This window comes from Lygodium microphyllum, chromosome 4 (assembly GCF_053477565.2).
Source record: "Lygodium microphyllum isolate KBCC chromosome 4, Lygodium_microphyllum_v1.1.10, whole genome shotgun sequence".
Taxonomy (NCBI): domain Eukaryota; kingdom Viridiplantae; phylum Streptophyta; class Polypodiopsida; order Schizaeales; family Lygodiaceae; genus Lygodium; species Lygodium microphyllum.
Window position 1 is genome coordinate 25,058,347 of NC_141138.1, and position 72,089 is coordinate 25,130,435.

Here is a 72,089-nt window from a genome sequence, read left to right on the forward strand (position 1 = left end):
CTAAGGTAATTACATGTAGTTATAAAGGTGGGATCTGGATAGGAGGAGAAGTCTGCAAGAAAGCGTGTCATGGAGTCAATTAGGCTTCCTAAATAAAAAAGGAGGGCATTCTTGAAGAAGGTGGCATTGGAATTGTAGATGATGGGGAAGTCATGCCGCCCATGGAGGGTGGAAACAAAATCCATGCCTACCCTACGAGGATACGCCATGAATGTGGGGTCGTTCCTCTCGTAGGGTAGGGTGTTGCAAAAGTCCATCCAGGCGAGCATGTTAATATCGCATATTCGCCTTCTCCAGAGAGGTTGGGAATTGTAACCCCTTATAGTGTGTGGCACCTCGAACACTTTGTCTTGCCAAAACTCTGCTTCCTCCATTCCCCACAGAGTAGGGGTCTTTGCCCTGTCTTCCAGCCATTTTTGGCCCAGTCGACTGCCAGCACGATCACCTCCTCCCTTACTTTGATTCGGTAGGAGCCTTCTCAAGCTATTAGGCATACATAAATTGAAAGAAAAAGGGTCCTTTTTGATTTCCTGTCGTTCCCAAATCACCAGCTCCGCATGGAATTGCATTGGGAGGTCATCGGGGCATGGTGGGAGGGATGAGGATGGCCTTCCTCAACACACTACTTGACACCAAGGCGAGGCGCCGCGCCAATGCCTTCACCCATTTCTAATTTTGTGTGGCCCATTCCTCAGCCCTTTTGCTCATTCCTTCCATGCTCTCCCCCTGGTTTTGTGCTAGGGTTACGAGCTTTTGCTTTTGGGCTCTGAGTTCTTTGCTCATGTTCTCTTGCTCTTTCCGCCCGAGGTGTAGTTGATCGGTCATGGACTTGATCTCTTTTGGTTGTTCCTCCCTCTCTTGTTTTCTCTCCTCTTCTTTGGCGTTTAGTTCCTCCATCATCTGCTCACAATGGTGGCGGTTTTTGTCTCCAATTCCCTATATTGCATTAGGAGGAGCTTGTATTCCCGTTGCATTTGCAAAAGTTTTTAATTCTCGTCCTCAAGCCGTTGTTTGTAGCTTTCTTCTATGTCCTCTTTTGCTTTCAATTCTTGCTTGAGTTCAAATATTTGACGTTGTTGCATGGTGATGATGTGGGTTTTCTCCAGTTGGAAGGCCGCCACTGACTCTTTCTCAGCCACCAACTCATCCACCGCCATTCTTTTTTCCTCCTTCGCCCTCTCCACTTGGGAGAGTAGCTAGACAATGTATTCGTCGTAACTGGCTGGTGGCATCATTGTTGCATGGGTGGGGGTGGTTGAGGCCTCCACACACGGACACTTCTAGTCCTGGCTTGATTGTGCATCTGCGACTGGTCTTTTTGGCCCCGTGGTCATGGTTTTCGTGCTCTTCCCTTGGGCCATTTCTTTACTAATGAAGTATTGCATCCAAGCCACCAGGTTGGAAACTTCCAAGTTGGTGGGGATGCTAGGGGTGAGTATAGTGGGTTCAGCAGAGGGTGCCATGAGGGTGGGGATAGGATGGAGGGGTGCTTTGTCTTTTCCCTTTAGAACTGCGGGCGGCACGGGTTCTGGTGCCTGCGTGCTGGAGCTAGGCCCTTCTTCCCTCGGCTGGTTCTAGGCGTCTGGATCATCCACCCTGCATTGCTGCTCGATGGACCGGTGTGTGGCCTCGGCCAAGTCCTCCTCTTCCTTTCTTCTTAACTCCTCTTCCTCCTCCGCAACTCTTCTTTTTCTTTCCCTTTCGACCTTTTTGTATTCTTCCTCTACTTTCTCTTTTTCTTCCTGCTCTTCTCTTCTTATCCTTTCAGCCTCTTGCTTAGACGTCTTTTTAGCCCACTTGACTTGCTCTGTTGTTTCTTCTTCTTCCTGCTTCCTCTTCCTCTCTCTCTCCTCAGCCTCCCTGAGGGATTGCCTTTTTGCTTTCTCTAAGTCTTCCTTCTCCTTCCTGCGGCCTTCATCCTATTTCTTTTTCTTTTGCACTGTCTTCTTCTTAGTTTCCCTGACCTACTTTTTGCTTTTCTATTCTTCCCCTTCTTCCTTGGTCTCAGTCCTATCACTGGACCTCTCCTGGTGTTGATGAGGGGGTGTCCTGTCAGGCATTTCCCCTTCCCCCTCTTCTGCTTCCTGTGTCTCTTTCATGGCCTTCTAGATGAGTGCTGTTAAGATGCTCCCATAGGTGATGAACGAGGCTTTGGAGGAGGCCTTCTTTCTTTCTGCGGCCTTAGATGTTGGGGATTCTCCTCCTGCGAGCATGCTTCCTAAGGCTACCACTCTAGCTGCTTGGTCGATGGTTTTGCGCACATAGCCATTCTAGTCGACTTCATGCAAGGTATGGGCTACCACGTTCTCCAGTATCAGTACACTGATGCGGTGTATCAAGGCATTGTAGCACTGGCTGGAAAAGAGTGCATGTATGAGTTTCGTCTGCAACTTGGTCTCTACATCGGGGATGTCATGGATGCTGATGCCGTCGTTTGTCAGCACGTCCTTCTTTCTCATCCCCAGCATGGCGTACACATCTCTCTTTTGCTTCTTTTCCACTTTTGGTTCTAGTTCCAATGCCTTTTCCACCAAGGATAGGGTTAAGCGAACCAATACTTACTTAGCATTCTGTCCCCTTCCCACTGTGATGGTGCTGCATTCATTGTTGGGGTCGTAAGACCTGAGAAATTCCACATAGCTTGTGTGGTCGGGTTCTTGTGCAAATCTCCAAGGTGATGTTGTACTGTGTTCTCTCCTTTTCCATGAATGGCAGCCGGTGGGCTCGGTCTTGCTGCGACATTTTTCGTTCCTGTCGTAAATCCAAATTTTCATTAGTACTTTTCACATGGTAATTTGCTGATTGCTAAAAAAGAGAAACTCTATGCTTTTTGAATGAATTCATTAAGAACCATTGTAGATTTTCCTTTTCAGCCTTTAACTTTTTGCTTGTTTTTCATAATATATGTCTATGTGTTTCACTAATTTTGATTTGGTTGGCTTGATTTGATTCACCCCACTCATTCCCCCTCCCCTTCCAGCTTGAGAAGAATCCTTCCTAGGATTTAGGGTCAGAAAGGCAAGGGTGTTTGGCATGGTGGCGTAGGAGTTACGTGTGAAGGAGCCAATCATAGAATTGGGGGTTGTACTCTAAGTGAGTGTCGGAGTCCAGATCAGAGGGTTTAATCCTTACGTGAGTGATGTATGTGAGAACATCTGTTAGGACGTCGCCAAAGTTGACAGGGCTAGCAATGTGTAATTCTTTCTCAGTCAACAAGCGGTCAAGGTAGGGGTGTCCTTTGATGTGTTCTTCCATGGGGCAGTCCCAAAGAGTGGTTAACACTCGATACGAGGTTGGCGCGACATATGTGGGGTCGTATTTTGCTATTTTGATAGCGTGGTGCTGCTCAGCATTGGTCATTATGCAACACACTTTGACTTCCCATTGCAGCCTAAGAGTATACGAATGCTTCAAGAGTGGGGAGGCAGTATCAGCGAGCTTTGATAACACTGTGATTTCTTGATCAGTGATAGCAGAAGTGGTTCGTTGATCATATGACATGATGAGGTGCTGCTTGATGGCTTGCTCCCTGGCGATCTTACTGTTGAGCAATTCAACAGTGGAGCGAGAAGCATTTGGGAATGTGAATTCAAATGTTTCCTAGGAGCAGAGCATGGTTTGCACTTTAGTTTTGCAAAGGGTTCCTCCAATAATCCTAAGTCCAAGCGGTCATAGCTTAGTGCTAATGACATGAAGGTGGTATCTAGTCATTTAATGCATTCCACCACGTCATCCGCGGTGTCCTCAGCGAGGTTGGTGGCCAGCGCTAAAAAGTATTTGCATTCATAGGAGGGCGCAAGGCCGATGGGTGGTCACGGTTTGCTAGAACTAGCGCTGGTAGCAACGATGAGTTGCAGTTGGGTGTGTGTTTGAGTCTGTGGGTTGAGCTGTTTAGATTATGGGTGGATTAGGAGTAGCTATGACGGATGCGCTACTACATTCAGGGTGGATTTGGGGAGTCGGATTGACTTGGTCGGGTGGTGACTGATGTGACAGAGTTTGTTGTTTGGGCCAATAGGCTTGTGTGACTTTCTTGGGTTTAGGCGTGGATGAGTCAGATGGCTGTGGTTTTGGAGGGTGCTGCAGCGAATGGTTTGGAGGGTTTATGGGACTTGGGTTGATCAAGCTTGAGGGCGGTGTATGAGTAGCACCTTTGGCCGTGTAGGCCTTAGGGATCCACAGCTAGGTGTTGCCCATGTAGTAGCCTTGCGCATGCAAGAGGGTTTTAGGGACCCATATTTGCTTGATCATGCGACGCTTGTTGTGACTGCGTCCTGACCTCTTAGATTTAGCGTTTTTGGTTTTATGAGGATAGGAGCGGCGATTCCTAGGCGGCGGTTGCAGTTCCTTAGGGTGCCATTGAGATCTAGGCTGTTGGGCTTTGGGTTTGGCTGTTGCGGACTGTGATTCATGAAATCTGGAGGGTGGCGGTCGCACACTACCCCCTCCTTGGAGTTGGTTATACGGATATTTCTACCGGTGGCATTGCGGATAGTGGTGAGGTTGCGCAGCCCTTGCTGAAGCAGTGACAATGCGAACATTGCCTATTGCGAGGTGGATGCGCAGTGACTCATAATCAACATTGTAGTGAGTCTGCTTTTTGAACATTTGCCCTAGCAGTGACTCCGTGCCTGTGTGTGTAGCATTTGGCAATACGTAAAAAACCATTCGAACAATCTCAGACTCGATAGAAACGACGCTTTGCACTTGTCGAGAAGTGCATAGGAATGGGCCCCATATGGGCTTAATTTCGCATTAGTGGATTGAAGTTGTGGTCTGCCAAGTTGAGTCCAATGATCGTGAGTTAAGACATTGAAGTCTGCTCCCTCGTCGATCAAGGCATTGAAAGCGCATGTTTGTTTTGCAGTGATCGTAATATGGAGGTATGTAGGCTCTACGCCTTCCTCATCCTCATCATCAACCTCCATGATTGTGGCCACTCATACCATGACAGGCAGGTCTAACATCGGGGGCTTGTGCAAAGGATGGGTGAGAGGGTAGTACTTCTTTATACGACTGCATTTAAGAAGCCTATGCCCTCACCATCTAAGGTCTCTAGCTCGACATTGCCTGCGCAGCTGATCGCACAAACCTTGAAAGGTCCAAGACCTCTAAATTTCATTTTCTACTTGTGCCCCTTAACTGAGTAGAGGAGCACTAAGTCGCCCTATTCAAAGTTGCGCTGCTTGACATGCTTGTCAAACTAAGTCTTGCGTCGGGCCTTCTCACATATAAGCGCATGGGTGGCTAGAAGGTGAGTCTTTGAGAGGCGCTCGAGTTCGACCAGGTGCTGCGTCCATGCCTCCTTCCCTTCTCATCATTCTTGAAGTGCTATTCTTAGGCTAGGAACGAAGAATTCTAATGGTAGAACCGCTTTAGTTCCATAGGTCAGCCTGAAGGGGGTTTAACCAATAGCCATTTTATAAGATGTGCAGTAGGCCCACAGAGTTGCCATGAGCTTGAAGTCCCAGTTGAGGATATGAAAAATAAAGGTCGCTTGATAGAAAAAGGAAAGAAGAAGGGCAGAATGTTAACATTGGATGCAGACATGTCTGAATTGAGTGCAACAATGTTTGCACATGGGACCGGCGTAGTTGCAGATATTGATATCTGGCATAAACGCATTGGTCATGTTAATGTACAGCGACTTAAATCAATGCAGGCCCAAAATATTGTTGCAAGTTTGCCTGAATTCAAGGTTGCAGAAATGCATAAGGTATGTGAAGCCTGTCAGTTTGGAAAACAGGCAAGGAAACCATTTCCTAGACATATTCAAGAAAGTAAGAAGTCATTGGAATTAATCCACTCTAATGTGTGGACTACTAAAGCTGCATCTCTTGGAGGCTGTCATTATTTTGTCACTTTTATTGATGACTATAGCAGAAAAGTTTGGGTGTATTTTATGAAAAAGAAAAGTGAAGTTTTTGGGCATTTCAAAAATCTTAAAGCTATGGTTGAAAAAGAAACAGGCCTGCAAGAAGCAGTTGCTACAGTAGTCTATATAATGAACAGGACTCCCACTGCAACAATACATGGGATGACTCCAGAGGAGAGGTATACTGGTAGGAAACCAGATATTTCTCATTTGAAAATTTTTGGTTGCATTGCCTATGTACATGTGCCAGATGAGTTGAGATCCAAGTTGGATCCAAAAGCTGAGAAGTGCATCTTTATTGGTTACTCTCTGCAGCAAAAAGGGTATAGATGCTATAACCCTTCTACTCGTAAGTTCACAGTGAGCAGAGATGTTGTTTTTTATGAGATGAGTAGCTGGTATAAACCAGTAAATGTGATTGATGATGTAGATGCACAAAACGGTAATGCTGCACAGAATTCACAGCAGCAGTCATAAAATATTAGTGGATCTAGAGTGTCCTCTAGCAGTGGTTCACATTCTTCGCCATGGACATGCAGATTGAGATCAGGAGAATCTTCTCAAAGCAATGCAGATAGTGGTATGCAGGTATCACGAAAAGGAAAAGAGAAGGTTGATCAGCCCATGTTTGATGTGAATGCAGGTCACTCTTATGTGGATGGTGAATCGAGTGGCTCAGAACAGAGCATTGATGATGAGTTGGGTATTCCTTCTATTGTTACACCTGGAGTAAGGAAGACCATGGATGTTTTGAGAGCACCTGGGAGTGAATCTATTTTGCGCAGGTCTACGAGAGCTAGGTATCCAGTGGATAGGTTGAAATATGATGGATTTACAGCCATTCACTATGCATATATGGTCAAAGTGATACAGGAACCAGAACCCACTTCTTTCGAGCAAGCCATGGGAAAAGAAAAATGGGAGAAAGCCATGGATGAAGAAATGGATGCCTTGGAAGCAAATGCTACATGGGAATTGGTACCTTTGCCTAAAGGTAAGAATGCAATTGGCTATAAGTGGGTTTATAAGGTGAAGCACAATGCAGATGGTTCTGTGAACAGATACAAGGCAAGATTAGTAGTCAAGGGGTATGCACAAACATATGGCATTGACTATGAAGAAACATTCAGTCCAGTTGCAAGGATGGCAACCATAAGAGCAGTCATTGGTATGGCTGCATCAAAGGGATGGTATTTACATCAGATGGATGTAAAGAATGCCTTGTTGCATGGTGATTTGCAAGAAGAGGTCTATATGGAGCAGCCACCAGGTTATGTGCATGCTCTTCATCCTGAGTTTGTTTTGCAGGTTGAAGAAAGCCTTGTATGGCTTGAAGCAAGCACCTAGAGCATGGTCTGACAAGATAGGACAATATCTTGTCACTATTGGCTTTCAAATTTCCAAGGCAAATTTCTCACTTTATGTGAGAAAAATAGAGAAATGTATTATGCTACTTGTCATTTATGTTGATGATTTGATTATGACAGGTGACAGTGATGAAGATATCCTTCATGTGAAAATGCTATTGAAGCAGAAGTTTGAGATGAAGGATTTGGAATAGCTGCGTTATTTCTTGGGCATTGAGGTGATTAGATCACCAAGTGGGATACAGCTCTTGCAGAGGCAGTATGGATTGGACCTGCTGTCCAAATATGGGATGAGAGGCTGTAAGCCTATTTCAGTTCCTTTGGAGCAGAATGTGAAGTTGAGCACAGATGCAGGTGAGCTTCTGGAAGACCCTACTATGTACAGACGCATAGTAGGAAGTTTGATTTATATGACTATTACCAGGCCAGATTTGAGCTATGCTGTTGGATTGGTAAGTCAGTTTATGCAGGCTCCAAGGAAACCGCATTTGGATGCGGTTAGACGCATACTCAGGTATGTGAAGTCCACATTGCAGTATGGACTATTTTATGAGACTAGGGTTCAGATACAACTGCATGGATACACTGATGCTGATTGGGCTGGTAGTATTTCTGATAGACGATCTACCAGTGGATATGTGTTCTCTTTTGGGAGTGCTGCAGTCACTTGGAGCAGCAAGAAACAGCCTATAGCTGCCTTGTCGAGCACAGAGGCCGACTAGAGGGGTGTAGCAATGGCTGCATGTGAGGTAGCTTGGTTGCATAAGCTACTTTATGATATGAATCAGCCTACAGATGGGCCAGTTGTCATTTATTGTGACAACATGAGCAGTATACACTTGGCAAATAACCCAGTCTATCATGCTAGAACAAAGCACATTGAGGTACATTATCACTATGTGTGGGAGAGGGTTTTACTAGGTCTTATTGATCTAGTTTATGTCAGCACAGAGGATCAGGTAGTTGACATATTTATGAAGGCATTGGGCGCAAAGAAGCTGCACAAGTTTAGAGACCTGCTTGGTGTGCAGGAATTGGGATTGAGCTGGAGGGGGAGTGTTTAGTGTTGAGATAACAAGCTCAACACATGCGGACATTGATGATGGACCGCCTGGTTAGATGGGTTCACACGTCTACACTTAGCACGTCGGTGGTCATTATGACTCTCACATGGCCACTGACTCATTACTTATTATATTCAGGTTGTTACACCTATTTACAACTGGCATAGTTATAGCGCCAGTCGACTAGTGTAGTCGGTTAGTCATTGTTTGACTTAGTAGGCCACTTTCCTTTTATATTGTATCTTATCTATACTTTGTGTACATTGTAAAGTGTGTGGAAGAAGAAGAAGAAATCAGCAAGAAAACGTTTTGGCCTCCATCTGTCTTCTTGTCTCTTGAGTGAGCTTCTTCTTGTGCATTCTGTGTGTGTTCGGCGCAGTATCTTGAGCAACCCCCTCCACCACGCGATTCTTGACATGGTATCAGAGCCGCGCCATTGAGAGAGGCTGATTTCGAAGGTTGAAGCAAAGGAGAAGAAGCAAGGTTCGAGCAAGCAAGCCACGGGTAAGAAGCTCTCCCATCCTTCAACTCTTTCTCTTCGATAGTGCCTGTGGAGGCACTGGAAGTAGGGCAGAGCAAAAATCTCAGATTGTAGTGAGATTTGGTGTGCGCGAAGAGCACTGTGTAATCTGCAGGCAAGCCATTTGGGCATCTGAGGCCGTTTCAGGGCCCGTTTTAAAGCCGCAAGGTTGCGGACAGCAGCTTCAGGGTACGCTGTGACTTCGACTGTATTGACCGAACGTGGGTGCGCAGGTTACAGATTTCGGATCTGTAAGTTCAAAGGTGTTTACCAGTGAGTAAGCACAAGGTTTATCTGCAAACAGGTTGCAGATTGCATGTATTGTTGAGCAGACAGTTAAAAAGGCTGTCTGGTGTATTGCTGTGCACTACAGGTCCAGGGTTGTAGAAGATTTACTTGCTGTTGGTATTAATTTTGTGATAATGGCAGAGAACAGTGGAAGCCCTATCATTGAGAAGCTCGACAAGAACAACTACCCTTCATGGAAGTTCCGTGTCACGAACTTCCTTATTGGAAAAGGCCTCTACGAGTTTGTTTCAGGTGAAGAAAAGGAACCGGAGATGAGTGATCCTCCAACTGCAGAAGAGACAAAGGGACGGAAGGAATGGAATGCAAAGGATAAAAAGGTCATGTATTGGTTGTCTGCGGTAATTGACAATAATATGCTGGGACACATTAGAAATGCAAAGAATTCATATGCAGCTTGGACCATACTTGAAAGTATGTTTTCTGTAAATACAAAGGCACGAAAGATTCAACTCAAGCAAGAGTTGAATACATTAAAGAAAGGGAAGATGTCTATCAATGAGTATGCACTGAAGGTAAGAAGCATTGTAGATGCATTGGCAGCGATTGATGCAATGCCCGATGATGATGATTTGGTGTCATCTACCTTGGGTGGACTTAACAATGAAAAGGCTTGGAAGTCTTTTGTAACTTCTGTATATGTCAGAAAGCCATTTCCAGATTTCGATGAGTTGGTCTCCCTTATGATCACTGAAGAGATCAACATGCAGAGTGAGACATCTAAAAGAAGTGGTGAACAGGTCCAAGCTTTCTACTCCACTTCAGGAAGTAGACGTGGCAGGTTCTCTTCAAGAGGCCGTGGTACAGGACGTGGTAGTGACAACCAGCAAAACAAATTGAATCAACAATTTGGCGATATGCAGGTTTTAGAAGGTCGTAGTAACTTTAGAGGTAGGGGGAGCTTTAGAGGAAGAGGTGGATGGCAGAACAAAGGTTCTAACAACTCTGGTATTGTGTGCCACTACTGTGGCAAAACAGGTCATATTGCAGCCCAATGTTATGCTAAGAGAGATGATATCCGCAGTGGTAAGTTGCAGCAAGGAAACTATGCATCGTCTTCACGACAGAATGAAGACAAAAATGAACATTTGTCATATGACCAGCCATGTAGAATGGTTTGGAGAGATGCAAGATTTGCAGAATGCAGGTTATGTGCAGACGGGTGATGACTCATGCCACCCAATTTCACACATTGGAAAAGTTCCCTTGTCCTTGCATGATGGTAAGACAAAGAGTCTTTCAGATGTATTACATGTGCCATCTATTACAAAGAACTTGGTGTCAGTCAGTCAAATGGTAGAGCAAGGACTGCAAGTCAGATTTAATGCAAAGGGCTGCTTTGTAGAAGACTTCAATGACAAGTGCAGGTTGGTAGCAAAGGGAAGTAGAGTTGGACGTATGTTCACTCTAGATGCTGGAATTCCTACTATGAATGCTGCTATGTATGCCAAAGGAAAAGGTGTTGTTGTAGACATTGAAATTTGGCACAAACGCATTGGACATGCAAATGTACAAAGGCTGAAATTAATGCAGTCCAAAGGGTTGGTTACAGGTTTGCCTACATTTAAAGTTGCAGAATTTCAAAAGGTATGTGAAGCATGTCAGTTTGGTAAGCAGGCAAGACAACCCTTTTCACATGACAGAGATGTAAGCAGAAATATCCTTGATGTTGTGCATACAGACATTTGGGGGCCTACACAAAATGTATATCTTGGAGGTAGTTCATACTTCGTCACATTCATTGATGATTGTTCTAGAAAGCTGTGGGTATATTTTATGAAGGAAAAGAGTGAAGCGTTTGAGCACTTTAGAACTTTCAAGGCTGCAGTTGCAAGAGAAACAGGCTTGAAAGTAAAGTGCCTGAGGTCTGATGGAGGGGGAGAGTACCTCTCAAATGAGTTCAGTGATTTTCTGAGGTCTCATGGGATAAAGAGACAGTTCACATGTAGGTATACCCCACAGCAAAATGGGGTTGCAGAAAGGAAAAACAGGCATATTGCAGAAGTTGCACGCGCCTTGATGGCTGAAAAGAATATGCCTAAGCATTTTTTGTCTGAGGCTGTTCATACTGCTGTTTATATTATGAACAGAACTCCCACAGCTGCAGTTCATGGTATGACCCCCGAAGAATGTTTTACAGGTAAGAAACCTGATGTTTCACACTTGAAAGTATTTGGCTGCATTGCGTATGTTCATGTGCCAGATGAGTTGCGGAAGAAACTGGATCCAAAGGCTGAAAAGTGTGTCTTTATTGGATACTCTTTAGAGCAGAAAGGGTATCGCTGTTACAACCCTGTCACATGTAAGTTCAGAGTGAGCAGGGATGTCATCTTTGATGAAATGAGCAGTTGGTATGCATCTAGTGGTGATGCATTGGATGTTGATGATGATCATGACACTCATGTGCAAGCTGAAAGGCAAGAATCACGGACTCTTAGTGGACCAGAGACATCATCTGGTAGTCCTTGGTCTGGGAGACCAAGGAGTACCTCTACATCTTCGAGTGCATCTAGTAGCACTACAGGTAAAGACAAAGGAAAGAATAAAGTGTCAGAAGGCATTGATGCAGTTCTTGATGGAGACTCCAATGGCTCAGAGAGCTTGGATGATGAGCTTGGCATTCCTTCAGTGAGGACTCCAGGTGTGCAGAGAGCATGTGTTAATGTAAAGACTCCATTGAGTGATCCAGTGGTACGCAGGTCTAGCAGGGTGAGATACCCTGTTAAAAGATTTGGTTTTGAGGGTTATGCAGCTCACCATTATGCTTATATGGTGAAACTAGTTGAGGATGTTGAGCCCACATGTTTTGAGGAGGCTGTTGGTCATGCTCATTGGGATGCAGCAATGGATGAGGAGATGGCTACATTAGAGGCCAATAAGACTTGGGATCTAGTATCATTGCCGAAGGGAAAGAAAGCTATTGGATGTAAGTGGGTTTATAAGATTAAGCACAATGTAGATGGTTCTATTAGCAGGTACAAAGCTAGGCTGGTTGCAAAAGGCTATGCCCAGACATATTGCATAGATTATGATGAAACCTTCAGTCCAGTTGCTAGGATGGCAGCTGTCAGATGTGTGATTGCTTTGGCAGCAGCCAAAGGTTGGAGGTTGCAACAAATGGATGTAAAGAATGCCTTCTTGCATGGTGATTTGCAGGAAGAAGTGTATATGGATCAGCCAGCAGGTTATGAAGATTTAGAGCATCCCACATATGTGTGCAGGTTGAAGAAGGCACTCTATGGGCTCAAGCAAGCCATGGTCTGACAAGATCAGAGAGTATCTTGTCAATATTGGCTTTTATGTTTCTGATGCTGATCACTCACTTTATGTGAGAAAGGGAGATGCAGGTTTGGTCATCATAGTCATCTATGTGGATGACTTGATTATTACAGGTGATAGTGATAGTGGAATTGCTGAAGCAAGGGTTGTTTGAAGATGAAGTTTGAGATGAAGGATTTAGGTGAGCTAAGGTACTTCCTTGGCATTGAGGTGATCAAATGTGATGATGGTATGTGGCTGTCCTAAAGACAGTATGGCTTGGATATGTTGTCCAAGTATGGTATGACTGCATGCAAACCACTTTCAGTCCCATTGGAGCAGAATGTAAAGCTGAGTGCTGATGTTGGGGATGAGATAGAAGACCCTACTATGTTCAGGAGGATAGTGGGGAGTTTGATCTACATGACCATTACAAGGCCAGACTTGAGCTACGCTGTTGGTCTTGTGAGTCAGTTTATGCAAGTACCTAGAAAGCCACATTTGGATGCAGTCATATGCATATTGAGATATGTGAAGTCCACATTACATTATGGACTTTTCTATGAGGCAGGTACAGATGTACAGGTATTTGGATACACAGATGTAGATTGGGCTAGTAGTATGTCTGATAGAAGATCTACCAGTGGATACATGTTCTCTCTTGGTAGTGCAGCAGTTGCATGGAGCAGCAAAAAGCAATCTATAGTTGCTTTGTCAAGTACAGAGGCTGAGTATAGAGGTGCTGCTGTTGCAGCATGTGAGGTAGTATGGCTGCAAAAGCTATTGGCTGATTTGGATGTGCAGGTGGAAGGTTCAGCTGTCATTTATTGTGACAACATGAGCAGTATACAGTTGGCTAGGAACCCTATGTTCCATGCCAGGACAAAACATATTGAGGTACACTACCACTTTGTGAGAGAGAAGGTACTAGCAGGTGAGATTGACTTGGTGTATGTCAGCACACAGGATCAGATAGCTGACATCTTCACGAAGGCATTGGGTACAGAGAAGCTTCAAAAGTTTCGAAGCTTACTTGGAGTTGCAGAGATGCAGTTGAGCTTGAGGGGAGTGTTGAGATGACAAGCTCAACACATGCGGACATTGATGATGGACCGCCTGGTTCGATGGGTTCACATGTCTACACTTAGCACGTCGGTGGTCATTATGACTCTCACATGGCCACTGACTCATTACTTATTATATTCAGGTTGTTACACCTATTTACAGCTTGTATAGTTATAGCGCCAGTCGACTAGTGTAGTCGGTTAGTCATTGTTTGACTTAGTAGGCCACTTTCCTTTTATGTTGTATCTTATCTATACTTTGTGTACATTGTAAAGTGTGTGGAAGAAGAAGAAGAAATCAGCAAGAAAACGTTTTGGCCTCCATCTGTCTTCTTGTCTCTTGAGTGAGCTTCTTCTTGTGCATTCTGTGTGTGTTCGGCGCAGTATCTTGAGCAACCCCCTCCACCACGCGATTCTTGACATTGAGATATCGAGCTCCACTCGTGATACGCCAGGGTGACCATTGTGCATTTATGTCACCGACTTGTCAGTTGTAGATGCGGTTAGTACACCACCCATGAATAATAGCTAGATGACAACTATCCTTATCCACTCTAGTTCGTGGCTCAGTTAGTATGCCACCTTAGTTAGTTGAGTTTGGTTTGAGACCCATATATAGGGTTCTTCTATTTCTTTGTATGTGAGTTCTTTTTGGCTTACACAACTAAGAAGAGAAAAAACTATTTTTAGCCTCTGCCTCTGTGTGTATTCCCCCATTGTGCAAGCAAGAAAGCTACAAGTGAGACTCCTTCCTTCTCTCCCACAATCTTGACACTCTGCCCGTAGGGCATAGTCCCATTCTGGTTCCCTAAAACGGCATGAATCGGATTCTATCCTAACAATTTCTAAAGATCGAATGACAGTAAAATCTTGTGAGAAGCCTCCCAGTTCTCTGGGACCACCCTACCATAGGACGGACTCGTTGGTGGTTCCATCCACCCGCTTCCCTTGATAGCTTTAGTTTTCTAATTAGGTCCTACCACATTTATGTGTGACACTTAACGCCAGCTTCATTAGTAAGCCTTTTAGGGAACATGGTTCATTCGCATAACTTATAGCATAGACACAAAAATAGAGCAAGAAATCTATTTGACAAACAAGTTCAAATAAGTTCCTGAACTTATCTTCAAGTTAATATTTGTCTCCCTCCCATATAGGAGAAATTATGTATCCCTTTTTTCCAACAGAAGTATATCTTCTACCCTCGAGAAGTAACTGGTCCAAATCACATGGCACCACAAACTCAATCCTTTATCTAGAATAGGATCTCCCAACATGCCCAGACATTGGGGCCACGGAGGTCTTCAACTCCATTCTAGACCATGCAAGGGGTGTCCAGAGCTCCAACTGACCCGCAAGCTGTCTAGGAGCGAAACATCATTCTTGTGGGTTGGCCTTTTCACCACTCGACCTTCGGCCCATGAATTGAGTAGTGCCCTCTTTGGGTTAATCCGCGGTGCGATCATGGAGGTGATTCACCCATGCAATATATCATTCCTTAATTAAATCCTTTAGGAATTCAACCCTAATATCATTTTCTAGGAAAACATTCCTTTATCCCCATGGCAACTTGTCATCACAGACCCTTACCATGCATTTAGCATAAATCATAAGCACTTGGAACAATCATCCAAACAACAAAATAACAACTAGTTGAATGTAAAGGCATTTAGGGTGTTGTTAGATCAACCACCAATTGTATTCGTGCCAAACAATGCAAGGATAGTCATGATAACATTACCATTGTATATATGTTCTTTCCCTTGGGATCAGAGAGCAATTCTATGTAAAATTTACTTAACACTTGTATGCATAATTTTTAATGTCATGATTATGCCATTCATAACCCTTGACTGATTCCTCCTTGTAATTGCTCTATCAACAAACAAGTCATATGCAACTAGGTGCAATTAACTTTCCTTAATACATGCACTTTGCAAGCTCGATCTTTTGAATATGTGAGATAAAATTTATCCCTTTTGATGACCTATACTCATGCATCATAGTATGGGGCCTAATGTATCTCATACGAGAATCAAAACAAGCATCTATCAATTTGGAAATACATTACTTACGATCAGAACCACAGTTGGATTGACAGTGATGCCTTTGCTTGAAGCTTTGTTTGCTGGTTGTGGGATTGCCATCCGCATGTGACATTCTTCACTTGGGAGCCATCGTCCACAAGTAGACTCAAGAGATTAAGAAGGCGGAATAGATTCGAGATGGGAGAGTGTAAAAGAAGATGGTTAAGTTGAGTATCGAAATAGAGGTAATTGAGTAGTCTCTCAGGGTAACTCTTCTCTCTCTCTCTCTCTCTCTCTCTCTCTCTCTCTCTCTCAAGCTCTCTCTTACAATCTCTTGGAGAGTATCATTGTCTCTACCTCTCTCTTACAGCCTCTCAGGGTCTCCTTCTACTTCTTGTGCCTCCCCATGCCTCATATTTATAGTGGATTAGAGAAGAGGGCATGTGGCTAAGAAGTGGAGCTCTTTATCAAGGGGGATCTTGGAAAGATCAGTGATCTTATGCTCAGATCATAAATCTAATGGTTCTATTGGCTCCGAAAGAGGGGTAAAACCCCAAGACACTTGATTAGAAAGCTCTTAGTTCACTCCATCTTCTTTTCTTTGTTCGAAGTGCTGTCTATACTTGTAGATTGTGATGGTGGTACGCGCGATTTTGCAAATCCCTCTCTTTATTTTTTTCTTTTGATAAAATCTCCAAAACTAACTAAAACATCAATTGTCTTTTCTTTTAAATGACATCGAGTTCTAGAAATCTTCATATATTTTTAAGATAATATCTAAAATATCTAAAATATACTAGTTTTGCCAAAGATCTAATATTTTTGGACCATCCAAACTATACACATTAATACTAGTGATTAATATAGCTCATAAGTCTCATTCACGTTGTAACTTACGTGAAGGGTGGTTACGATCCTTGTCAATTCGAGAAAAATATTAGATTTATGACTCTCGATTTTTTTACATATATTTTTAATTAAATAAAAATCCCTAATTATTAATGTTAGTTAGTTTTTACCTTAGTTAGTCTTTAGTTAGTAACCTTACTAACTTATTAATTTGCTAACTAACTTTTGAACTAACCAACTAACTTTTATTGTGTGGAAATATTACATCCTCCTCCCCTTAGAGAGATCGAGATGTCCTCATCTCGAGAGAAATTGGGGGTATCATTTTGAAACCTGTGGGTTATGGGCCCACTATGCTTTCGATGTGCTACTCTGATCACTCATAGGCATGCAGTCTTTGGAAACAATAACCTATTGTATATGATTTATCCAATTCTTGATTACAAGAGAAAATTTATTGTAGTTACATCTCATGGATATCTCCTAGGTTTTTCCTAAGCACCTGGTATATTCTGGATCACTGGAGCTTGTACAACTTCATTTCTTGTAAGCTCAAGTTCTCTTCAAGTTCTGTTGGGACAATTGATGTAGTTATGTCCAATGTTGTGGCACTCGGAGCATCGGTGTTTAGGGTGCTTTGGGCATTCACTTTTGAAAATGACCGAACTCCCTGCAATAGAAACATCGTGGAGCTTTATACTTGCGGTCACAAGGTTCTTGGTTGTCCTTGCCAGGTGTTTCTTTTTTAGATCAAATTGTCATAGGATCCTTTTAGCAGATTGGAATGGTCCTTTATCTTGGAAACTATGATCCTAGATTGTCCTCTTCTTAGCTTGGGACTGAGCTCCATGGACAATTGGCTTTGCTTGTAATACTAAAGAATACTCACTACAAGATATAGACCTTATAGCGACGTTTAAAGCGACGAAAATACAAACAACAAAATTTTCCCCCGTCGTCGCAAAAAGCGTCGTTATTGACGACGCTATAGAAACGTCGCTATATGCGTTGCTATATGCGTCGCATTTGTGACGCATATAGTGACGCAAATAGCGACACAACTAGTGAATTTGCGATGCGCATAGCGAGGCCAATAGCGACGTGAGCAGTAAATTTGTGACGCAAATAGCAACGGTAATAGGGAAATAAAAAATTGTGGACTGCATACAAAGCACTTGCAAACAAAAAGAATTTATACTGAAATCATAAAATTGATACATGAAATAAATACATGATCGCATAAAATGCGATTAGTACAATCATGAAAGGATATTACTAATACATAGAAAATGTCTACATAGATCAGGCGACTAAAAACTAAAGGTGTGTGAGCTCCAAGGATCCAAGGGCGAGCTATAAATCCTCGTCCCCCGAAAGCTCGTCCCATCGCAAAGGAGTATCGAACCCATTCTGCAGAAAAAGAAACAACATATTAATCCACCATACACTAGTGCATTCAAATATCTCATGGTAACTACGGATAAGAAAGATGAGTGACTTACAGGGCCGGCGCGTCTATACAGCCGGTCGATCAATGCATTGAGACCGTGCCTCTCTGCATATCGAGTCTCAAGGCCTTGCGGATCGCGATTTGTAATGGAGTGCTGCAAAGAAAACAAAATGCTAACTGTTAGAAACATGATTGTCAATACAAAGAATATTTCAAAAAAACAAACAAGCAAAACATAAGAGAAACTTACAAAGTCCTCCAAATATGTCTTGTGGCCGCCACTCCCAAGATGATGGACCACTCCGGTCTCGAGTCGTGCCCTCGCGGCCTCCTGTTGGCTGCTGACTCCAATGTCCTGGTGAATCTATAGCCTCCTCCCTCAGTCGGCGCCAGTCGTCTGCATCTAGCCACTCGGGCTTTGCAGCCCCACTCTTGATTTCCTTGCGTGCGTCGGATCGTCTATGTGACATGTATGCATGTATGCAATCCATCATCCAGCCCGTAGAGAATCTATCTACTATGGCTGGCACCGGAAACTCCTCGTGCAAGGATGCTACTATGTAGTCCTTGCTCCCCTCCGGTATGTTCTTCCAATGATCCAGGACGTTGTGCTGAAAAACTTGTTGGCACAACTCTCTCATGCGAGCCATCACCCTCCTCCCCTCATCATTCATGATGATGGCTCCTGACCTACTATCAACCAGGTATCCATAACCCCTAGGAGTCTGTCTAAGATGGGTCCTCTCCCATCTCCGTCCACGCTCCTGGGCATATCCAGGAGACCCCTCTACATCCGGTGTACCAACGGGGTAACCTCTCTCGGAGTGGCACTCAAAGGGGTGCCACCTGCTGACGGCTGTGCAAAAGCCGGAGTAACTGGAGTAGACGTCCCCACATGTGTGACAAATCCTGGAGGTGACGCAACTCCACCTGAACGATGAGACGAAGACACCACATCTGTGTCTCCACAGCAGCACCCCCTGATCCCGATGTAGTCCCTCCCTCTGGCCCAAGTCGTGAGCATCGAGATCGTCTGCTCGAAGCTGAAGCATCTGATCGCGCTGAAGCAGATCTAGCAGAGCGCCCTGACGAAGAATGAGACAGCTCCTGGTCTGCCAGTGAGAACGGAGGTCTGCTCACCTGAGCACTCTCCCAATCCCGGAAAGTCATGCATCGTCCACATGAGAATGGCTCGAATGTTGGCTGACCGCCGACCATCGTGCCTGCTCATATCTTGCACAGTGTCTGAGAACTTTTTGAGGGATAGTTTGCCCTTGCAAGTCCTGTCGATACCTTTGAGCACCACACTTTGGACATGTCTCTATAGTCTTGTATTCATCTCGAAACAGTATGCAGTCATTGATACATGCATGGATGTTATTGTAGTCCATGCCAAGCTTTTGTGAAACATGTCGTGCATCATCATGAGACTCAGGCATGGTATTTGCAGGTGGTAATATATGATATTTCAATAATCTGAAAAAAATCATAAAACACCTTGAAAAAGCACAAATGTTTGCAATAATAGTGTTAAAAAAAAAATCAATGAAGCCTATGTGCAAGGTACCTAAATAACTTAGTCACACTCATATCGCTCCAACCGTATTTTGCTTGCACACTTAAGAGTGCAAGCAATGTCTTCAACCGAGATACTCGGCACCCATCATATAATGGTATGGATGCTTCCTCTCTAAGTGGGTCAGATGTCTCAACATCCATGGGAATCAATGCATCGATCATTGCCTCCATCTCAGGCTCCAAGATTGTAGGTAGGTCGGGAAGGTTGTCTGTCTCCTCTGGCATTGACGGTATAGATGGGCCTTGCAAGTGGTGGATTGGCTCCTGCAATCCATCCATCGCACGTCCACGAACTCTTCTAATTGGCCGCAAAGGGTGCACTCCCCCTTGGGTCGAGACATCACCCCCTGGATAGAAAATTTGCCAACAAGACCCAATCTTATTGTGTATGGTTTTCAATTAGCTTGCGAGTACAATGCATGATTGATATTAACTTCAAATTACCATTTGGTGAAAATCCGCAATCGCCTGATCAATGATCTCACATTGAAACTTGCCAAATCGTCGTACGTGATCTATAGACAATCGACGTTTTCGTCTAATTGCTAACTTGCATTGAGAGCAAGGACATGGGACACGCTGATTAAGATACATCTCACGATCTTGAACAATAAAACCTTCTTCGTTTTCCATCTTATCTACATTACAGCAAACGAGGCTTAAATGGATAGCTTTATGGAGATGTACGTCAAGTTGCAAGTTGACCATAAATCTTGCATTGTACATAGTAGTTGAGAGATTTTTTGATGTTATATCTCGGCCTTATATCATGCTCAAGGATTTGTTTGTCCCGGTAGATAATTATTCGTTATTGTAAAAAACTGCACTAGAGGGCTTTGAGTATAAGTAATCCATTTATGAGCATCATTGAGGATCTCTTAGTCTAATAAAAAATCAGTCTCAACAAAAAGCATCTTAGAAATGTGGTTTTTTTGCCCTAGGATCGCGTATTAAAATTAATGCCATCTATGAAATTTATCAACTATAGTAATAAAATTTATTTCAATCAATTCTACTCATAGTCATAAGACCTGAGAGAAAATATCCTATACTCAATTTAAGGGATTTTTCTTCTATAACAATACTTTTGGGTTCATTTTGATGAAGTACCGTAATGACCATTAGCTAGGGTATCATTTTCTTTTAGTCCTTCCATTGACTAGTTGGCATGATTTCTAATTTGTTATGCCTATAAAGTTAATACAAAAACAATGAATTATGCATATCACAATTAGATCCCCTACTTGGACATTATGAAGGACATGACCAATTTTAAGCCATCTTAAAGAGTCACCAATGTACGTGGCCCATGGCAAAGCACATTGCATACAATTATCGATAAGTCTATTGTCATGCATCTTAAATCTCCTAATTAGAATTTATAAATGGTATGACTAATTTTTAGCCCCCTTAAGGATCGATGTAATGGTACCCATAAAAAAAGTAAAGTGGATACCATTACCATAATCATGGATATGCTATCATTCCAATATATGTTATCTTTCTCTTTCTCTCCCTCTCCCTCCCTCTCTTTCTCTTTCTCTCATATTTCCTCTCCCTCTCACAATAAATCTTAACACTATCCAAAAGCAAAAGGGAGAGGGAGAGAGAGAATGCACTCTCCCTCCCTCTCGCTCTCTTTCTCTTTCTCTCCCTCTCTCATTTCCTTCCCCTCCCTCTCCCTCTCTTTCTCTCCCTCTCTCTCCCTCTCACTCTCTTTCTCTCTTTCTCTCTCATTTCCTCTCCTAAACAAGCAAAAAAGAAAGTGATTCAAACATTAAACAAGCAAGAGGGAGAGTGAGAGAGAGAATGCACTCTCCCTCCCTCTCCCTCTCCCTCTCCCTCTCCCTCTCCCTCTCCCTCTCTTTCTCTCCCTCTCTCATTTCCTTCCCCTCCCTCTCCCTCTCCCTCTCTTTCTCTCTTTCTCTCTCATTTCCTAAACAAGCAAAAAATAAAGTGATTTAAACATTAAACAAGCAAAAGGGAGAGGGAGAGAGACAATGTACTCTCCCTCTCTTTCTCTTTCTCTCCCTCTCTCATTTCCTTTCCCTCCCTCTCCCTCTCCCTCTCTTTCTCTCCCTCTCTTTCTCTCTCATTTCCTCTCCTAAACAAGCAAAAAATAAAGTGATTTAAACATTAAACAAGCAAAAGGGAGAGGGAGAGAGAGAATTCACTCTCCCTCCCTCTCCCTCTCTTTCTCTTTCTCTCCCTCTCTCATTTCCTCCCCCTCCCCCTCCCTCTCCCTCTCTCTCTCTCTCTTTCTCTTTCTCTTTCTCTCCCTCTCCCTCTCCCTCTCCCTCTCCCTCTCCCTCTCTTTCTCTCTTACTCTCTCGTTTCCTCTCCTAAACAAGCAAAAAAGAAAATGATTTAAACATTAAACAAGCAAAAGGGAGAGGGAGAGAGAGAATGCACTCTCCCTCTCCCTCCCTCTCCCTCTCTCATTTCCTCCCCCTCCCTCTCCCTCTCCCTCTCTCTCTCTTTCTCTTTCTCTCCCTCTCTCTCCCTCTCCCTCTTTCTCTCTCATTTCCTCTCCTAAACAAGCAAAAGAGAGTGATTTAAACCTTAAACAAGCAAAAGAAAGAGAGAGGGAGACTCACCAATGAGATATGGCGAGCGTGGGGCGGCTCCTCTTTGCGATGAAGGCTCCTCCTCTCCTTCGCGAAAAACGGCGGCGGCGGCGGCACGACGGCAAGTCTTCTTCCTCTCCTTCTCTCACGATGGTCGCTCTCTCCCTCGGTCTCGCTCTCAAAACCCACAAGCCGCAAACGCGAAATGAAAACCGCGCTCGGTTTCAGCCGCTTTTTTTCCCTGTGGAGCGTCTCTATTTGCGTCGCTATCTGCCTCGCATTTGAGACGCAAATAGCGTTGCTATTAGCGACACCAATAGCGACGCTATTAGCGACACCAATAGCGATGCCAATAGCGACGCCGCTATCCGCCGTCGCTAATCGGTGTCGCTACTAGCTCAAATCCTTGTAGTGACTTCCAAGCTTCGATATTCTAATAAGACCCAATCTATATTAGTTGAGAAGGAACGACTTAAGAGACATTCATTGCAAGTTATAATTGTCATTCCTTGCCAGAGTATCTTTATTCATTTGCAAGTTTTAGGCTAAAAATAGATGCAACTCATATTACTCAGGTTAACTGTAGTTACAAGAGTAAATTTTATTCCTGTACAAGTTGTATTTCATGTTGATAAAATTTCTAGGATTTCTAGTCATCCTGAAGAGGTATTGTCGGTTCTAGATCTCCGTCTTCATCTAATTCCTCTAGATATCCATAGACTGCACCTATGTAGCTTCATTTTCTTGGAGGCTCAATGTCTTCTGGACTTAGATAAGGGCAATCTGCTTGGATGTATCCTAGCTCATTACAATGGAAGCATTGACAGTAGGGACATCTCCTACAGATGTGCCCTATCTCTCCACATGTATGGCATCTCTTACCCAGATCTCGGGAGTCATCTTTGCTACAATTTCTCGATTTAAGTTCTTGGACAATTGGATTCACTCGAAGTAATGCATATTGCAAGTCTGTTGGATGCATTGATTCAAGACGATGGTTCAGAGGAGTGTTTAGGTCATGGCAAAACTTGAACACTTGCTGCCCAATCTCCATAGGTGACGCATATTTTAGTAGGGTTACCAACTTTGAGTAATAAGCTTCCAAGGTTAATTTGAGTTGCTTGAGCTTGAAACATTCATTCATCCTCAAAGTCTAGTAGGTTGGTGAAAGGTATCGTCTGTGTATGGAATCTTTCAGCTGAGCCTAAGTGACAACGACTTCGAAAATACCTTGATCCTTGCACTTCATGGAGGCAGTTCCTGAAGTAGAGAAATACTCACCTATTGACTCAATCCATATCTCCGCCTCTACTACGATGCCTATTCCTTTTCCATCAAACTTGGGTGCCTTAATTTGCATAAGAAGAAATTTCTCCTCTTGCATATCAGCATTTGTGGGTGCACGAGGTGCCTAACAATCAAGCCATACCATTTAGGTTATTTTGTTAAGGATATGTCTATGAACCATACATTAATCAATCACGCGTCATTACGAAGTTTCGCTCTGATACCAACTTTAAGGTGCCTGCCCATTGGTTGTCCAACCATGCTTTTAGTGGTCTATCAAGAAATAAATCTAAGCATTGTTGCCCAACACTCCCATGGAATAGTCCAAGTTTTGTCGCCTAGGGTTTCCTAAATCCGCCTCGCAATGAAATGCTCACAGCCAAAACCCACTAGGATCGACCTAAAATTTGGGCTCCTAGTGACAAGGTCTCCTATCAGCATTCTAGCGTCGGATCCTAGACATCCTACTTTACGCATAGATACCCAAGCCAAAGCAGACCCATGCTGCACTTCGCTCAAAGAGAAAGGGAAACGAGAGGGATGCGTCGCTAAACCTCTCTACACCCGTAGGGCATAGTCCCATTCCAGTCCCCTAAAACTGCATGAATCGGGTTATATCCTAACAATTTCTAAAGGTCAAATGACGGTAAAATCTTGTGAGAAGCCTCCCAATTCTCTGGGACCACCCTGCCGTAGGAAGGACCCATCAAGGGTTCCGCCCATCCGCTTTCCTTAATAGCTTTAGTTTTCTAATCAAGTCCTACCACATTTATGTATGACACTTAAAGACAGCTTCATTAATTAAGCCTTTTACGGAACATGGTTCGTTTGCATAACCTATAGCACAGACACAAAAACAGAGCAAGAAATCTATTTGACAAACAAGTTCAAATAAGTTCCTTAACTTATCTTCAAGTTAATATTTGTCTCTCACCCATACAGGAGAAATTATGTATCCCTTTTTTCCAATAGAAGTATCTCTTCTACCTTGCAAAAGTAACTGGTCCAAATCACGTGGCAGCACAAATTCAATCCTTTATCTAGAATAGGATCTCCCAACATGCCCAGATGTTGGGGGCCATGGAGGTTTTCAACTCCATTCTAGACCTAGCAAGGGGTGTCCAGAGCTCCAACTGACCTGCAAGTTGTCTAGGAACGAAATATCATTCTCATTGTTGGCCTTTTCATCACTCGACCTTCGGCCCATGAATCAAGTAGTGCCCTCTTTGGATTAATCCGTGGTGCGATCATTGAGGTGATCCACCTATGCAATATATCCTTCCTTAATTAAATCCTTTAGGAATCTAGCACAACAAGGCATTCGGTCCTAATATCATTTTCTAGGAAAACATTCCTTTATCCCCATGGCAACTTGTCATCATCACAGACCCTTACCATGCATTTAGCATAAATCACAAGCACTTGGAACAATCATCCAAACAACAAAATAACAACTAGTTGAATGTAAAAGCATTTAGGATGTTGTTAGATCAACCAACAAAAAACCAATTGTATTCTTGCCAAACAATGCAAGAATAGTCGCGATAACATTACCATCGCATATATGTTCTTCCCCTTGGGATCAAAGAGAGATTCTATGTAAAATTTACTCAACACTTGTATGCATAATTTTTAATGTCATGATTATGCCATTCATAACTATTGAGCACTTCCTCCTTGTAATTGCGCTATCAACGAACAAGCCATATGCAACTAGGTGCAATTAACTTTCCTTAATACATGCACTTTTCAAGCTTGATCTTTTGAATATGTGAGATAAAATTTATCCCTTTTGATGACCTATACTCATGTATCATAGTATGGTGCGTAATGTATCTCATACAAGAATCAAAACAAGCATCTATCAATTTGGAAATACATTACTTACAATCAGAACTGTAGTTGGATTGACAGTGATGCCTTTGCCCGAAGCTTCGTTGCTAGTTGTGGGATTGCCATCCACACGTGACATTCTTCACTTGGGAGCCATCGTCCGCAAGTAGACTCAAGAGATTAAGAAGGCAGAATAGATTCGAGATGGGAGAGTGTAAAAGAAGATGGTTTAGTCGAGTATCGAAATAGAGGAAATTGAGCAGTCTCTTGGGGTAACTCTTCTCTCTCTCTCTCTCTCTCAAGCTCTCTCTCACAATCTCTTGGAGTATATCCTTCTCTCTACCTCTCTCTCGCAGCCTCTCGGGGTCTCCTTCTACTTATTGTGCCTCCCCATGCCTCATATTTATAGTGGATTAGAGAAGAGGGCTTATGGCTAAGAAGTGGAGCTCTTTGTGGAGGGGGATCTTGGAAACATCAGTGATCTGATGCTTAGATCATAAATAAGATGGTTTCATTGGCTCCGAAAGGGGGGTAAAACCCCAAAATACTTGATTAGAAAGCTCTTAGTTCACTCCTTCTTCTTTTCTTTGTTCGAAGTGTTGTCTGCTACTTGTAGATTGCAATTGCGGTGCGTGCGATTTCGCAAATCCCTCTCTTTATTTTTTCTTTTGATAAAATCTCTAAAACTAACTAAAACATCACTTGTCTTTTCTTTTAAATGACATCAAATTCTAGAAATCTTCATATATTTTTAAGATAATATCTAAAATATCTAAAATATACTAGTTTTGCCCAAAATATAGTATTTTTGGACCATCCAAACTATACACATTAATACTCGTGATTAATATAGCTCAAAAGTCTCGTTCACGTTGTAACTTACGTGAAGGGTGGCTATGGTCCTTGTCAATTTGAGAAAAATATCGAATTTATGACTCTCGATTTTTTACATATATTTTTAATTAAATAAAAATCCTTAATTATTAATGTTAGTTAGTTTTTACTTTAGTTAGTCTTTAGTTAGTAACCTTACTAGCTTATTAATTTGCTAACTAACTTTCAAACTAACTAACTAACTTTTATTGTGTGGAAATATTACAAGGATGCATTGGCATATTGCATGGCGGGAGGTGGGAGTTCGACTAGCTAGTTGCGGTCAACACCCGATTACCCGTAAAGACTCTTGCTTGCACATATCAATACTATTCATGATTGGGGCTGAAAGACGCATACAAAGGTCATGAAAATATGTGGGACTATCTATACCTAGTTCATATTTATTACTGATTTTGGATCTTGACATAAGAAGCACATGAAAGTGGTCACACTTGTAATAACTAGGTGCATTACTTGCTTGTAGTGATTTTTGGGCATAATTGGAAAATGGTAAAGAACATGAGTATTGCTGGTATGTCACTGAGATTTTTTGATATTCTTTGTTGAAAATACATGTATTCTATGGTTTGGGAAAGAATTCAAGAAAGGGTAGCAAGAGAGCACAAATAATCTTATATAATCACTGTGAGTAGTCTTAGAAGACTAGAACATACATGCTTGACAAAACGAACGGGGTTGACAGCTTACATCAGTAAATTTAGTTTTAAAAATTCAGTCTTGAATGCAAAATATTCATGAGAAATCAAGAGTACATGTTGGTTGTTTTGTTTCTTACTAAATTATTGCTAATAATCATTTGTCGTGGAGATTGTTCTTGTGAAGATATTGGATGATTTTGTTTACTAAAGATTAATTGTCAAAAATCTTGGAAAGCATTGAAATTTTTGAATTTTCATTGATTTGAATGAAGTACTTGCAGTTCGAGACCAACTAGCTACTCCTCCATGCTGCTTATGAGCGGCATGTTCTTGGATGTATTATTAACAGAATGATCGAAGAGGGTTTTTGCTATAATTTACTCTGTATACTCAGTAAAACTTTCTGAAATTTGGTTGGGAATCAAATCATTGGTTGTAAAATCCGATTGGGACAAACAAGTAGACAAAATAGCTACAGTTGTGTCACCATTAGCTAGTTGGAGTAGTGATATGTAAAAGAAAAATATGTGAGCTCCTAAAATTCTTGATGTACCCAGCCAAAGCAGGCCACAAACCTTCAAATTCTTTGATATTTTTTGAGCATTAATCATAAGTGTTGCAAACTTCTCATACTGCATTAAGATAGTTCTCTGCAATGTTGACTAGCTCCTTCCTACGGGGACTAGAGAGTGCATAGTCTAAAGAGGTAAGGGCTAAAGTATGAGGTGAGCTAATTTCCATGTTTATTTAAAAATATTTACTATTATTTATAGTATGGTAGGTGAATTGGGTCAATTAAGATTGAGGGTGCTATTGTAAGCACTTGATAGACTATTTGAGAGGCTCGAAAAGCACATGCTTGAAAGAGTAGTGGAAAAAGAGGCCTATAATTTCCTAGACGACTTCTCAGGTTATAACCAAGTGCAAGTACACCACGTTGATAGGTATAAGACAACATTTGCGACATAATGGGGGATGTTTGCCTACATAGTTATGCCATTTGGGAAAACAAATGCATCATCTACCTTTCAGCACCTCATGTGTACCATGTTTAAAGACATGCTTTGGCGATAATTGGAGGTGTTTGTTGCTGATCTATCCTTCAGTCCAGTTGGAGGGAACACCTAGAAAAAAATCGCGTAGTCGAGCAGTGTCAGTACTGACTAAGATAGTCTTTGCCTCATGCAGCAAACTGGGACAACAAACTCATGGCAATGCTATGGGCCTATAGAACAGCCTATAATATGTCAATAGGGAAAACACCATTCAAGAATATCTATAGGACCAAAATGATCCTGCTAGTGGAGTTTTCCATTCTAATCTTGAGAGTGTGGTAGTGCAAAAGAGAGATGGGATGGCAAAGAGGCATGGACAAAATGCCTCATAAAGCTAGAATGCCTTTTTGAGACCCAACTCCTAGCTACCCATGTGCTAATCTGCAAAAAGGCAAGATGGCAAAGCTAGTTTGACAAACATGTCAAACAATGTGATTTTGAGCACGATGACCTAGTACTACTATACTCTATAAGGGGCCATAAGCAAAAGATGAACTTCAAAGTTTTTGGGCCTTTCAGGCTCACAAAATTAGTCAAACTGGAAACTTAGAAGAGCTTGAGACCCTAGAAGGAGAGGGCGTAGGCTTCTTTAGTGGTAGACGCCTCAAGAAGTACTATCCCCCAATGCATCCACTACATGAGCCTCCAATGCTAGAATTCCTCATAAATGTGAGAGTTGCCACTATCACTGAGATAGAGGACAGGGATGAGGAAAATGTAGAACCTTCCTACCTATGCATATCGGTGATTGCCCAAAAGATACATGTCTTTGATATGCTTATTGATGAAGGAGCTGACTGTAATATTCTTACACACGACCATTGGACCCTCATTGGTCAACCCCAACTACAATCTACTAATGCTAAACTCACCCTATTTGTGTGGTACTCCTACTCACTGTTGAGAAAGTGAAAAATATTGATCTCTATCGAGACTAAAAGCCTTCCTATGATCTTCTACATGATGCCTAACACCAAGGCCACTCGTAAGGAATCACTGCTAGGATGCACATTTAAAAAAAAAGTATACAACAATGTCAACTATGACCCATAGTGCATTCACATCACCTTGGCCTTGGACCTCATTGAACATGGGGGACGACCTCATCACCTACATCAAATGATTGGATGCCAGATTCACCACACCAGCTAGGAGCTATGAATGGTTAGACTTAGGCCTCCTTGATGACGAGACATTAGCAATAAAGAGGGTCCTTTATAACGACCCTCTTTAGGCCTAAGTCTACTCTTCAACATCTTCAACATGCCCCTTGCCTAAAGAGGGTCGTTTATAGCATGTTCAAGATGTTGAAGACAAAGGTTCACACCAATGATGGAATTAGTCTAGTAGACGTCCCTTTATAGGCCAAGATGGTGCATGCCCTATTCTCCAGTTATTGATATAATACCCTTATGGCTCGGATTCTAGTTTCAATGGTTGAAAGTATTGCAGTAGGGGCCCTAGATGAAGTAAACTTGAATGCCTATGTTCGCAAGACAATTGAATCATCAGCCAAGGCATTGTCATTGAGCCAAAGGCCTGCAGGAGGGGAGTCACCAACCACCACCATAGCCAAATCAGACCAAAAAATGCTTGCATCAAAAGCATCCCTCATAGGGTTTAGAGGGGTGCTATAACCACCATCATTCAAGAAGCCATGGGAGAGATAGGAAAGGAAGAGAAAGTAGGGGAGACTCCAAAGAGATTTCCCATCCACAAGAGAAGCACTTCTCCCTAATCCCACAAAGCCCATCACATCTCTGAAAGCAAGAAAGGTAGGAAACAAAGAAGTGAGAAAGCAACAATAGAAGTGGAACCACCCCTGCTTGTCATGGTTGCCACTGCTACTACCACCCAAGAAATGATGAATTCCAAAGTGGACCAAAGAAATGTGATGGCTTAGGTGCAATACCTAGTCAACACGATGCAACATGTTGGACCACCACCCAGGACCACCACCCAATGGAGGTGCCCCCATACCAGGAACAAAGAGACTTGTTGTTGTGGATGCGAAGTCCAAGGAAGGACTTGATGAAGGCTATGGTGGAAGCCTCAACCATGTCCATATCCTCAACCATGCCATGGTCATCATAGTACGATGAGTACATTAAGGAACTGCTAGGATAGCTAGAAAGAATAAAAGAGTAGAGAAAGGTAGCATCGGAGGAGCTGGAAACTGAAAATGAAACATTCTCAACCTGCCAACTTGAAAAAACATGCCAAATAGCCATCCAGAAAAGGCAGATAAGTGACTTGAGGAAATAGTTGGAAGCCAAAGAGACAATAGAAGGGAAATCAAAGGAGAAAGTTGCAAAAGAGCCCCATGGAAAGGGAAGTGGAGAACAGGTGATGTTGGAGGAGGACTTTTCGGTTCTCCTGTAGCAAAACGAGCAAATACAAGAGTACCTTGACAAGCTAAGGAGAATCAAAGACGAGCTCATTAAGGAGCTAAAAAGGGTTAGGACCCAAGCCTACATAGAGTGTAGAAAGAAAAAACAACAAAAGGAAGAGCTGCTCAAGGAATTACGTGAGGCCAAGGTACAAAGAGACAAAATGGAAGCCAAAAAACTAAGAGAGATGGAAAACCAATTTCAGGTGTCCCTCTTAGAATGAGAATGATTGAAAAAATAGCTGAACCACCTCAAATTGTAGAAAGAAGAAATTCTCAAAATCTGAAAGGAGTAAGAGCAGATGGTCATGATGCTATCTCATTGCCAGGATTAGGGCATAGAGAGGATGAGCAAAAAGGCCAAGGCGTGGGAGGAACAAACCGCTCGAAGACTCAAAGATCTTGTAGAATGACTTGCCTTGGCAGAAAGCAAACAAATCATAGCAGTAGCAGGGTGTGGAAGCAATGGAGACAGGTCTTAAGGTCCAACAGCATGCCTTTTTTAACACAATCTTGCATGTGACCGAAGTCGAGGGTGAAGATACCATGGAAGGGTTATGGAGGAAGCTAGAACTTACAAGACAAGCTTTGGGATACGGCTTCCATGAAAGAGTACTAGAAGAGAGAAGAAGCAATGGAGACAAAATGATAATACTTGGGGAAGGCTAAGCTATTGATGGCAGATGAGCTGGAGGAGTTAGTGTTTGGAGAGCCAGAACAACCAGCTAAACCACCCACTACAACTCCAATGGAACCACCAAGAGAAGAAGGGCCAAACAAAGAAGAATAGTCACAAGTATCGAGCCTATCATAGCAGGCGCAAGCATGCACAGAAGAGTAGGTATTAACCCTCAAACGAACAAGGTGAGATAGAGTGTGAGAGTGTGCTTGAGCGAGGGAGTGCGAGAGTGTGAGGGAGTGAGTGTGTGAGGGTGAGGGACCGTGGTGGAGAAGCTTGGAGCGTGGAGCTTAAGGATGGAGCTTGCTTTAAGTTTGCACTTGGATCATGGAGCTACTGGAGTGCTTGGGATAGGAGGTAACTTGATCGGGCATGGAGGTAAGCTCACTACACTGGTAGAGATGGATAGCACGTCGGCTATGTGAGAGGTAGCCACCATTAGTGCTCACCTTGGAATGCTTGAAGCAATAAGCAGTCCGTGGGTCTTGGTGATTGATCACCTCTACAGCATGGTGAGAAAGATGCCCCTGAGAGGGTTGTGGAAAGAAAGTGTAGGTGGAGAGAGCAGGTGTAGAGTTGGCACAAAAGAGACTCCAAGAAAGGCCACAACAAGTTTTTGAGGTCCAAGTCCCCAAAGAGAGGAATGCTACCCTATAAATTGGGCCTAGGAACTAGCTATTTGGGAGCAATGGAAAAACCAAAGTCGATCCTTCAAGCTCTCCTTCACTACCCTCATTCTTTAGACAGAGTTCTATCTCTAAGAGTGGTGGAGCAAGTGATCACACTCATGCAATGGCTAGGAAATAGATGGACAAAGAGAGAGAAAGTCACCCCATAAGGTGGCAAAAAGAGCCCACAAATTATTGGCAAGATAACTTTTGGGAGATTTTGAAGACCGTTTGTGGATATAAAGCCCAACCACAATGGTGGCAATGTGTTTGGGACACCAATCTTGATGCTTGGATCACCTTCTGCAACACCATAATACACGAGCACAAAGACCCTACCTACATGCCATATCCACAGAGAATAAGGATAGATTACAACTCGAATATGCATGGTAGGTACACCTTTTCCAATATCTACAATGTCAATTCAAAAAGCCCAAAGTACTTAGGATTTTGCTCAAACAAAAGCCCATGGCAAAAGAGGTGCAACTCCCACCACTCTTTTTTAATCTAAATGTACATATTGATAGCTATGTGATAATGCTAGTAGTAGAGTAGACCCTTCCTTACCAAGTCCTTTAGGTCCCCTCATAGTGTAGCCCCTAAAGAGTATAGGGATGATGCCTAGCATACTTCCTCCCCATGTATTAAGTGTCAAAAAAAAAGAAAAATAAAGGAGAAAAGGAAAAGAAAAGACAAAGAAGAAGCACAAGAAAATGACAAAATAGGATTCTCATGTACCATTAGAGTGCCACAAACACTACATCTAGGGACAATCATATCCCTATCCCCTTCCCCACTTCACACTTAGGGCACATCAAGGGTAGGACATACCTAGGGAGTTTGTGTTCACCTATGATAGAAATGTCTCCCTAAGTCACACATGCACAACATCTCCCCTTGTACACAAATTGGGTACTCAAGTGTGGGACAACACCATAGGCTCTAACGCAACTCCAATTTCATTGGCAAACGGACACCATGCACTGCACGGTGAGGTAGACACACCCCCAAGTAATTCACTTCCTTTTTCTTTTTTTAGGTACACTCAACAAATGCAATAACCACCAACATCGGGGGCTCCCATTACCCACTCAAATCTATCCTCAACCTCCCCAATCTCTCATTCAATTTTGTGATGCTTATTCTCCATGTCCAATCTCCACAAAGCTCCATCACTGACCAACATGGCGACCCGTCAACCACCGAAGCCCTCATCAACAAGTGCTCGCAAGTGCCATGGGACTGGCTGTCTTGGTTAGGAGGGGGTTAATGTTAACCCTAGTGCAAAGAAATAAAAAAGAAAATTAAAAAGACACAGGGAAAAGAAAAACAAGGTGGCCTAGTTGAGGAAATAAGAGGAAAAAAGGCCAAAAGCTCAAGGAAAACCTCAAAAGTTTGGGGTAAGTGCAAAAGAGGAAAGGCTCATTTTAAATATAAAAGTGCACTCTAAATCCTGGTAGAAGAGTGCCTGGCTCCCTCCTATGCAATTTGTAAATGTAGACGGGCATGGGTATGAAAATATAAAGGGAATAGGAAAAAGGAGGACCTAAGCTAAAATAGCTAGGCATGTAAAAAAAGGATGGGTGCTCAAAGGGGATTAGGGCTTTGTATAAAAGGAAAAAAGTGAATTAAGAAGCCCTTTTTTTGCGTGGCCAAAACTAGCTCTCTTCTTCTTTTCTTCTTCTTGTTCTTGCTTGCTTGAGCTTGTGCTTGAGAGAGTGTGTGTAAGGAAGTGAGTGTGTGAGGGTGAGGGACCGTGGTGTGGAGAAGCTCTCCATCTTCTCCTCTCTTCTTCTTCTTCTCTTCTCTTCTCTTATCTCGCATAAGACAATGAAGTATGGAGCTTGGAGCTTGTTGAGGATCGAGCTTGATTGAGCTTGCACCTTGGATTGTGGAGCTACCAGAGTGCTCAAGGGAGAAGGCAAATCGATTAAGCATGGAGGTAAGCTCACTACACTCGTAGGTGTGAGAGCGCATACGACTATATGAGCGGTAGCCATTGCACTTGGCTTGAAACGCTTGAAGAAATAAGTAGTCCGTGGGTCTTGGTGGTTGAGCAAGAAGCTCCCACAAATGTCTCCATGGAAGTATCCTCCATGTGCATCCTTGGGTCACAAGGTATATTTATCCCGCCAACCGTCAATACATTTTCTTAACAAGACAAAAGCTTCCTTCTCAAATTTTTCAACATTGGAGCCAAAAACGCTTCAAAAAAAACCATCAATACATATTCTTGTGCATGGAGTTGCTTAGCATGATGGGATGGAGAAGAGAAGATAGCATGCAAAAAGCTTCACACTCCATTTCCCTTAGTCCCTTACAAGCTCTCAACTCACTCTCACTCTCAAGGGAACAATGTAAGAAATCACAAGAAGACAAAGTTTGCACACACATGGATAGACTTTTCCATTAGTCTCCATCCTTTTTATATAAGAAATTTAGAGCTAGGGTTTCCCCATTTCCCTTGGGCATCCTGGCCCCTTTGTTGGCTTTCTAACAGGTCATAGCTTGTATTCATGCTTCTAGACCTAGTACTTTAATTGGAAATCGACAAATACAAATGATAACTTTGAAGTATCAACTGGTTGTTACAATTTTCATGTTGGTAGGAGCATGGCTCTCAAACAAAATAATACTATAAGATGTTACAAAATCACTTCTTCAAAATTTTGTAGCCTCCTTTTATTTTTGCAATTACATTATCCCCCCTTCTAAGTGAGTGCCAATCCCATGGCAGTTACACCCAAGGTATGTTGCTACTACTAGCAAGAGGCTCTAGGAGGGGTCTTGGTAAGAAGGGATGGTGTGTTATTTCAAAAGAACTAAGGAGGAGGCACATAGCAATGGTGTTGAAAAACTTAATGCTTGATGGATTTCTTGAAGAGAGAAGAAGTAGTGATGGCCAATATTGGAGGGGACATTATGGTTATGGGCCATTGATGTTGATGGGTCTTGAAGAGCTTCACCAAACTTGTTAAGTCACTCATGCTCTTCCAATGGGGTATATCTACCTTGTGTAGTGGTTTGTGTGCATGCAAATGGAACTAGGAGTTGAGTCAAATTCCAAGAAATCTTGGAATATTGTCCCACACTTGAGAACCAACTTTTTGAGAGATTGTGGTGCTATTCTATTCTTAGGGTGACAAGAAATCCATAGAATGACTTATCCTTGATGCGCCTAGGATTGTGACATGGGAGAAATGGGCTAGGTTGTTGTTACAGCCCCCTTGATAGCCCCCCTGATCTATACAGAATACATAATAGGGCTACAATGTTGTATACAAGAATATAACATATTGATATAGGCAATGCAAAAAAAGGTCATACCATATCAAGGAATGAACAGAAAACTCTAATGGTACAAAACTATAAGAATACACCATAAATAAACCATAACAACATAATGAAGATAAAAATCAAAGAATATGAATAAGAAATGAAAGAAATATAGAGTTTTTCCCTGGCACCAACTATTAGAAACTTTCTATTAGAGAGGAATCCCATCATACATCAACTCGTAAAACGATCAGAAAGGACATATAAAAGACACCCTTTTAGGCCACACCTATAACAACATAAGTAACTACACTTCATATAACATGCTAAGTCTATTCCCATCAAGAAACATCAAAGACTAAGTATAGACCATAATAAGGCTAAGCATAATGTACCAAGCCATGGCTAACACCTACCACAGCTCGGTGGATGGCTCGGACAAGCATAGCTCAATGGATAGTTTGCACAGCCACGACTCGAGTCATTCACATGTCATAAGATGCCAAATGACTTATCCAAAACTAGACATATCTAATGAGCAAGATAATGAGATGACTTACTTAAAGCCTTCTACCTTGAAGTAAGCCACATAGAGAAACCATGAGCAGCCAATAGGATATTTGTAGCCCCTTAATGCATTTGCATAAGATATAATCATTAAAACGATGGTATAAAAAAGAAACTAATGCTTTAGCCAAAGCATTTCATGAGCTATGAGGCTCGTGAACATCATCCATTGATCGTGCATGCACTTGACCAAAATTTTCTTCATTGCATTGAGATCCTTTTGCATAAGCATTGATCCCTCAATATCAATTTTCTTGAGCAACCACAGAAATTTCATGCTAAAATATTTTTTACATTGTAGAAGTCCACTCCTAAAAGGCCAATGATGAAATTTCACAAGTTTGGAGCATCAAACCATATTCATCAACCTATCTCTTCAAGTCCTGCACTTCATTGTCAATGTAACTCTCTCATTTTCTACATCTCAAGTAGCATAACATTCTTACTATCCTTTTCATCTACAAGCTGCTACTATTGTAAAGCATGTACAACATCCAATTCGACTACAGCACTAACCTACATATCAAGCAAAGTTTTATGCAAACTAGTCACCAAAGAACAAGCTTCATTAAGAATTTGTGGTACATGAATTGAAACCATAGGTTTTTTTGCATCATGTATAGAGTCTTAATCATGCACAACATCCTGTTTCTTAGGCATAGATTTTAGATTTACTTTGGAGAATTTAACTTTCTTTTGCATTCCCAAAACCACAACATCTTCATTATGTGTATCTTTCTTGTTTTCATCATTCAACCAATCCAAAAATTCCATATGCATCCTAGAACCAAGATGATCATCTTGATGTTCTTCATGCATCCTAAAAGCTATACCCAATGGAGTTAAATGCTTGCATACATGGTTTGCTTCCCTATCCATCAATGCATTCTTATGATTTGCATCATTGTCTTAGACATCAATAACCAATCCATTGGCCAACTTGGTCTTCTTAGAAGCATGATGATTAACCTCTTTTGAAGCATCCCATACAGGTGACCTAACATTGGGACAAAACAACCACAAATGTTCATAGAGACTTGCAAGCATAGATCCAATCTGGCTTTTCTATTGTTTCTTCCTCATAGTCGAAACATACACTCCTTGCATCATTTTGTCATGAAGAGTGCCTACCCAACTTGGCACTACATTATTTTCACCATACCACAAAATACCATATGTATCCTGAGTGATAGTATATGTCTTGATGAATAGAAGAAACCTCTCCACCATGAACTATTTTATATGTTGTCTTCTTTTGGGGTCCACATTCTGCAAAACCTATTGATTTCATGTACCTATTGGTAACTCAAACTATGCTTGCATTGTTTCTTCTATGCACCTCCAATGCTTTACGTGATCATTCAATTCCAATGCAAACACATCATACAACAAAGAAGGACTAATACCATGTTTGCCACCAAATTTCCATGTGTTACGAAGAATAGCTAACTATTGTGTGGCATGAGGGTTATTAGCCCATGAGTCCCATGAAAGTTCTTCAAATCTGACAAACCTATTTGCAAAATCCAACCTCTAGTATTGGCTTTAGAAGTGTCCATGTGAAGTATGCAATCTACCACTGGTGTAGACAACTCATCTTCCTCACCTGAAGAATTCTAACCAACTTTAGGCATGGATTCCCTCTTCTTGGAAGGTGTAATTTTAGGTGGCATGTTTGATTAGTCATGATCATCCACATCATCATGTTGGTGCTGCTGTCGATTCCTCGTAACCAACAACTTTTGCACTTTTCCCCCTTACATTTTTAAGTGCGAAGTGCATGAATACATCATGCATCATGTAAATACAAAATAACTTCCTTTAATGGTTTATAAGATGTAGTCCTTTGCACGAGCTTGTATATTTACATATCAATAATCTAAGATGCATTCACTAAATTTGTACTTACTAATAAGCTTAGTACTACAGTCAATCCATAAATGTCAATCAACTTGTAATTTAACATGACCATCTTGATTCAAACCTATACATCTACCTTTCAATTTATACAATTTATACAATGCAAAAGTGTGATTCTTTTCCATGATAATTATGATCTCTTGTTCCATTCATGGGACAAGACACCATAGTGGTACCTAGTTTTGGAGTGATGAGTTTGTATTTATACCTGATAGTCCATTCATGTTGGCAGTGGCATCTTTGCCCGAACCCCCTTCTGTGGTTGGGGCCTTCCCAGTCTCTTGGGAGAATCTACATTTTGAGGCCATTCTTGAACTTGGAATGCAGGGCTTGATCGAATTTTCTCTCTTCTTGGTGCACTCATTTTTGCAAGAATTTCCTACACTCTCTTTGAATCTAGCAACCTCTTGCCACGTAGAGGGGTAGTTGATAGAAAAATCTTGGGAATAGCAAGGGAGGGAGGGTACTTGTGACCCCCCCAAGAGGAGGAAGGGAGAAAACTCCTAAAATCTTCTTCTTCTTCTTCTCCTTCTCCTTCTCTCTCTCTCTCTCTCTCTCTCTCTCTCATCCTTCGTAGCTTGACGGAGGGAGGGCATGTGGTATTGATCTTTGTTTCAAGGAGGGGGGGTTTTATAGGGAGAATGAGGGCTATTTATGGGGCCAGTGTGATGGAGCCCCCCTCCTCCAACTAGGAGGCCATATAGGCCCGCCGCCATGCAACCTACGTATTCAACAATGCCTTTGTCATCAATGCCATCTTCTACTACTTCCCCTCCCTCCCGCCAGGTGGTGGCATTGGCAGGGGGAAAGTAAAAAAAAAATCAAATAATTCTAATTCTTTAGGGGGGTCCTATGGGACAGGAGGGGGGTTATTACATCCTTTGCCCCTTAAGGGATCAAGATGTCTTCATCCTGAAAGGAATTGGGGTTGAGAGTACTCTCATCAATCCATGTGGCATCTTGTTATGGATATTCCTTCCACTGGATAAGGTACTCTCTGAGAGTTCTACTCCTCAATCACCTCTCCCAAATTTCTAGGATTTTATCTAGCCAGAGCTCAAGGACTCCTTGGTTTGGCATTACAACTTATTAATCATTGAGTACATGGCTAGGATTGGATACATATTTCTTTAGTAGGCTAACATGAAATACATTAAGAACCTTTACATTCTCGAAGAGTTCGAGTTTGTAGGCATTGGGCCCTAGGCACTTAAGGATCCTGTAGGGCCTGCAATGCCTTGGACTTAGCTTTTTAAACTCTTCCAATGATAAGGAGATCTTCTTGGGATGTACACAAATAAAAACCATATCTCCTTCTTTGAAGATCCACTCTTGTCTATTCATATATCCATAGGCTTTCTGCCTATCCTTGGCGGCTCTAATGTTTTGTCTGATGGCCTTGACTTGCTCATCCATTTCCTCTAGCATTTTCTTAGAAGCCTCCACCCTTAAGATAGTATCTGAAAAATTCAATGGAGTATGGCAGTCATGCCCATACACTGTTTGAAAAGGTGTCATCTGAGTGCTTTGCTGGTAAGAAGCATTATACGCGAGCTCTATCAGTGGTAGATATTGGATCCATTTCTTTGGTTCACGACAGCAATATGCTCTAAGAATATCTTCAATGACTTCATTGACTCTCTCCATTTGGCCATTAGTTTGAGGGTGATAGGCTGTACTGAAATAGAGTTGAGTCCCAATGGCCTCAAATATCCCTCTCTAGAAGTGAGATGTGAAGAGGGAGCCGTGGTCACTAGTGATCCTTCTGGGCAATTCATGGAGTCTGACTATCTCCTTGATGAATAATCTGGCAGTTTGTCTTGACTGGAATAAAATATGCAACCTTGGTGAGCATAGCTACTATAACCATAATTGAATTGTGTCCTTCTTGAACTGAAGGTAACCCAACCATCTTGACATGCTTTGCCTTAATGCACTGGCAAGACAAAAATTATGTAACATATTTAAGTTCATCTCCCTTAATATTTCCCAATGGTAGCTCTTCCTAATTGTGTTGAGGGTCTTAACATATTTGGGATGGCCTGACAAAGGGGAGTCATGTGCTTCCCAGTTTGAGTTTCTTGCTTGAGGGAATGCATAATCTTGTCCTAAAATAAACAAGTCCCCCATTACTAGAGAATTCTTAATACTTGATCTTGAGTCTAGGGTTTTGGTCATTTTCCAAAATCTCCTTTATCATCTTCAGAAATTATGGGTCATGGCTGGCTTCTTCCTTAGCTAATTCAAGGATAGGGTTACTAGGAATTGAGACCATAGTTTCTAATGATTCCGCACTGAAGGTTTCTCCATAATAAGAGAGTTGAGGAATGCCTTGCAACTTAAAGCATCAGCGAGACCGCATTCTCTTTATGAGGCCTATACCTGATCTCAAAGTCATATTCTTGCAAAACCTCAATCCATTCACGTTGTCTCATATTGAGGCCCAGCCTGGGTGAAGATCTATTTGAGGCTCTTGTGGTCCGTGACCAAAGAGAACTTGTTGCCAAGCAAATAGTGTCACCAAAGTTTGAGAGCATGAATATCTACTAGCAGCTCTAGGTGATGAGTAGCATAATTCCTCTCATGGGTTTTTAGCTTCATTAAAGAATATGCTATAGGATGACCTTCTTGCATTAGTACATAGCCTAGTGCAAGTGAGCTAGCATCCATGACAACTTCGAATTCCTTGCTCAAGTCAAGGAGTTTCAGAATTGGTGTTGTCACTAAGCTATGCTTGAGTTGATCAAAACTTGATTGTTCAGCAAGCATCCACACTATGGAAACCTTATTTTTTAGTAGGTTTGTGAGGGCTGTTGCAATTAAGGCATAGTCCTTAATGAAGATCCTGTACCATCCTATTAGGCTAAGGAAACTATGCACTTCATTGACAGTGGTTGGCGAAGGCCAGTATCGGACATCCTTAACCTTTGTAGGGTCTACAAAGATTCCTTCTTCTAACATAATAAATCCAAGATATTGGACTTGTCTCTTGAGGAAGGAACACTTTTTCTTCTTAGCATAGAGCTTGTGTGTCCTCATGGTCTCACAGATGATGTGAACTTGGGGTTCATGATCCTCCTCTTCCTTGGAATAAATGAAGGTATCATCAAAGAAGGCAAGTACAAAATCATCAAGATATGGTCTAAAAATGTCCTGCATTAGCCTATTAAATGTGGTAGGGGCATTAGTCAATCCAAAGGACATTACTATGAATTCAAAATGACGATATCTGGCATTGAAAGTCATCTTAGGAATATCCTCATCCTTAACACGAATCTAGTAGTATCCTGACCTCAAATCAATTTTAGAGAAGATTTTTGCTCCTTGCAACCGATCAAGTAACTTGTCTATCCTTGGGATAGGATATTTATTCTTGATGGTTACTTGGTTTAGGCCTTTATAATCAATGCAAAGGCAGAGTGCTCTATCCTTGTTCTTTTGGAATAAGATTGGAGCCCCCCAAGGAGAACTGTTGGGGCGTATGTACCCTTGGTCCAATAGCTAATTGAGTTGTTCTTTTAACTCAATAGCTTCAAGAATGGACATCTTGTAGGGCCTTTTTGCAACTAGTGCAGCACTTCGTATTAGCTCAATCTCGTGATCCAATTCCCTAGACAGTGGTAATTCTGTCAATTCTTTTGGGAATACATCTGCATACTCTTTTAACCATGACAGTTCTCACGAAGGAAATTCGGTATGGCAGCCTCTATACTATGCCAAACTCCCTTGTGCCACAAAGTGAATGAGGTAAGGGCACCACCTAGTCATGGAAAAGCGGACTAGGACACTATGCAAGAGGGAGAGGAGATTGTGAGGGAGAAGAGAGGAAGAGAGAGAGTGAGTGAGTGAGAGTGAGAGAGTGAGAGAGAGAGAGAGAGAACTACAAAAAAATAGATGAATCAATAAACTTAAGAGATGGAGAACCCTCGAGACATAACCAATATACACAATATGGATACCAATAGCATGAGCTTATTACATGGTAGAGCATGCATAAGCTATAGTAAGGGAATGAATTGCATAAGCTCATAAGAGAGAATGGGGAAGGGTCAATAGGGCTGAAGAAGGCCTCTTGGCTCTCTCTCTTCTTGCAAATTACAAAGGAGAATGCCTCTTTATATAGGCCTTGAGGGTGTTTAGGGAGGAGGTTAAGATAGAATAGGACTTAACACCACCAAAGCTGCATTAAGGCAGTTCCACCAATGTGGAAGCTCCATCTATATGTTTTGTTGACCAATTTGTACTTAATCAAGCTCCATCATAGGTGAGTTGTCTCCATTCTCCCCCCCCATAGCTTGAGTCCAAGAGCTCTCCTATAAAAAAATATAGAAAATCTTCATAAAATAAGATCATATCTAGCAATAATGGAGAGAGAGTAGTAAGAATTCATACATTACTATTACAATTAAGGATGATTTGAGGGTGATTTAGGAGGGAAATTCTAATGGTTTATTAGCTTGAGAGAGAGGAGAAGAGAGGGGAAAGGGTTGGGAGTCTAATGAATGATGTTTTATGGAAGTGTTAAGTGTGGGGAAGAAAGTATGGGTGTGTATAAAATTGGGAGGTGGTCTCCACCGCAGTTAGAAAAAGTTAGCATCCACCATTTTGGCCATATCTCCCGACTCGTAGCTCCAAAAAATTATTAAAAAATACCAGCCAAAACTTCAGCTCACGCACTATAACTTTTATGTTGAAAAGTTTTTTTGGATCGGAGTGGAAGTGTTTTTAAAAAATCTTACAAAAGCATGTGCTTGATTTTTCTTCCACTAATGCTTCCAAGAAGGGTCCCACTTGGTTGAATTATCATAAGGATCCAAAGTCATGACATTATGAGTTTCACATGCCTTTTGGATGGCTCCAAATCCATTTCATATCTTTTCTTTTCACATTATACATTTTCCCTTCACCTTCCTCCATTGATCTTTACTCTTCACCCCCCTTGGTAAATCGGTCCATGAAATATTTCCATCCAGTGATTTCTTGGATTTCCCAAGAGGTTGTTCCCACCGTCTTCTTTATTTCAAAGCTCCAAATGTACAAAAAATCAACAAAGTGTTAGACAAATATTTTTTTGTGATTTTCTCAGATCATATAGCCCCCCTAACCTGGCTAGAAGTATTTATGCCTCTAGACACTCTTTGGTATCTTGAGCTGCCCCCACCCTGATGTGATAGGATTTTAAGCGCCATCCATTTATCCTGGCCTTGTGCACTTTTCCCTCAATGTCTTGAAGTTTGTAGGAGCCATTGTTGAATTTTTTTGTGACCCAAAACGGTCCCTCCCACCGGTAGAGAAACTTGCCATCCTTTCTTTTATCAAAGCGATTGTCATATCGAAGCACTAAAGATCCCTCCTTGATGTTTTTATCTGTTAGCTTCTTATTGAACTTTTCTCTATGCTTCTCAGCTTCCTGGGAGGAGTGGTTGATGGCTTCTTCACAATCCAATTGTAGCCTCTCTAGGTCCAGTAATCTTTGATGTAACTTCTCCTTTTGAGAGCCTACTGTGCCACCTAATACTCAAAGACTAGCTAATTTAACCTCAATAGGAAAAAGAGCCTCTTGTCCATAAACTAGATGAAAAGGTGTGAACCCTAACATGGTTTTGAAGGAGGTTCTGTAAGCCCATAGAGCTCCACTAAGGTGCTTGTCCCAATCCCGGGGCCTTGAATGTACCTGTTTGCTGATGATTTTACAAATCATTCCATTTACCTTTTCCACCAATCCATTTCATTGAGGGTAGTAAGGGGTAGAGTGTCGTCATTGAATATTTAGCTTTTGCATGAGTTCACCCACCACATTAGCTCTAAACCCTGGTCCTCTATCTGATAGTATTTCAAGAGGGGTACCAAATCTACAACAAATGTGGTCAAATATGAATTTACTCACTTCCTTAGCAGTGATTCTTCTAGTTGGCATAGCCTCGGCCCATCTAGTCATGTAATCTACCACCATGATAATATACTCTTTTCCTGATGGAGTGCGTGGTAGAGGCCCTATGGCATCAATTCCCCACTTCTCAAAGGGTCCATAGACCTTGATTGGGGTTTGGAGTTCTGCTATGAGCTGTCGTGGTCCTGATTTCTGACATTCTTCACATGTTTGACACCAATATTTGACATCTCGGTGTAGACTAGGCCAAGTAAAGCCAGCTTGTAGAACCTTTCTACTTGTGATGGCGTGTGCAAAGTGGTCTCCACACACATTATCATGGCAAGCTTTTAATATTTCTTCAATTTCCCATTTTGAAGGCACTTTCCTAAGCACACCATCCTTACCACGACAATACAAACTATCTTTTACCATGCGATATCTTGTAGCCTTCCAAGCTAGCCACTGTATTTCTCCCTTAGTCAAGTGTTTGGGAGCTTCTCCTTGCTCTAAGAGATGTAGAATATCTTCTAAGTCTTCCTTGCCTTGTCGAAGTGGGGATTTGATAGCCACTGCTCCCACCATTGACTCATTCAGCTTTGATGATGCTAGATGGTCGGCATCTTTGTTCTGGTCTCTTGGCACATGATGTACTTGTGCCTCCCTAAATCTTCTCATAAGAGATTTGGCCTCTCTCATTTTACTAGAGAGGTTTGTATTTTTGCATGCCCATGTACCTTGCATCTGCCTTACCAATAGCATGGAGTCTCCAAAATCATTCAACCTCGATTGAATTACTAAGATACCAACAAAGACCATGAATTAAAGCTTGATATTCTGCCTCATTGTTAGAGTGGACACCTTCCAAGATGATTCCTTCACCATAGATTTTCTCTCCTAAAGGAGAGAAAACAACGATGCCCGCGGCTGCCTTATCCTTAGTTCTCTTGTATGCACCATCAAAGTAGAGGCTATAAGCATCTACAAGAGTTTTTATGGATGGGGGTGGTGGAAGGTTCTTTCTTTTCACCTTGAGATTTTTCTCATAGCACCTGTTTGTCAAAATATCAGCCAAGCATGCCCGAGTTGTTTTTTCAACCTGCATTGTATAATCAAACTCTTGAAGTCGGATCACCCACTTTGCTATTTTGTCAAAGATTTCCATATGCTGTAGTGCATAGGGAAACATATCCTCCACAGTGATGATCACAAACCTCTTTGGAAACAAATATGGCCGAAATTTGGTTATTGCAAACATGAGGGCCAACACTAGTTGTTCCATGGAGGTGTAAGCCTTCTTTGAGGCTTTCATGAGGCGGCTAGCAAAATACACAAGCCTCATGAAGGATGTTTTTGGATATTTTTGTAGGAGAGCAGCACCAATGGCCTCTTCTCCCATGCTAGGGTTTACAAAGAATGTTTCTTCCCAACAAGGCTGGAGGATTATAGGAAGTGAGCCCAACATTTTCTTTATCTCCTTAAAATGTCCTTCACTTTATTCACTCCATACAAGTGTTTCTTGGCATGTCAGTTGTTGCTGCAGGGGATATATGGCCTAAGAGAGTAAGTGTATAAATCTACCAAAATATCTTAGCTTTTGTAAGAAGGAGACTAATTTTTTGATGGACGTTGGGAAAGGTAGAGCTAGCAATGTTTCTATCTTATTTGGATCTACCTCAATTCCTTCAATTGACACTATATGTCCTAGTAGTGTAACCTTGCTTTCCCCGATGTGACATTTATCCTTATTTAGTTGTCCACCCAACCTAGCTAAGCGAGTAAATCCTTCATCAACCTTGTGTAGATGTATGTTCCTTGAGCTGTAAATACAAAAGTCATCTATGAAAACCCTTATGGACTTACCGAAGTAAGGTTGGAATACCATATTCATGAATCGTTGAAAGGTTGCTGGGTCATGTGTGAGACCAAAGGGCATGACCTAAAAGGCAAAACAATGCCATGGTGTGATGAAAGTGGTCTTCTTTTGATCCTCCTCTGCAATGGCGAATTCGGAAGTAGCCAGAGTAGCCATCACACACTGTATACCGCTCATGTCCTGCTACTTCATTCAAGATTTCATCCTAAAATGGGAGAGGGAAGTGGTCCCTCTTTGTTGCAGCATTTAATGGTTTGTAATCTATGCATACTCGCCACTTACCATTTTTCTTTGGCCTCACTACTACTGGGGAGACCCATTCTGAATCTTCTACTGGGTATATGAATCCTGCATTCAAGAGTCTCTTCACCTCTGTAATAACAGTGCATCCTGTTGCACAACTCCCAGTCTTCTCAATCTTTGTACTATAGGTTTGCTTCCTTCTTTGAGTTGGATGTGATGCTTCACTGTAGTGACACCTGTAATGTGAGTATAATTAGAAATAAACAATGATGCATGCTTCTTGAGAACATTCACATAACTCTCCCTTTCTTCATCCTTTATATCCTTGGATATCATCTTCTCTAGGCTAGCATCCCACACATCTTCTCCTTGGATTCTTGGGTTGTCTTTTGATGAGGTAGGTTCCTTTAAGGTAACGCCCATAACTTCGAGAGTGCTATCACTCTTTCCACTTGAACTCTCTTCCTCTTCTACTGATGAGGAACATCTACTTGAGCTCCACTCATCGGCAGACGTTTCTAGTTCAAGGTTCTCTTGATGCCCACTCTTCAAGTTGTAAACTACATTTTGATCCTGGCCACCCACCTTACGTGGCCTCAACTCCAAATCTCCTGTTGCCCAATCTTGCCTAGCTCCGATGCCCATAAGCCAAGGTCTCCCTAGGATGAGGGGATATCCTTCTCCCTTTACTAGCATCACATAAACATCCACTGTTGCAGTGATTCCAAAAACAGAAACTCTTAAAGCTTTCACTACACCCACATATGTGACTGCATAATTGTTGGCCATCTTTGCCCTAAAGGTTGAGGATTCCATTACTTCTAAGCCTAATTGATGCATAAGCTTTTCTTTCATGATGCAAACCTTTGCTCCACTATCGATGTATGTTTTTCAAATCCGTTGACCTTTGATTTGAGCCTCCACTAAAGGCACTATATCTTTGAGGCCATATGCCTTGATTACATTAACCATTTTACATTGCCTTGCCCTTGTGCTTACCATTTTTTACCATTGTCGTCGTAGCTTTGGAGAGGCATGTAGTTGTGGCCAAGTAATTTTTGGCCCTTGAGAGCTCACATCTACTACCAAATCATAAGGCTGTGTCCAAGAACCCAAAGGGAAGTCGGAGATATCAATTTTAGACCTAGCTCGAGTCTTTCTCTTCTTCCCTTCATCTCTAGGTGCCCGTGATGTACTTGCCTCATTGATTGCTTCCTTGATTGCCTCAGTTTGGACACGTACCCGCTTGATAGGCATGGTCTCTACTACATCTACCTTCATCTTACCTCTCGCTATTTCTTCTTGGAGCCTTCTATCCCTTACCACCTCCTCTATTTTTATGACATTAACATTTGGTTGAACAACAGGGATTTCAGCTTGAACATAAGGTGGATGTAAAATTGCAGGTCGTGACTGCTCTTGCTCTTGAGTCCTAGCACGAGGAGGGCTTACTTGTTGTTGAGGACCTAGTAGGGTGATCATATCTTCTAGGGTGAGGACAATTGTACATGCCATGTCCATTTTCTCTAGAGTTGTAACACAACATCTCCCTTGCTTGTCGCCGCATTTGTGGTTGATTCCCACCATTTCCCTCGATAGGTCTTCTTGCACCTTGCACAAGATTCATTGTCAAACCCTCTAGTTGATTAGTAAGATTGTTTATTTGTTGGATCATGTCTTCTTGACCTCTAACAAGGCCTGGTGCATTAGATAAAATTGGGGGAACTTGAGAGGCCTCCATAGTTGTGATGTTGTTTCCCAAAACTACTTGGCTAGCTTGGGCTTGGTAGAGAATCTTTTGATTCTTTTCCCTAGTGATTCTCAAAGCATCTTCAAAAGTGTTTGGAAATTTCACCTTTACCTTCTCCCTGAGCAAGGGATACAAACCTGAAATAAATCGATCCTTTTGAAGGCAGTTTGGAGCTCTCTCTCCACGGTTCAGTGAGTCTGACCATTGCCCCCAAAGCTTCAAAAATCCTTCCTCATAAGTTGCATAACCATAAGGATCACTTTGATGGAGGGCCAAAAGCCGTTGCCATAACTCTTCAGCTGAGTTAGTTTGTTGAAATCTCTGCAAGAAAGCTGCCTTGAATCCCTCCCATTCAGCTCTTTGGACCGGATTTAGAGTTTGGAACCACATTCTTGCTTCTTCCTTGAGCACCAAAGAAAAAGCCCTCAACTTTAATGCTTCATCATCCCTCCCAGAGACAAGGAAGGCCATCGCAAGGTTGTCCAAAAAATCCACTGCATTTTTCCCATTGCGCCCAAAGAAGCTTGGAAATCCCATGTTGCCTTAGTAGAGTACAAAGATGAACACGTCTAGACTTAAGTTGTATTTTATGAGGGGAAGGATTAATGTGTTCATAGATGCATTGATTTCGGTAAGACTTCTAGGCCCCAGTATGCTTCTAGTAATGTCTTGGAATCTAAGCTTTGTGCTAGCTACAATATGCATAGTTTGAATAGCAAGTGGATAGACAGGTCCATAAAACTCATGGTGATTCATGAGAAACTATTATAATAAGATAAACACATATACATTGAAGGATGCATTGTAGTCTAGCATTGGGAAGATTATAGGTTCTGGTGATACAAGAATCTCCCTTAATCTTTCAGCCCCAAAGTACATGACAAGATGCTGCTGGAAGAAAATCTTCCTATTGATGCATACATTAACTTGGATGTTTTGTACAGAGTGGAAGGTGTAGAAATTCGGGCCATTATTATTATTCATGAGTGGAAACTACTTAAGGGAGTAGAGGGAATGCACTTTCTTGAATTATAAAGGATTTTTTCCAGAGTGTTTCTTTTTGGAACCCACCAACTTTGCTATACGGAGAATTTGCTCACCAGTGATTGTTCTTGCCTTAGTGTGTCCATTCTTGGTAATATATATTTCATACGGTGTGATGGCCACCTTTTCAACCACACCCAACCTTTGAACTAACAACAGTTGAAGGTAGTCTTCATACTTTGCACTTCTACAAAACTCCACACTGTTTATGCATAGTTGTCCTCCTTTGATGTGGATTAGGCCAGAGAGAGAGAGAGAGAGGGATTTGATGATTTGGAGACGAGGACCTCCCGGAAGGGCCTTCACTTTGTTTGCAAAACACTCACCAAAATTATGAGAACCTAGCAATTGATAGCAACATGATTTTTTCCATTGTGAGAGAATGGAATTTCTAAGGTGAATACCTTTTACTCACATACGTGCCGTCATTCGATAGGCATACTTCCTTTCTTGGGCTTCCTTGGGAGACCATTTTGGGAGTCATGGACTTAGACTAGCTTCAAAAAGAGTTGGTGAAGGCGTTAGAGAAGAGCCACATGGAGCACTTGTTGTAGAGGATGCACCACCATGTCTTGTATCGTCCCGCATGGATGAGAATGTCCTCAGCGGGGGCACCAATTTATGACGAAGGAAATTTGGTATGGCAGTCTCTATACTATGCCAAACTCCCTTCTGCCACAAAGTGAATGAGGTAAGGGCACCACCTAATCATGGAAAAGCAAACTAGGATGCTATGCAAGAGGGAGAGGAGATTGTGAGGGAAAAGAGAGGAAAACTAAGAGAGGGAGAGAGAGAGAGAGTGAGAGAGTGAGTGAGTGAGAGAGAGAACTACAAAAAAATAGATGAATCAATAAACTTAATAGATGGAGAACCCTCGGGACATAACCAATATACACAATATGGATACCAATAGCATGAGCTTATTACATGGTAGAGCATGCATAAGCTATAGTAAGGGAATGAATTGCATAAGATCATGAGATAGAATGGGGAAGGGTCAATAGGGCTGAAGAAGGCCTCTTCGCTCTCTCTATTCTTGCAAATACAAAGGAGAAGGCCTCTTTATATAGACCTTGAGGGTGTTTAGGGAGGAGGTTAAGATAGAATAGGACTTAACACCACCAAAGCTGCATTAAGGCGGTTCCACCAATGTGGAAGCTCCATCTATATGTTTTGTTGACCAATTTGTACTTAATCAAGCTCCATCATAGGTGAGTTGTCTCCATTCTCCCCCCCATAGCTTGAGTCCAAGAGCTCTCCTATAAAAAAATATAGAGAATATTCATAAAATAAGATCATATCTAGTAATAATGGAGAGAGAGTAGTGAGAATTTATACATTACTAGTACAATTAAGGATAATTTGAGGGTGATTTAGGAGGGGAATTCTAATGGTTTATTAGCTTGAGGGAGAGGATAAGAGAGGGGAAAGGGTTGGGAGTCTAATGAATGATGTTTTATGGAAGTGTTAAGTGTGGGGAAGAAAGTATGGGTGTGTATAAAATTGGGAGGTGGTCTCCACCACAGTTGGAAAAAGTTGGCATCCACCATTTTGGCCATATCTCCTGACTCGTAGCCCCAAAAAATTATTAAAAAATACCAGCCAAAAATTCAGCTCACGCACTACAACTTTCATGTTGATAAGTTGGTTTGGATTAGAGCAAAAGTATTTTTAAAAAATCTTACAAAATCATGGGTTTGATTTTTCTTCCACTAATGCTTCCAAGAAGGGTCCCATTTGGTTGAATTATCATAAGGCTCCAAAGTCATGACATTATGAGTCTCACATGCCCTTTGGATGGCTCCAAATCCATTTCATATCTTTCCTTTTCACATTATACATTTTCCCTTCACCTTGCTCCATTGATCTTTACTCTTCACCCCTCTTGGTAAACCGGTCCATGAAATATTTCCATCCAGTGATTTCTTGGATTTCCCAAGAGGTTGTTTCCACCCTCTTCTTTATTTCAAAGCTCCAAATGTACAAAAAATCAATAAAGTGTTAGACAAATATTTTTTTGTGATTTTCTCGAATCAAGTTCTTCATTGGAGTCCTCTACTTGTTTCGGCTTGTTTAGTTTGATCAGATAGATGAGTAATCATTTTCTTATCCCTTGAGCTATCCGCACTGCCTTTGCTAGCTAGATCCTTGGTTTACCAGCCTCTCCTTGAGTCACAAAGAACTCACCTTTAGGATTCCGAAAGGAGACTTGGCCATTCCCACAATGGATGTGAGTATCTCGAGTAGGTACTCATGGATCCCTAAATTCATTACCTTGAACTTAACAAATGTGGGCCCTTTTTTGAGTAGAAATTCCACCTCAGCAGTTTGTCTTTTGTGCAAGTAATTTCTCACTATGTTAGTAGTTTGACAAGAAAAGTAGGTGCAGCTATAGTGGCTATCCCTAACCTTCTTGTGCAAGCTGGTGAAATGAAAGAATGAGTACTGCCACAGTCAATCAAGGTTTTGAATTTCTTACCTTGGTAATCCCATGGAGTTTGGATCATCAAAAATTGGTGATTCGGCCCCTTTTTATGGAGAGTGGTATGAACTAATGTCCTCTCAATCTTGGCTTCCATTGGAGAGCGGGTCTTCTTCTTCGTTGATTTCCTTAATGGTGATATCGGAAGTTTTTGCCCTTCCCATTGCTGCACGACCCTGCCCCACGGGTAGCCGTGGCTTGCCCATCGAATTTTCCTTGATGACTATCTTTGCCAAGTTTGGGACATTCTCTTTTGAAGTGCCCACGTTCCTTATAGTAAAAAACCATAGACTTTGGTCATTTCTTTTAGTGGGGACAAAGTCACTAATTACTTTTGCCTTTGGCTTCTTCCGTTGGCCTTGAATCTATCCTTGCACCCTTTTAAATTGAGCCTTAAACATCCCTAGATTCTGGTCTTTGTGAGACCAGAGTCTATTATTCCTAAACTTTGGCTGTTGGACTTCTTAGGCAATGGGTCCCACTCTTATCAATGCATCTTGTAAATACAAAGGATGCATTGATTCCAATCGAGTGTTTATTGGTGGATTCAACCCATCATAATACTCCAAGACTTGTTGGGAAATACTCATATCGGGGTGTATTTTAGCAAGGAGACAAATTTTGAGTAGTATGCCTCCAGAGACAGGCCCAATTGTTTAACTTAAAGAACTCATTCATCCTCTTAGTTTTGTATGCAGCTAGCATGTACCTTTCCTGTACTACTTCTTTTAGTTTAACCCAAGTTATCATGCTTTCCATGATTGCTTGATATATACACCACTACTTCCACCAAAGCCTAGCTTTGCCGGTGAGTTTGAGCTTGGCAATCATAGCCTAGTTTGCAGGTGCTGTTCTTGCTGCACTAAAGTAATCCTCCATGGATTCAATCCATACTTTGGGATCAGCTTCAACAATCTTTCCTTTCTCATCAAATTTCTGTAGTTTGATTTGTTTGAGAAGAAACTTCTTCTCTTGTGCCTTTGTGCAGGAACAAAATTCTGATTCTGCATTTGGGGTTGTATATGGTTTCAATTTAACCTTTTGAGTTAAGATTGCATTTACATATCTCTTCATAACTTATCTCAATGCTCAAATTATTTGTCATCCATACTGTGCAACAAGATAGATAATCATAAAATTCTTTTTTATCCATAAAGAAGCATAAGCCTCAAGTACAAGTATTTGGGGATAGATAGAGATAGGTTGGGATAATTTTTCTTTCAAGAGATACATTAGCGCTAGATTAGCAATTCCTCATTGGTTTCCGCCACAAGAACAAAATAATAATATGGGTCTGGAGAATGGATTCTTGGTAACTCATGAGAAGTTCAAGAAATCCCCATTTTTTATAGCCATGATGTTTGTTTCACCCCATTACTTTAATTCTATCTTGCTGGCATAACTTTGACCACCTCCTCATAGATGTAGTAAGTCTGTTCTACCTACCAGCACCCAATGTGTAGGATCAAGTTCACATGTGCCTCATGGAAGATAAATAACTTAATAACCTTCAAGTCCTCCAACCAGTTGGCATCTATGTAGTAACCTGCATCGCATATGGCGATAAGGGTTGTAAAGCCAATCCAGGATCCCCATCATGTCCGTTCTTCTATGATAACTTAAAGAGTTCATAATAGTCCTGAACATGATATGAAATATGAGGAACCTGGTCCATTCCTTGTGGGCCTAGAAGTAGCAACAATCTAGAAGTGAGTAAAAGAAAAAACAAAAATTCTAATGAAAACATCACTTCACTCTTCTTGATTTATTCGTATCTTGATTAATTGATTTGTTGGTTTGCTCTGATACTAACTGTAACGTGTCCTTGATAAGTTTTAGTAGTCAATCTAAAAGACTTTTCCTGGCACTCCCATGAAATGTCACAGGGTTTGTCGGATAGCAAATCTAGAGTCTACTCCGCAACGAAGGGTATCGACCAACCTTGTTAGGATCGACCTAAATTTTTTTGGGACACGGTCAAGTCATACTACAGCCTTTTAGCATTGGTCTTTAGATGATCTACTTTGTGCAAAGCATCTAAACTGAGGTGGACTCATGTCGTACTTGGTTCAAAGAGAATGGGAAATGAGAGGGATGCATCGGTCAACCTCTCTACCCATAGGGTAAAGTCCCATTCCGGTCCCGTAAAATGATATGAGCCAAGGTTCTACCCTATATTATCTAAGGTTAATACATCTTCACAATTTGAATGTTGAGAAGCCTGCTACTTCTCGAGGACCACCCTACCATAGGACAAGACTGCCGTTAGGGTTCCATCCATCCCCTTCCCTTGATAGCTTTAGGTTCTACTTACCTAAGGCACATTAGCGGTAACACATACAAGCAGCTTCCTTAATTAGCTTGTTAGCAACATGTTCATTTACGTAATTTTATGCACTGATACAAAAACAGTTCGGACAAATTTCTTGAAAGGTAAACTTTATATTAACATTTTAGCTCAGACACAAGTCTTGTCCAGAAGGACGATTCCCGCAATCCGTGAGGATGCATCTTATTTTCCTCCAAGTTTTTGCCTTGCACTAGTAACTGGGCCTCTAGAATCCATCTCGAGTTACACAGACCATTTGATTAGGATACAGAGGTAGAGGATTTACAGCCATATTCCCTCCCTACATCCAAGCATCCTCCTATGTTCAAACTAATCCACAGAGAGACCTCTCATAGTGGGTTCGGTCCATGTTCTCGTCACGGTTATTTAAAACCCCCTTGGATAGGGTTGGCAGCCAACTGGGGGTGGTTTGGCGTGCCCTCTAATAATTTGCCATGATTCATTATACCAATTCCTTATGAGAGCTTGGGTCAAACAATCCTTTCATAGATAGTGCTCCTAAAATTACAAACACAAACAATAATGTGGGCGAGTGCTCAAATCACCTGCTAAGGTGGAATTCCTTTTTAAACACTTAGCATTCAACCTTCGAATTTTTCCTACCATGGTATCAACTACAATGGCCCTCTTGGGGGGGGGGGGGAGGGGGGGTAGGGAATACCCTTGTTTCATCCCTCATTTTTATGCGATAAGAACGAGAATTCACGCAATTGGTCTTACATCCAATTAGAGTTTTTGGATGGTAATTTTCTTAGTTTTTGACTTTTAGATTAGGGTTCTTGTCTTGAGATCACAAGATCTAGATGATTCAATCTGAGATTCAAATTGATCATTTGGTAACCACTTACTTCCTTAAAACTTTATCAGGGTTCCTAAGTTTGCCCTAGGGTTTCATTCCCTCAAGATTTCATGACAAAAATCTTTCATTCATCTCTCCTACAAGTTGAGAGTAACCTAAATCCTTTGCAATCCTTTGCACGAGCTTGTATATTTACATATCAATAATCCAAGATGCATTCGCTAAATTTGTGCCTGCTACTCAACTTAGTGTTGTAGTCAATCCACAATCAACCTTGGGAGAATCTATGTTTTGGGGCCATTGTTGAACTTGGAATGCAGGGCTTGATCAAATGATCTCCCACCTTCTCTCTTATTCGTGCACTCCTTTTTGCACGAATTTCCTACACTTCGCTTTGAATCCAGCAACCGCTTACCAAATAGAGGGGTAGTTGATGGAAAATCACAGGAATAGTAAGGGAGGGAGGGTACTTAGGACCCCCCAAGAGGAGGAAGGGAGGAAAATCCTAGAATCTTCTTCTTCTTCTTCTTCTCCTCCTCCTCCTCCTCCTCCTCCTCCTCTCTCTCTCTCTCTCTCTCTCTCTCTCTTCTTACCCTATGTAGCCTTACAGAGGGGGGGCATGTGGCATCGATCTTTGTTTCAAGGAGGGGGTGTTTATAGGGAGAAGGAGGGTTATTTAGGGGGGGGGGGCATGACGAAGTCCCTCTCCTCCACCTAGGCATCCAGATAGGCCCACCACCATGCAGCCTACATTCTGGGGGGACAAAGGGATAGTGGGGGGAAGGGAGGTGGCACATGTGTGTCCCTCCTCCCCATCATCATTGTTGTCTTTGTCTTCATTGACACCTTCACCATCAACTCCGTCTTCTACTACTTCCCCTCCCTCCCATGAGCTAGTGGCATTGATAGGGGGAAAGTAAAAAAAAATTCAAATAATGTTAATTCTTAGGGGGGATCCTATGGGACATGAGGGGGTTATTACAACTAAGTTGGACTTAGCTTTATGGTCTTTCAAAATAGCTTACAAAGTCATCACATGCTTAACTCCATTTAAGTTGGTTTATGGACTTGAAGTAATGGTCTATGGAGTTCATAGTTCCTAGCCTAAGAATGGTAGTCACTCATAGTTTATCCTCTAAAGAATCAATGCATCATATGCTATAGCAATCAATGCAGTTGGAAGAAGATAGATTATTGCTCACTATATATCACCAATAGTGCATTCACAAAGGCAAGCTTGGGTTAACCGTTATGTGGAAAAGAACATTTTTAATGTAGTTGGAAGAAGATAGATTATTGCTCACTATATATCACCAATAGTGCATTCACAAAGGCAAGCTTGGGTTAACCGTTATGTGAAAAATAACATTTTTAAATAAAGAGACCTAGTGCTAGTGTACAACTCAAAGCTTCGCAAGCACCCAAGGAAGGCCAATCTTTTTCAAAATCCATAGTAATATTTTATTTGAACTTTTGGCCTGCCATTAGCTCAATGATGATACTATGTTGACTTCTTGTGCGCTATCATATGTTTGGAAGTCAACTCCCTAATAACCTCATTCAAAAAATATTTACCATGATCATTGACAAGCTCAATAGGACAACCGAATATAGTCATGATATTAGAATAAAGGAATTGAGCCACACTTTCTACTTTATTATCCCTTAATACTTTATAAGCTTCAACCCATTCAGTGTAGTAATTTGTGCACACCAAGATATACTGATTCATGTTGGAAGAGAGAGAGAGAGAGAGAGAGAGAGAGAGAGAGAGAAAGTGGAGTAGAAGATGAGCCTAAGCTCATTGTTGTTCTTCTTCCATTATTCTTCCATCATACCAACTGAAAGAGACTTACACACATAGGTATGACTAACCAAGACTAATTGTGGTTAAGTCACTGACTACACCAACTTATTGAATGTCACACACGTGTACAATCGTATCACACACATAAATATAGGCTAATTGAAGAGTAACAGGAGCTTGATATTCTAACACTCCCCCTCAAGCTCAAACCATCTAATAAACTCCAAGTACCTATCTGAAGTATATGAACTTTTCTTTACTAAGAGACTTGGTAAATATGTATGCTACTACCTGGTCTTCAGTCGTTACATGAATCAAGTCAATCTACCATGTAAGAACCATTTCTCTGATGAAATGGTAGTGAACCTCAATATGTTTGGACCTAGCATGGTAGACAGGATTGCTAGCCAACATAACACTACTGAGGTTGTCTCAATGCAATCTCACTCTGCTTTCCAGCTATATTCCAAGTCTTTCAACTGTTTCATCAACCAAATTGCTTTGCAAGAAGCCACTAAGGCAGCTCCTCTATACTCAGCTTCTGTACTAGACAATGCAACAGTAGGCTGTTTCTTACTCTCCCAACTAATCATACTGCTGCCCAATCCAAATGCATAACCACTGGTTGACCTCTTGTCATAGGCAAAACCAGCCCAATCAGCATCAGTAAACCCTGTCAAGTCAAGGGATTTTCCATATGCATAAAACAACCCATAATCTGTAGTACCCTTTACATATCTCATGATCCTATTGACTACATCTAAATGTGGTTTGCGAGGCTTCTGCATGAACTGACTAATCAAGCCCCATTGCATAACATAAGTTAGGACGGGTAATAGTCACGGGTAATAGTCAAGTATGGCAAGCTATCCACCATCTGTCGATACATGGTCACATTCTCTATGTCATTTCCAACATCAATCTACAGCTTGACATTTTGATAAAGAGGTATCTCCATAGGCTTGCATTCAGCCATACCGTACTTCTGTAACATGTCATGAGCATACTGCTTCTATAGCAACCATATACCTTGAGGCATAGATACTACCTCAATCCCAAGAAAATAATTTAGTTCACTAAGGTCTTTGACTCTGAATTCACCCTGTAAACATGATTTAATTTCAGCAATGCCCTCTTCATCATCTCCAGTGATGATAAGATCATCTACATAAACCACTAGAAATACATATCCACGATCTTTCTTCTTCCTGAACAGACTATGATCTGCATCACCCAATCTAAATCCATGTTGCTATAAATAACTAATGATCCGAGCATTCCACACTCTATGTGCTTGTTTTAGGCCATATAAAGCCTTTTTCAGCTTACATACATGTGTAGGAAAGTCTGGGTGAACATAGCCTTCAGGCTGCTCCATGTATACTTCCTCAACCAAATCACCATTCAAGAAATCATTCTTGACATCCATTTGACATAATTTCCAACCTTTGCATGCCATATTGTTGTGCATACCCTTTTGCAACCAGCCTGGCCTTATAGCATTCTAACGAACTATCTGACTTACACTTAACCTTGTACACCCATTTGGAGCCAATGGGGACTTTGCCTTCAAGCAACTCAATCGATTCCCGTGTCTCATTTTCAACCAAGGCTGCATACTCCTCATCCATGGCAGCACACCAGTTAATATATGTAACTACATCATCAAACTTTGTAGGTTATTTGTAACCTGTCACACTAGCCATATATGCATAATGGTGGGTTGAATAACCAGTGTATGTAAACCTATCAATTGGTTTTCTGACTCTCTCAGATCTCCGTAACTGTGGCTCACTCTGAGCTTCCCTCTCATGAGGCGGTACATAATGACTTTGCCTTGCTCCAGGTGTCATAACAGATGGAATGCCCAACTCACTATCCAAACTATCAATGCTGGATGACTCATAACCTACTGTAAGTGCACCCCTCACATCCTCAAGCATCTTTTATTTTTCCTTATCCAATCTCCCCCTCACTGGCATATCTGTGTCACTGGATGTAGGAGTATGACTCCGCAAGCATCATGACCAAGGACTTACTGTAGGTGACCCATCACCTGTAGGACCACTCATAGATGTACTCACTATCAGTGTATTTTTAGCATTAATAGTGCTAGCTGATCCATCAGTAGCCACTGCAATTGGATTACCATACCACGATGCTAGCTCATAAAAAATAACATCTCTACTAATCAATGTCTCATGTGTAGATGGTACATAACACTTGTAAGCTTTCCGGTCTTGTGCATAACAAAGGAACACACTCTTGACAGCTTTAAGATCCAATTTCTTCCTCTTTTCATTAGGAACATGCATATATGCAATGCTGCCAAATACCTTCAAGTGTCAAATGTTAGGCTAATGACCATACAACTTCTCATATGGAGTTACATCATGAATCCCTGCTGTAGGGGTACCATTCAACACATAAACAATAGTCACTACTGCTTTAGCCCAATAACCATTTGGCAAACTCTTCTTATTCAACATAGCTCTTATCGATTCCATCATTACCCTATTTTTCCTTTCTACTACACCATTTTGCTACGGTGTATAGCTACAAGTTAACTGTCTTCTGATCCCATGTTTAGCAAGGTACCTTTCAAAGTAATTAGAGACATATTCTCCATCTCCATCTGATCTAAGATATGAAATTTTATAGCTCAACTCATTTTCAGCATGCTTCTTGAAGTCCTTGAATGTATCAAACACATCAACCTTATGTTTCATTATGTAAAGCCAAGTATACCTGCTAAAATCATCAATGAAGAATACATAGTAACGAGCACCACCAAACGAAGCATTATGAGATGGACTCCATACATCTGAATGTACCAATTGCAATGGTCGTGAGCTATTCCATACATGTCTCATAAATGGAAACCGTGCTTGCTTTCCAAACTAACATGCATCATATACATGTCCAAAGTCATGATACTTGAACTTAGGTAGTCCAAGCACAATCTTCTTCTGTTGCATAGATTTCAACTTTTGTACATTCACATGGCCAATCTACTTATGCCATATCTCAACATCCCGTATAGCACCATCATTATGTGCAAACATGGCTGCTTTCAATTCTGGAATTGACGCATCAAGAGTAAACATTCTGCCATCTCTTCGGCCTCTAGCAATCAATTTGCAACCATTACCATATTCTTCAACAAAGCATCCATCTCTATTAAATTTCACCTGCAGATTCTATTCTGCCATTTGTCCAACTGACAAAAGATTCTTGGTTATTGTAGGTACATGTAGTACATCATTCATGCTCTGTTTCTTGCCATCAGGCATCAACAAGGGAACAATTCTTGTGTGTTGAATGTCATGTTGGGTGTCATCCCCAGTACACACATAACCATGTGAACCTACAACCATCTCATCAAACCATTCTCCATGGGGTATCACATGATTTGAAGCCCCTGAATCAATGTACCATCTCTCATCTATGTTCTGTCTAGATGCATTCTTAGACACATGCTGCATGGCAAACAATTTGTCTACTTGCTCATCATGAGCATAGCTAGAAGATGCATAGTGCCCATGTTGTTTTCCCTTAGCCTTCATATCTCCCTACTTCTTGTAACAATCCTTTGCAATGTGTCCATATCTACCAGAGTAATGACAACCCTTATCTCTGTTTGACTGATCATTTGACTGCCATGAACCAAATCCACCACCTCTACCATGGGGTGATCTTCTCCTACCTCTAAAGCCACGAAATCCACATTGGCCCTATGTATTTGTGCCATTCCAAGCATTCTGATGATGTTTTCCATAAGCATTTCGAGAGTCTCCTCGTCCTCGAAAAGAGCCACGATCTCTACCACCTCTGACATGCTGGCTAGAGTAAATAACAATGTCTCTGCTTTGAGACGTACTAGAACCTGTATTTAGCCCAAGATTAAATTCCTCATGTAGCAACAAAGCAATCAGCTCATCCCAATCAAGGGATTCAACTCTCACAGAAATAGACATATCAAATGCTTTATACTCTTTGCCAAGTCTATTCAATGTCAGTGCAATCATATCATCCTTAGACACTGAAGATCCAATGGTGGCAAGATGATCCGCTATGTTCTTAATCTCTGTAGTGTAGGCCTGAATGCTTCACCATTCCTAGACATGTTATTGAAGTGTTGTCAAGAATCGCGTGGTGGGGGGAGTTGCTCAAGATGCTGCGCCAAACACACACAGAATGCACAAGGAGAAGCTCACTCAAGAGACAAGAAGAGAGATGGAGGCCAAAACGTTTTCTTGCTTATTTCTTCTTGTTCTTCTTCCACTTTTACAATGTACACAAAGTATAGATAAGATACAACATAAAATGAAAGTGGCCTACTAAGTCAAACAATGCATAACCAACTACACTAGTCGACTGGCACTATAACTATGCCAGCTGTAAATAGGTGTAACAACTTGAATATAATAAGTAATGAGTCAGTGGCCATGTGCGAGTCATAATGACCACCGACGTGCTAAGTGTAGATGTGTGGACCCATCTACCCAGGCGGTCCATCATCAATGTCCGCATGTGTTGAGCTTGTCATCTCAACACTCCCCCTCAAGCTCAACTGTATCTCTGCAACTCCAAGTAAGCTTCGAAACTTTTGAAGCTTCTTTGTACCCAATGCTTTCGTGAAGATGTCAGCTATCTGATCCTCTGTGCTGACATACACCAAGTCAATCTCACCTGCTAGTACCTTCTCTCTCACAAAGTGGTAGTGTACCTCAATATGTTTTGTCCTAGCATGGAACACAAGGTTCCTAGCCAACTGTATACTGCTCATGTTGTCACAATAAATGACAACTGGACCTTCCACCTACACATCCAAATCAGCCAATAGCTTTTGTAGCCATACTACCTCACATGCTGCAACAGTAGCACCTCTATACTCAGCCTCTGTACTCAAGAAAGCAACTGTAGATTGTTTTTTGCTGCTCCATGCAACTGCTGCACTACCAAGAGAAAAAAATGTATCCGCTGGTAGATCCTCTATCAGACATACTACCAGCCCAATCTGCATCTGTGTATCCAAACACCTGTACATCTGTACCTGCCTCATAGAAAAGTCCATAATGTAATGTGGACTTCACATATCTCAATATGCGTCTGACTGCATCCAAATGTGGCTTTCTAGGTACTTGCATAAACTGACTCACAAGACCAACAGCATAGCGCAAGTCTGGCCTTGTAATGGTCATGTAGATCAAACTCCCCACTATCCTTCTGAACATAGTAGGGTCTTCTATCTCATCCCCAACATCATCACTCAACTTTACATTCTGCTCCAACGGAACTGAAAGTGATTTGCATGCTGTCATACCATACTTGGACAACATATCCAAGCCATACTGTCTTTGGGACAGCCATATACCATCATCACATCTGATCACCTCAATGCCAAGGAAGTACCTTAGCTCACCTAAATCCTTCATCTCAAACTTCTTCTTCAAAAAGTCCTTGACTTCTGCAATCCCACTATCACTATCACCTGTAATAATCAGGTCATCCACATAGATTACTATGATGACCAAACTTGCATCTCCCTTTCTCACATAAAGTGAGTGATTAACATCAAAAACATAAAAACCAATATTGACAAGATACTCTCTAATCTTGTCAAACCATGCTCTAGGTGCTTGCTTGAGCCCATAGAGTGTCTTCTTCAACCTGCACACATACGTGGGATGCTCTAAATCTTCATAACCTACTGGCTGATCCATATACACTTCTTCCTGCAAATCACCATTCAAGAAGGCATTCTTCACATCCATTTGCTACAACCTCCAACCTTTGGCTGCTACCAAAGCAATCACACATCTGACAGTTGCCATCCTAGCAACTGGACTGAAGGTTTCATCATAATCTATGCCATATGTATGGGCATAGCCTTTTGCAACTAGCCTAGCTTTGTACCTACTAATAGAACCATATGCATTGTGCTTAATCTTGTAAACCCACTTACATCCAATGGCTTTCTTGCCCTTCGGCAATGATACTAGATCCCAAGTCTTATTGGCCTCTAATGCAGCCATCTCCTCATCCATTGCTGCATCCCAATGAGTATGACCAACAACATCCTTAAAACAAGTGGGCTCAACATCCTCAACTAGTTTCACCATATAAGCATAATGATGAGCTGCATAACCTTCAAAACCAAATCTTTTAACAGGGTATCTCACCTTGCTAGACCTGCGTACCACTGGATCACTCAATGGAGTCTTTGCATTAACGCGTGCTCTCTGCACATCTGGAGTCCTCACTGAAGGAATGCCAAGCTCATCATCCAAGCTCTCTGATCCACTGGAGTCTCCATCAAGAACTGCATCAATGCCTTCTGACACTTTATTCTTTCCTTTGTCTTTACCTGTAGTGCTACTAGATGCAGCTGAAGCTATAGAGATACTCCTTAGTCTCCCAGACCAAGGACTGCGAGATGATGTCTCTGGTCCACTAAGAGTCCGTGATTCTTGCTTTTCAGCCTGCACATGAGTGTCATGATCATCATCATCATCCAATGCATCACCACTAGATGCATAACAACTGCTCATTTCATCAAAGATGACATCCCTGCTCACTCTGAACTTACATGTGACAGGGTTGTAACAACGATACCCTTTCTGCTCTAAAGAGTATCCAATAAAGATACACTTTTTAGCCTTTGGATCCAGTCTCTTCCGCAACTCATCTGGCACATGAACATACGCAATGCAGCCAAACACTTTCAAGTGTGAAACATCAGGCTTCTTACCTATAAAACATTCTTCGGGGGTCATACCATGAACTGCAGCTGTGGGAGTTCTGTTCATAATATAAACAACAGTATAAACAGCCTCAGACCAAAAATGCTTATGCATATTCTTTTCAGCCACCATCAAGGCGCGTGCAACTTCTGCAATATGCCTATTTTTCCTTTCTGCAACCCCATTTTGCTGTGGGGTATACCTGCATGTGAACTATCTCTTTATCCCATGAGACCTCAGAAAATCACTGAACTCATTTGAGAGATACTCTCCCCCTCCATCTGACCTCAAGTACTTTACTTTCAAGCCTATTTCTCTTTCAACTGCAGCCTTGAAAGTTCTAAAGTGCTCAAACGCTTCACTCTTTTCCTTCATAAAATATACCCATTGCTTTCTAGAACAATCATCAATGAATGTGACAAAGTAGGAACTGCCTCCAAGAGATACATTTTGTGCAGGCCCCCAAATGTCTGTATGCACAACATCAAGGATATTTCTACTTACATCTCTGTCATGTGAAAAGTGTTTTCTTGCCTGCTTACCAAACTGACATGCTTCGCATACCTTATGAAATTCTGCAACTTTAAATGTAGGCAAACTTGTAACCATCCAACCCTTTGGACTGCATTTTCATGTCCAATGCATTTGTGCCAAATTTCAATGTCTGTAACAACACCTTTTCCTTTGGCATACATAGCAGCATTCATAGTAGGAATTCCAGCATCCAGAGTAAACATACGTCCAACTCTACTTCCCTTTGCTACCAACCTGCACTTGTCATTGAAGTCTTCTACAAAGCAGCCCTTTGCATTAAATCTGACTTGCAGCCCTTACTCTACCATTTGACCGACTGAAACCAAGTTCTTTGTAATACATGGCACATGTAATACATCTGAAAGACTCTTTGTCTTACCATCATGGCCTTTTGAAAAATGGGGTATAGACTTTGTGGCCCCATAAAGCCAGTAGCCCATCCAAGTATGAATTGTTAGAATATCAAGCTCTCATTACTCTTCAATCAGTCTATCTTTATGTGTGAGCTGGATATAGCTGTACACGTGTGTGACATTCAATAAGTTGGCGTAGTCAATGACTTAACCATAATTAGTCTTGGTTAGTCATACCTATGTGTGTAAGTCTCTTGTTGAGATATCGATCTCCACTCGTGATATGCCAGGGTGACCGTTGTGCATTTATGTCACCGACTTATCAGTTGTAGATGCGGTTGGTACACCGCCCATGAATAATAGCTAGATGACAGCTATCCTTATCTACTCTATTTCGTGGCTTAGTTAGTATGCCACCTTAGTTAGTTGTCTTTGGTTTGAGACCCATATATAGGGTTCTTCTATTTCTTTGTATGAGACTTATTTTTGGCTTACACAACTAAGAGAGAGGAAAACTATTTTCAGCCTCCACCCTTGTGTGTATTCCCCCATTGTGCATGCAAGAAAGCTACAAGTGAGACTCCTTCCTTCTCTCCCACAATCTTGACTTGGTATTAGAGCCTTGTTCATGGTAAGGAGCTCAAGAAAGCAAGCCAAGCTCGTGGTGTTCTGGTAAGAGAAGCAGTGTTGCTTTCATTTTTATTTTGGGAGCAAATCTCTGCAGGTAGCACAGTTGGAAATTGCAAGAGTGCATTGTCTCAGGTTGAGAAGCCCTTCGCGGTGAAGCAAGAGGGTAGTATATACCGCGGGAAAGGGCTTTAGCCCATGGCAACCCTGTTTTTTTGATTTCAGGCCATTTCGGGGCCTGTTTTGGAGGCGGAAGTTTTCTGCACGCACTCAGGAAAAGGCTCAGTTTTATGCTGTGCAGCCACTGTTCTACAGGTCGGTGAAAATTTACTGTAGAAATTGCATCGTATGCCTGTGCGCAGAGACATTGGGAGTTACAGAATCATCCCTGTTGCCTGTTGATGCAAAATCATCACTAGGAAGTGACTATGTGGTTAAATACCACTTTCGTCAGTTTTGCAGATTTGCCCTTGTGAGGCTGAAGCTGTGTTCTTTGCAGTGACAGAATTTTTTGCAGTATTCTGTAATGGCATCTGATTCTCTTTCACAGATTGTAACTGAAAAGCTTGACAAGAACAACTTCCAAGCATGGCAATTTAGAATGACGAATTTCCTTATGGGAAAAGGATATTGGAAATTTGTTGCAGGAAATGAAGAAGAACCAGTTCTTCCTGATGTTCCCAATCAACAGCAAATGCAAGCATTCAAAGCATGGCATGAGAGAGCCAAGAAAGTTATGTACTAGCTGTCTATCAATATTTAAGACTCTATGATTGTGCATATTCAGGATACAAGTACGCCAAAGGAGGCATGGGATACTTTGTCAAAAATGTATAGCACAAATACGCAAGCCAGAAAAATGCAGCTCAAGCAAGAGTTGCATAATGTGCAAAGAGAAATTATGAGCATCAATGAATACCACATGAAGGTGAAGAAGATTGCAGATGCACTTGCTTCCATTGGGTCGCCAGTGGAAGATGATGATTTAGTCTCAGTGACCTTGAATGGTCTAGGAAAGGATTATGCACAGTTCCGAGCATCCATTTCCGTCCGTGAAAGATTTCCTGATTTTGAGGAGTTGATTGCTCTTCTAATTTCTGAGGAGCAGAGAAATGGTGGTGCATCTTCTTCAGGAGGAACTTCAAAAGAAGCTGTCTTCTACTCAAATGCTGGAAGAGGTAGAGGCAGAGGTAGAAGAGGCCAATTTGGAGGCCGTGGTAGAAATCAGAATATGCAGCAAACTCAAGAAAACCAATCCTACGGAGGAGGACGTGGTAACTCTAGAGGCAGGGGGAGCCAAAGAGGTCGTGGTGGATGGCAAAGAGGCCAAAATGCAAACAGCAATGTTGAATGCTACTACTATGGTAAAATGGGTCATATGGCTAAAGACTGCTATAAAAAGCAGAATGACATCATGAATGGGAAATTGCAACAAGGGAATTATGCATCTTCTAGTAGACAGGGTGATGACAGAAATGAGCATTTGTTTATGGTGCAGCACATGAACAATTCTGTGACAAGTGCAGAAGAAAGCAACGATGTATGGTATATTGACTCAGGTGCATCAAACCACATGACATGTCATGCAGAATGGATGGAGGATGCAAGGAAAATGGAAAAACTAGGATTTGTGAAGACTGGTGATGATACTGCACATCCTATTGTGCAGATTGGAAAATTTCCTTTGTCTATGCAGAATGGGAAAAAGAAATACCTGTCCAATGTATTTCATGTCCCAAATATCACCAAGAATCTGGTTTCTGTTGGTCAAATGGTTGAGCAGGGCTTGCAGGGTCAGATTCAATCCTCATGAATGCTTTGTTGAGGATATGAAAAATAAAGGTCGCTTGATAGGAAAAGGAAAGAAGAAGGGCAGAATGTTTACGTTGGATGCAGACATGTCTGAATTGAGTGCAGCAATGTTTGCACATGGGACCGGTGTAGTTGCAGATATTGATATCTGGCATAAACGTATTGGCCATGTTAATGTACAGCGACTTAAATCAATGCAGGCCCAAAATATTGTTGCAAGATTGCCTAAATTCAAGGTTGCAGAAATGCATAAGGTATGTGAAGCCTGTCATTTTGGAAAACAAGCAAGGAAACCATTTCCTAGACATGTTCAAGAGAGTAAGAAGCCATTGGAATTAATCCACTCTGATGTGTGGACTACTAAAGCTGCATCTCTTGGAGGCTGTCATTATTTTATCACCTTTATTGATGACTATAGCAGAAAAGTTTGGGTGTATTTTATGAAAAAGAAAAGTGAAGTTTTTGGGCATTTCAAAACTCTTAAAGCTATGGTTGAAAAAGAAATAGGCCTGCAAATAAAATGCCTAAGGTCAGATGGAGGGGGAGAGTACCTCTCAAATGAGTTTGCAAGGTTCCTGCAGGAGCATGGCATAAAGCAGCAATATTCATGCAGTCATACCCCACAACAAAATGGAATTGCAGAAAGGAAAAATAGGCATATTGGAGAGGTATCTCGTGCCATGCTCAATGAAAAAGACTTGCCAGATTTTTATTGGGCTGAAGCAGTTGCTACAGCAGTCTACATAATGAACAGGACTCCCACTGCAGCAATACATGGGATGACTCCAGAGGAGAGGTATACTGGTAGGAAACCAGATATTTCTCATTTGAAAATTTTTGGTTGCACTGCCTATGTTCATGTGCCAGATGAGTTGAGATCCAAGTTGGATCCAAAAGCTGAGAAGTGCATCTTTATTGGTTACTCTCTACAGCAGCAGAAAGGGTATAGATGCTATAATCCTTCTACTCGTAAGTTTACAGTGAGCAGAGATGTTGTTTTTGATGAGATGAGTAGCTGGTATAAACCAGTAAATGTGATTGATAATGTAGATGCACAAAATGGTAATGCTGCACAGAATTCACAGCAGTAGTCACAAGATATTAGTGGACCTGGAGCGTCCTCTAGCAGTGGTTCACATTCTTTGCCATGGACAGGCAGATTGAGATCAGGAGAATCTTCTCAAAGCAATGCAAATAGTGGTATGAAGGTATCACGAAAAGGAAAAGAGAAGGTAGATCATCCCATGTTTGATGTGAATGCAGGTCACTCTTATGTGGATGGTGAATCCAGTGGCTCAGAACAGAGCATTGATGATGAGTTGGGTATTCCTTCTATTGTTACACCTAGAGTAAGGAAGACCAGGGATGTTTTGAGAGCACCTGGAAGTGAGCCTACTTTGCGTAGGTATACTAGAGTTAGGTATCTCGTGGATAGGATAAAATATGATGGATTTACAGCCATTCACTATGCATATATGGTCAAAGTGATACAGGAACCAGAACCCACTTCTTTTGAGCAAGCCATGGGAAAAGAAAAATGGGAGAAAGCCATGGATGAAGAAATGGATGCCTTGGAAGCAAATGCTACATGGGAATTGGTACCTTTGCCTAAAGATAAGAATGCAATTGGCTGTAAGTGGGTTTATAAGGTGAAGCACAATGCAGATGGTTCTGTGAACAGATACAAGGCAAGATTAGTAGTCAAGGGGTATGCACAAACATATGGCATTGATTATGAAGAAACATTTAGTCTGGTTGCAAGGATGGCAACTGTAAGAGGAGTCATTGCTATGGCTGCATCAAAGGAATGGTCTTTACATCGGATGGATGTAAAGAATGCCTTCTTGCATGGTGATTTGCAAGAAGAGGTCTATATGGAGCAGCCACCAGGTTATGTGCATGTTGTTCATCCTGAGTTTGTTTGCAGGTTGAAGAAAGCATTGTATGGCTTGAAGCAAGCACCTATAGCATGGTCTGACAAGATAGGACAATATCTTGTCACTATTGGCTTTCAGATTTCCAAGGCAGACTTCTCACTTTATGTGAGAAAAAACAGAGAAATGTATTATGCTACTTGTCATTTATGTTGATGATTTGATTATGACATGTGACAGTGATGAAGATATCCTTCATGTGAAAATGCTATTGAAGCAGAAGTTTGAGATGAAGGATTTGGGAGAGCTGCGTTATTTCTTGGGCATTGAGGTGATTAGATCACCAAGTGGGATACAGCTCTTGCAGAGGCAGTATGGATTGGACATGCTGTCCAAATATGGGATGACAGGCTGTAAGCCTATTTCAGTTCCTTTGGAGCAGAATGTGAAGCTGAGCACAGATGCAAGTGAGCTTATAGAAGACCCTGCTATGTACAGACGCATAGTAGGAAGTTTGATTTATATGACTATTACCAGGTCAGATTTGAGCTATGCTATTGGATTGGTAAGTCAGTTTATGCAGGCTCCAAGGAAACCACATTTGGATGCGGCTAGACGCATACTCAAGTATGTGAAGTCCACATTGCAGTATGGACTATTTTATGAGACTGGGGTTCAGATACAGTTGCATGGATACACTGATGCTGATTGGGCTGGTAGTATTTCTGATAGACGATCTACCAGTGGATATGTGTTCTCTTTTGGGAGTGCTGCAGTCACTTGGAGCAGCAAGAAACAACCTATAGTTGCCTTGTCGAGCACAGAGGCCGAGTATAGGGGTGCAGCAATGGCTGCATGTGAGGTAGTTTGGTTGCATAAGCTACTTTATGATATGCATCAGCCTACAGATGGGCCAGTTGTCATTTATTGTGACAACATGAGCAGTATACACTTGGAAAATAACCCAGTCTATCATGCTAGAACAAAGCACATTGAGGTGCATTATCACTATGTGCGGGAGAGGGTTTTACTAGGTCTTATTGATCTAGTTTATGTCAGCACAGAGGATCAGGTGGCAAAATGTGAAAAATCAGCAAAAAGCTGATGCTGGAAAGCCATAAAAAAAGGTTTCCCAAGACACCGAAAAGTCCAAGAAAAAAGAAAAATGTCATTATTACAAAAAGCCCGATCATTATATTGATGAATTCAGGAAGTGGTTCGCCAAAGAGAAGGACTCCAGTTTGGTTGTCGAAGAGACATTAGCCAACAAATCTACTGATGGTGATACTTCAACCAACTTTGTGATGCAATTTTGATTCTTCGATGGTGGTTGATTTAGCCTTTAATGCCGCTGAAACACAACAAACATGGTATTTTGATAGTGGGGCATCAAAGCATATCACTTCTAAGAAGTGCCCCTTATTATCATGCATTTGAGCATGATATTGGAGTGTTAAATGCTCAATTTTGGAGCTTATTTGCAAGTTGGAAACAGGGAACTGGTTGATGTCCTAAATTTGGAAACAATATACCTACAGGGTTGAAGTATCTGTGATGCTTATTTGCTACTGACAAATGCTTGGATCATGCCATTTGAGTTGTAGATGATTTTTGGAATATTGTGAGTGTTGAAAGTCCAAAGTTTGGACTGATTTGTTGCTAGTTATACCAACGTATTGACTGGTTATTGTCTGCAGGAAGGATACCTATCATCTTCACTTGACATACATGTAATATATTCCAACCGGTTGGATATGTATCAACTCCTGCATAGAGTGGCAATTGAATGAGATGTTTTGGGTTTGTTTTGAGGTCTAAATACTCTTGTTTTAATAGAGAAAATACTGCTAGTTATAGTAGTGGGCTAGTTGTATTTGGTATTGATACTTGCATACAGTACAAACATTGATACTTGTATGGACGTAGTTTGTTGCTAGGATGTTTTGCCACTACCATAGAATGTTTTGAATAGATTTGAGCTTGGTTTATGCTCAGTTGACCGTGTTTCTTCATTGTTGGAATACACTTTATAGCAAGTAGATTGTCAGGAAAATTGTCCTGAAATGCAAGAAACTGTCTTGAATAGCAGGAAACTAGTCATGAATTGTAGGAAAAGAAGTCAGATACTTACAGGTTGTATATATCACTAAATACCTAAGGTGCAACTATGGCAAATACTCAAGGCACTAATAATATCACTCAAACTGTGGGAGAAAAGCTGGACAACAAAAACTTTGCTTTATGGAAGCTCCATATGAAGAATTTTTTGGTTGGTAGAGGTTATTGGGACTTATGTATAGGTGATGAGGCTGAACCTGAAATATATGAAAGGAGTTCGGCAAATGATCAGAAAAGGGATCATAAGCTATGGATTGAGAGAGCATGCAAGGTGTTACGTTGGTTTTCCTTATGTATATTAGATGCTATGGTTATACAGATTACTGGATGCAATTCCCCAAAGGATGCATGGGACATACTCATAAAGAAGTATGGAAATATAACACATACAAGAAAGATTTAGCTAAAGCAACACTTCAATAACATGTCTAGGAATGGTGAAGCATTCAGGCCTACACTATAGAGATCAAGAACATAGCGGATCATCTTGCCACCATTGGATCTTCAGTATCTGAGGATGATATGATTGCAGTGACATTGAATGGACTTGGCAAAGAGTATAAAGAATTTGATACGTCTATTTTTGTGAGAGTTGAATCCCCTGATTGGGATGACCTGATTGCTTTGTTGCTGCATGAGGAAGTTAAGCTTGGGTTGAATATAGGTTCTAGCACGTCTCAAAGCAGAGACACTATTCTTTACTCTAGCCAGCATGGCAGATGCGGCAGAGATCGTGGCTCTTTTCGACGAGGAGACACTCAAAATGCTTATGGACAACATCATCAGAATGCTTGGCATGGCACAAATACACATGGCCAACGTGGATCTGGTGGCTTTAGAGGTAGGGGGAGATCACCCCATGGTAGAGGTGGTGGATCTGGTTCATGGCAGTCAAATGATCAGTCAAATAGAGATAAGGACTGTCATTACTGCGGTAGATATGGACACATTGCAAAGGATTTTTACAAGAAGCAGGGAGATATGAAGGCTAAGGGAAAATAGCATGGGCACTATGCATCTTCTAGTTGTGCTCATGATGAGCAAGTTGATAGATTGTTTGCCATGCAGCATGTGTCTAAGAATGCATCTAGACAGAACATAGATGAGAGATGGTACATTGATTCAGGGGCTTCAAATCATGTGACACCCCATGGAGAATGGTTTGATGAGATGGTTGTAGGTTCACATGGTTATGTGTGTACTAGGGATTACACCCAACATGACATTCAACACACAAGAATTGTTTTGTTGTTGATGCTTGATGGCAAGAAAAAGAGCATGCATGATGTACTACATGTACCTACAATAACCAAGAATCTTTTGTCAGTTGGACAGATGGTAGAATAGAATCTGCAAGTGAGATTTAATAGAGATGGATGTTTTGTTGAAGAATATGGTAATGGTTGCAAATTGATTGCTAGAGGCTGAAGAGATGGCAGAATGTTTACTCTTGATGCGTCAATTCCAGAATTGAAAGCACCCATGTTTGCACATGATGATGGTGCTATACGGGATGTTGAGATATGGCATAAGCGGATTGGCCATGTGAATGTACAAAATCTGAAATCTATGCAGCAAAAAGAGATTGTGCTTGGACTGCCTAAGTTCAAGTATCATGACTTTGGACATGTGATGAATGTCAGTTTGGAAATCAAGCACGGTTTTCATTTATGAGACATGTATGGAATAGCTCACGACCCTTGCAATTGGTACATTTAGATGTATGGGGTCCGTCTCATAATGCTTTGTTTGGTGGTGCTCGTTACTATGTATTCTTCATTGATGATTTTAGAAGCTATACTTGGCTTTACATACTGAAACATAAGGATGATGTGTTTGATGCATTCAAGGAATTCAAGAAGCATGCTGAAAATGAGTTGAGTTGTAAAATTTCATATCTTAGATCAGATGGAGGTTGAGAATATGTCTCTAATTACTTTGAAAGGTACCTTGCTAAACATGGGATCAGAAGACAGTTAAGTTGTAGCTATACACCGCAGCAAAATGGTGTAGTAGAAAGGAAAAATAGGGTAATGATGGAATTGGCAAGAGCTATGCTGAATGAGAAGAGTTTGCTAAATGGTTATTGGGCTGAAGCAGTAGTGACTGTTGTTTATGTGTTGAATAGAACCCCTACAATAGGGATTCATGATGTAACTCCATATGAGAATTTGTATGGTCATAAGCCTAACATTTGACACTTGAAGGTTTTTGGAAGCATTGCACATGTGCATGTTCCTGATGAAAAGAGGAAGAAATTGGATCCTAAAGCTATCAAGAGTGTGTTCCTTGGTTATGCACAAGACCGGAAAAGCTTACAAGTGTTATGTTATCGTCTACACATGAGACATTGATTAGCAGAGATGTTGTTTTTGATGAGCTGGCATCGTGGTATGGTAATCCAATTGCAGTGGCTATTGATGGATCCGCTAGCACTAGTAATGCTAAAAATACACCTACAGTGAGTACATCTATGAGTGGTCCTACAGGTGATGGATCACCTACAGCAAGTCCTTGGTCAGGACACTTGCAGAGTCTTACTCCTACGTCCACTGACACAGATATGCTAGTGAGGGGGAGATTGGATAAGGGAAAAGAAAAGATGCTTGAGGACATGATGGGTGCACTTACAGTAGGTTATGAGTCATCCAGCAGTGATAGTTTGGAT